Raw genomic sequence first — 70,613 nt, 5'->3', positions numbered from 1 at the left:
CGCCGGATCCGGTGAATCTAGGTACATTGCCTCCAATGTCTTCGGCATTTGGGTTTACGGTTTCAGGAGCTCTCACTCACACCAATGCATTTGGGTTCAGGGTTTCACTAGATGTCGGTAATATGAACTGACACTATGGTTTCCACGTTTTCTGCAGCACAATAGTTGGCTAGAGGTCGTGCTCCTCAACGGTGCCCACACTGGCACCATCGTACTCTTCTTCCTGCTCTCCACTAGAAGCCAGGTTGACAACCTGTGTGCCAAACATGCCAAGCGATCTCACAAGGCAAGCTTCCTGCTTTTTACTTGCTCATCCACCGGTGTTTTTTTGTTGCCCGTGTGTTGTGCCATACCTTGTATGTACCATATACGTACCTGAAAGGTCCTAATGGCTAGAGGGGGGTGAATAGCCTATTAAAAATTTCTACAACAACACTTAACAAAACGGTTAGACAATTATAAGGCGAAGCAAGTGTTGCGCTAGCCTACTAAAAGGCAAGCCACCTACCACAATTCTAGTTTATATAGTTTCTATCCACACAATAGCTATGACACTACACTAAGTTAGTGTGCTCTCAAAAGCTAACTAAAGAGCCACACTAACCAAACTAACAAGCTCTCATAACTAGCTATACTAAAGAGCTTGACAACTAGTTTGTGGTAAAATAATGAGAGTGAGCAATTTGTTAATACCGCCATGTCGAGGAAGGAGCCAATCAATCATAAGAGTGAATACCAATGAAGACCAATCACCTCGGAATCAAATGATGAACACAATGATTTTTACCGAGGTTCACTTGCTTGCTGGCAAGCTACTCCTCGTTGTGGCGATTCACTCACTTGGAGGTTCACGAGCTAATTGGCATCACACGCCAAACCCTCAATAGGGTATCGCACGACCAACACAAGATGAGGATCACACAAGCCACGAGCAATTCACTATAGTACCTTTTGGCTCTCCTTCGGGGAAAGGTCAAGAACCCCTCACAATCACCATGATCGGAGCCGGAGACAATCACCACCCTCCGCTCGACGATCCTCGTTGCTCCAAGCCGTCTAGGTGGCGGCAACCACCAAGAGTAACAAGCGAATCCCGCAGCAAAACACGAACACCAAGTGCCTCTAGATGCAAACACTTAAGCAATGCACTTGGATTCTCTCCTAATCTCATAAAGATGATGAATCAATGATGAAGATGAGTGGGAGGGCTTTGGCTAAGCTAACAAGGTTGCTATGTCAATGTAAATGGCAAAGAGAGTGAGCTTGAGCCGGCTATGGAGCTTAAATAGAAGTCCCCACAAAATAGAGCCGTTGTACCCCTTCACTGGGCACAACTCGGGTGACCGGATGCTCCGGTTGGATCGACCGGACGCTGGCCCTCAGCATCCGGTCACGTGATACACGCCATGTGTCTCCTCTCTTTGAATACTATTCGCCCGATCTCAACGGTCAACAGTCGACCGGACGTAGCAGCTCAAAGTGACCGGACGCTGAACCCCAGCGTCCGGTCGTTTCCAGTAAGCATCCAGAGACGACTTTTCACGACCGGACGCGTCCGATCATGCTCGACCGGACACACCCAGCGTCCGGTCACTCGATGACTCCTCTGTGCGCGACCATGTCAGTGTGACCGGACGCAACCGGCCAGCGTCCGGTCGTTTCAGCGCCAGCGTCCAGTCGATGACCGACGCTGCGCTTTTTCTGCTGCTACTGACCGGATGCGCCGGTCCTTCAGAGACCAGCGTCCGGTCACTTACAGTGACCTCCATCTTTTCTGTCTAGGGCGCCGATGGCACCGTCGGACTGTCCGCACTCTATGGGCGGACACTCCGCCGGTGAAGTTCCTAACCCTTGCTCAAATGTGACAACCACCAAGTGTATCACCTTGTTCACATGTGTTAGCATATTTTCACAAACATTTTCAAGGGTGTTAGCACTCCACTAGATCCTAAATGCATATGCAATGAGTTAGAGCATCTAGTGGCACTTTGATAACCGCATTCCGATACGAGTTTCACCCCTCTTAATAGTACGGCTATCGAACCTAAATGTGATTACACTCTCTAAGTGTCTTGATCACCAAAACAAAATAGCTCCTACTATTTATACCTTTGTCTTGAGCCTTTTGTTTTTCTCTTTCTTCTTTTCAAGTCCAAACATTTGATCATCACCATAGCATCACCATCATCATGTCATGATCTTTATTTGCTTCACCACTTGGAATGTGCTACCTATCTCACGATCACTTGATAAACTAGGTTAGCACTTAGGGTTTCATCAATTCACTAAAACCAAACTAGAGCTTTCAGTACCGCATATACCAAATCATATCTTGTAAAACTGGGAACAGATGTCCAACAATCGTGCCCATTGGGACGACGACCCAATGAGCTATTTGCTTGACCTATGCATTGAATAGAAGAACCTTTTGCACTGGAATCAAAGGGGGTTAACTAAGCTAGGATGGAATAACGTGTATCGCCGATTATCCGATCACATAGGTCATGTGTATGACAACAAGCAGGTCCGGAACAAAGTTAATGCGTTGAAAGGGAAGTACATGGACTGGCTCAAGGCCCAAACCAGCAGCGTGCTAATGAACCTGTTCACGTGAATCCTCACATACCTTTGCCCGAGCCCACAGGTGCGCAATGGTTTGAATTGAATTTGCGCAACCGACTTAAGTGCTATGACAACTTCCGTATGTATCCGGACGCATTCCTTAGGTTGCATGATACCTTAGTTAGATATCATGGCCTCAAAAGTACACAAGAACTTGGGTCCAGGGAAGCTTTAGCTATGTTTGTCTGGATTTGTGCATGTCGACAGCCGTATAGACAGGTTAGGGAGAGATTTGACCGGTCCTTGGATATAGTTAGTAGGAAGACGGGTCATGTTGCGAATTGCCTGTTCTCATTGGCACAGTATGTTATTTTCCCCAAGGATCCGGAGTTTAGAAAAGTACATGGAGACCTGTTGTCGTATGCACCTTACTTTGATGGGTGCATAGGGGCTCTAGATGGGACTCACGTTCGAGCTCTTGTTAGTCGTCGGTCAAGATTGGACTTCATAAATAGGAAAGGCCATACAAGCTACAATGTGTTAGCCATATGCGACATGGACATGAGGTTCACATATGTCGGTGCGGGGAGGGCAGGGGTCAGTCATGACATGTCGGTGTTGACAAAGTGTTTGGAGACACCAACTTATCCGCACCCACCAGAAGGTTAGTTTTTTAGCTGTACATGATTGCTTGGATACTTGTTGTGATATGTGTGTAAGTAATGGTGGAGATATATGTTGTTTTGTAGGAAAGTACTATCTGGTCGACTCGGGATACGCCGTGAAAAAAAGGAGATTTGGGCCCTTATCGAAATGCAAGGTACCATCTTGATGAGTTCAGGGACAGCGCAGCTCCTACAGGTTATGAGGAGCAATTTAACTTCCGCCATTCAAGTCCGCGTAATGTCATCAAACGAACATTTGGGCGACTCAAAGGCAAGTGGCACATTCTCGCCCTAGTTCCGTATTTTGAGAGAGTGAAGCAAACAAAGCTTATCATTGCATGCTTTGCGCTGCACAATTGGGAGTTGGAACACGACGAAGAAAGGGCTTCACAGAGGATCTGGCAAAGAGATGCAGATTACGACGCCGGCGCATGGGTGGCAGCAAATGCTAGTGATGATATGTCTGATGTGCGAGATTGGATCGCCTTTGGTATCTTGGCAGGGTAGTTGGTAGGTATGGCAATTTTGTGTGTTGCATTGTTGAAGTTGTGATACAAGTTCAACAGTACGTGTGCACAGATTTCATTGCTATTCGATTGCGTGATAATGCAGGTGATGGTGTAGTAGTAAGGCCATGGTGTGGTTGGAGTTGACGATGGCACGAAGAGAAGGGTGCAGATGGACGTTTTGGTATATGTCTCTCTTCTTCTTGCTGTCCAATATGTAGCTTGTTCGAATGGCTACAATTTTTGTACATGTTCCAGTCATGCCTATGTAGAGAATGTTGTAATGGTACTGTAATCTGCACTGCACGACCTTGGACCTATGTAGTATGTGATGTCTGTACATGTAATTCGGAACTTTGTATGTGACTGTAATTGTAATGGCTTGTATGGACCTCTTAGGTGTAATGTAATAGTGATTTGTAGCTGTAATCCACTGTTAGTAGCTCTTAAGAAAATGCTAGTGGAGGTTGTGTGTTTGAACTGTCATTTATTGTTGTTTGGCTTGGTTGTCATTTGGCGCCAACTTTTATATTTATGTTGGGTTGGCGTCAAAATTTGAATTGCTCGACTGTCATTTGAATCTTGGTTCTGGTCACCAGCTGGCTGGATGTGCTGCTACTGGCTGTAGCTTATTGGTCGGATGATTCAGCCACAACTGCAGTTCAGCCAAAAAAAGTGACAGCCGAACATGTCCCGAGGCCGTCTCCAACAGGAGACCTATAAGGAGACCCAAACTTAAAATGAGTCTCTAACACAATACCTATAGCCTCCAATAGAGTACATATATATAGAAAGAAAAAATTACAAAAATAACACTCGAAAGATTGACTCCTTGATTATGATGACACTTGGGTGGATGACAAATGGGTCCATCTGTGTCTATGAATGTGAGTCCAATGTTAAATCTGCAAACGACCGATGTTTCGAGTCCTATTTTTGTAAACCGTTCAGATAGAAGACTCATTTTAGGTGCCAAGAGAGGTATAACCCAAATATAAGTATTCTCTTCCCTGAAAACCCATTTGCAGAAAGGGTTCTCTTTTGAATCTTGTTGTTGGAGAAGACTAAAAATAGATATTGAACTATTTAATTGTAGCGCTACCCAGGTGTTGAGTGTTGGTATCGATCGTTGGAGACCGTCTGAGTTGGTTTGCTGAGGTGGGGTTGTGTTGACTTGCAAGACTGGGTGTGAACCGTTTGACATTCCCTGGTCTGTGCTGTACTGTCTTCCGATCCGAGGTGACGAACGAAACGATGTTGCAAAATTCCTGGCCCGCCCGGCCGGCCGGTTTGCGTCTGTTTATCCATCCAACTAGCAGCTATTGTCGAGCTGTATGGATTCTTGAGAAATTTGAAGAGGTAGATTCAGTAGAAACTCTTCGACGGCGCTGTCCGTAAAGTCAAATAAAAGCAAGGGGGAAAGAAAAGAAAAGGAAAAAAAAAAGGAAAAGACGACATGGATCGTTGTGAATGAATGATGAAATGACAGCGTGTTTAGTTCCCTAAAGTTGGATATTTGGGCTACCGTAGTATTTTCGTTTTTATTTGGTAATCAGTGTTCAAATATGGACTAATTAGGCTCAAAACGTTCGTCTCGCAATTTCCCATCAAACTGTGTAATTAGTTTTTTTCGTCTACATTTAATGCTCCATGCACGGATCATAAATATTCGATGTGATAGATACTGTAGCATTTTTTGAGATTTTGGTGTAGAACTAAACTCGCGCTGATACGATAAAACGCGGCTTCGTCACGGAAGGGGAGAGAGACGGGGAGAAGACGACATTTTGGCGGCCCTTTTGCTCTAGGGCCCGGCTGGTGTGTTGGGAAAAAAAAAAGTGAAAAGACGCATGGAAATCACGCGAGGGAGAAGAGGAGTGCGGTGTACTAGTACTAGTCTACTAGATACGCGTATCTTGGCATGCCGTGCAGCTGCAGCGAAACCAGAATGGATGGATGGAGCAGGCCGCAGACGGTAACGACTTGCAATCCTGCAGTACCTGTAGCGGGCCAGACCGGGGCCCATCCAGCAGAAAGGCAAGGCAAGGCAAGGCAAGGCAAAGCGAGCAAAGGAAACGTGTTGCGCGGGACGAGGGAGACTGAGGAAGGACCACGCGGCACGTCGCCGTCGCCGTCCCCGTCCCCGTCCCCGTCACGACGCTGCTGCCTCCTGCCTGCCGGCCTGGCCCGGCCCGCCAGAGCGACCGAGTACACTTCCCATTCCAAAACAAGTGTACTAGTGCGGTTGTGCTGTGCCGGCCGGGAGTCGCTCACGATTTTTTTTAACACTTTTTTAAACTATTTTTAATTTTAACACCGTTTATATTTTTTCTTTAAAAAACAACACTTTTGGACGCGTCTGTTTGCATGGCGCAGCAAATTCACGCTGCCGCGCCATGCATGGTGGTGCGGCATGGGACAGTCAACGGCCGCGGCGACCGCTGACATAGCGGGGCCGACGCACCGTGCATCATGGCGCGGCGAGGCTTTACTTACCCGTTGCGGCGCTGGCTCCCTCCCTCTGTCTATCTGCCCGTGCCATTGCCTCTCGGCTCCCCCACGGCCGGCCGTCGACTTTTCCTCCCTTGTCGGCCCCCTCCCTACCTTCTCCGAAGCTTCTCCTCAGTCTTGTCAAGGTAATAAAGCTCCTCCTCGGTCTCCACGGTGGATCGAAGAATTTGAATGAGTAGTTAGGGTATGGAGAAAAATATGAGTTCGTTAGAACGTTGGATTGAAGGATTAGGATTATGATTGCCAATGTTAAGGTTAATTGGTTAGTTAGAATGACGATTACCATGTATTCTAAGGTCAGTTTTTATACGAATTTTGCTTGTTTGAGTTTGCATCTCAACTTTTATATATGAATAAATATATGGACACACCGTTGATGCACCAAATTTTATTTTTAGTGACCAAAGTATAGTTTTTATATAGTTTGCATGTTTACATCTAAGATAGAGTTTGCACCAAAGTGTAGGTTATATTTTATTTGTTGTAATACAAATGGTTCTCATTGACATTAATTTGTGATGTTTTGATTTTTGTTTGTTAAATTACAACTGTTTTGTTAGATGCAAGACATGTATCGGGGAGGGGTTTTAGCGAAAACGGGGTCGTCCTAGAGAATTATGCCTCGACGCGTCTAGCAAATATGCCTCCATCCCTCCTGACCTCCCTGTCCCTAACTATGACTGTGGTTTCCCGGCCGACGTGTTTTAATCGAGACATCCAGACACAGCGGCGCGTTGCTTCTACATATGAAGTCGTTTTAATGTAAATAATTATTTTCACTATATTTTTTTCTTCATTTGTGTAAGTAGGCTACTAATATTTTGTTTGAATCTTATTGTGTAGGCCCATGAGAGGTGCTTTTTCTTTCAGTGGATCGACGGTGCAAACAAGTTTAACCCTAAGTACCTCCTTTTCGACGATTGGTGTAGAGGGAGACATCCACGTGAGCACTTCGAGCGGTGGGTTCCACCCCCTAACCCCCCGCCAATGATGGCTAAGGATAAGCACCTAGCCGCAGTTAGACGACTCGAGGAACCTTCTCTGTGCGAATGCGGAGATCGAGCTGTGATAAATCATAAGAATACGTTGGAGTTTGTGTGTCCTAACAAGCACGAAGTAAGTGGAAAGTGTATCTGTTTAAATGTTTATCTCTATATATGTGCGTGTACTAATGTATTCTCTTGTAGCATTATGGATTTGGAAGTGTCATTTTAATGAGTGGCTCTATGGTCCTAAGAATCAATGGCTGGAGCCACTAAAGGCAAAGGAAAAGAAGAAAGAAAGGTTAAATTACAAAGCACCTTCAGTCATATGCGAATGTGGTGTTAAATCCAACTACGATCTAGTCCCTTCAGAGCTTGGAATAGGCCATTATTACGGCCATATGATTGACTATGATGAGGTTGATAAAATGACTATGATGTGGTGTTAAAATGATGTGTTGTTGTATAAACAATCTAGTTCAAGCACAAGACAACAATGTAAATGGAATTTATACAAAGGCTTATTTATTGTGGGATTTCTATGTACTGTGTGAAAGAAAGCTCGTAAGAATTAATTAATAAGACATGAGGGATTATATATGGAATGGTCTCATATTTGAAGCTTGCTAAATTGAAATGAAAAAGATAACAATACAAATGAATGGATGATTCACCACAAGATGTGACTTGATGGCTTGAGATGGTGAAGATAGCAAGAAAAGGCTTTGAGGTACTAAGCAAGGATGAAGGGCAAGTGATGGTTTGGCGGCTGAAGAACCTAGCTAGGGTGAAGAAGGAAGTACTTGCATTTAGTTAAGATACTAATCAAGCTATGATGGTCATGTCTATGTGGAGGATCAAATCACTATTGGAGTATCTGATGAAAGTGACTTGATACATTTGGGATTATTCAAATTTGATAAATGGAATCAAATCACGTGCTCAAGATGGCTATGCTCAAGTGAAAAGATCAATATCAACATGTTGGCACCCTCACTTGATGAAGAGTGGAATACATGGCTTCGGTTGAAAGAGATCAACTCAAAAGGTTTAAATTCGTTATACTTTTAAATTTGAGTTAATAGGAATGTTGTACTATTAAGAGGGATGCATCATGTTGATAGATAATGTTTCATAAGTGCTCAAGCCAACCCATGTGAGTTTTTAGAGTGTTTGAGAGACAAAAAAAGCTAACTGGTTTTGCTGGTCTGGCAATACCGGACACGTCCGGTATTTATCCAGCAATGATAATATTATTGATCTCGGGTTGGCTCGTCAGGAGTTCCAACGTGAGTCAGAAGTTTCGACGGTCGGGAGTTCCGATAATGGTCGGGAGTTCCGACATCTCGTGCTTAACTGACTTGGAGAGTTCACTGTGGTGGTCATACTAGACGTGTCCGGTTTTCATATTGGACACGTCCGGTATGGACGGCCAGAAGCCAACAGCTATTTTTCAAATGCCTTGAGAGTCGGGAGTTCCGACAGTCGGAAGTTCTGGCATGAGTTGGGAGTTCCGACATCTCACATACTTTAACTCAGTTGCCATAGTTTTCAAATGTGTTGAGGGTCAGGAGTTCTGATGTAAGTTGGGAGTTCCGACGGTCGGAAGTTCCGGTACTCATCGGGAGTTCCGACGCCTCACAACATTATTGTAACTCAGTTACCGTTGATGTAGTGTAAGTCATATCGGACGTGTACGGTATGCATATCGGACGTGTCGGAAGTTCCGGCACTCATCGGGAGTTCCAATGCCTCACAACATTACTATAACTCAGTTACCGTTGGCGCAGTGTAAGTCATACCGAACGTGTCCGGTATGGCAACGGCTATATAACGGCTAGTTTTTCCAAGGGGCTATAAATACCCCCAAGCCTCCACCTTTGGAGGCTGCTGATTCTGCTGATACAAATACACATTTTTTAGCCTTGCCAACTCTCCCAAACCCTCTCTTAGTGAGTGTGTGATCTAAATAGCAAAATCCATTTATGGGTTAAGAGAGAATTTGAAAAAGAGAGCAAGCCACCACTTGAGCACTTATGCATATTGTCTATTTCGTGATTCGCATTTGTTACTCTTGGACTCTTTGGTCCTAGACGGTTAGGCATCGCCGGAGAGCACCTGAGAGATTGTGGTGTGCCTCGGAAAGTTTGTAACAGTCGATTCTGCCGCCTCAGAATCAACTAGTGGAAGGAGGAAAAGGAGTTGGAAAAGACTCCGGCTAGAGTGAACTTCATGGTATCCTCTAGGGCTGACCTTCGCTGGGTCACCCGCAGCCCCCTCAATGGAGAGTAGGACTCGAACGAGTTCAAACTTCGGTAAAACAAATATCGTGTCTCAATTCACATTTCATTCGATATTTGTGTTGCTCTTGCTCTTATGCAGGTTATCTGTGTATATTATCATATCTCATAGGTACCTATTGTAACACCCTAGGTGTTAGGCTTGCATAATTGCACTTGCATTGCATAGCATAAGCATCATTCATTTATGCATAAGCATTTCTATATGAAACATTGATATGAAACATGTGAAACATACTATTGTTCTTTTATGTTTCATTGTATGTATGCTTTATGATCATGTGTGATTGAGTGCAAGTGATTGATGTTGGTAATTAAATACCTTAGTTACGCTTAGGATGTCTAATGGAGCAATATTCATGTTAATAACTTTGTCTAATTATGCTTCTAGGGTTTAGTTTGACTAGGTGCTCCTCTTGAGTGCTTTTGTTTGACTAAACTAGAACAGTGCCATAGAGTGTTTGCATGTTTGAGCACCCTAAAGCAAAGTTGTAGCTACTTATGCTTTTATAAATTGATCACTCCGGTGATTGCTTTCGTACTTGTGCTCTTATAAATTGGTCGGTTCTATTACAGCTGGCATCAGAGCTAGATTCAACATTAAATATGTCATATGTGTATTTAAAACAAAGGTTTTTGTTTGAAAAAAAACAGTTGTGACAACTTATAGCTACTTATATATAGGTGTGTTCAAATCTGAAATTTTACTTAAGTGTGCCAGTGGTCATATCCTCTATGCCCAAATAAGGACTTTTAGGTGGCTTATTTAAGTAATGACTTTGGGGGATAATTGCTTGCATTTTATTTCATTGTCCATACGGCGTGCTATTGTATGGATGTCATCCGCTTGGGTGGTAATGTATGGATCAATTGCCTCTACGCCTAGGTAAGTGTGAGTTGTGAGAGCATGACCGTCCAACTGTTGGTATAGGGGAGAGTTAGTTGTGGTTACTGGAATATTTACATGTTGCACACATGTACATATGAAGGTACTTAATTATGGGTATATCTGTCAGGTAGCTTTGGATAATGAAGTATATATATTCGGGGATGTATATATGGAGAGTATCTTAGTTTACTACTTTCATTGTATGCTTAATTATCTCTTGTGGGGATGGGCTGCAATGAATTTGTCTGCAGGTACACTAACAACGCAACATGTAGCTTGACTAGATACGTATATGAGAGAACGTATGTATGCCACCGTCTATGTCGCTAGAATTTTAAAATTTTCTTAAGATTCGTGAGGGCGTATGGAACATGCATGCATCATGTTCACTCATGCCATTATATTTTTGCATCACTCCCTCCCTTACCTTTAATTATTCCGATATATATTTCTCATCCTGTAAGATAATCCTCTCACACCCAAATTGTAATGTTACTACAGATGGCTGCACCAGCACTACCGCCCAGGAACAACACATTCCTACACGTGTTTGGCACTCCAATCCTATTGTGGAGGGTGCTACATTCAGTGGGATATGCGGAGCCGCCTCGTTATACTTGGAAACATGGGGAGGCTGATGGAGGGTTGCTGTGGTATGACATTGAGGTGGTTGTCCCGCCTTACACAAATAGACCCCAGTGGCTTGGTTGGAGCATTGAAGCTAATGGACAAACCCCTTGGGAAGGCACACAGGTGGTAGCTTTGAAAGTGCTAGTTGATTTTTGTTAAGAGTTTGATGACGAGTTGACCAACAGACCAGCTGAGTCCATTCCTCGAGTAGCCCCATCTAAGGCAGTCTGGCTAAACTTTGACGATGATCCCTTGGTAATGACTAAGGCAGAGTGGGCACAGAGTTCGGGGCCAGCCATGAGTGCTATGATGGCTGTTCTGAAGATGTTCTTGGATCGCCAGGGCACTTATGTTAGTGCCTTGACAGCCCTTCGCCAGGCACTGATTGAATAGCACAAGTGGAAGAGGCGTGCGCACAAGTATGGTAATGAGCTTAGGACAGCTCAAAATGATATAGGTGGTCTTATGAGTGCTTTGGAAAACCGCAGACAGCAATTTGTATATGCTATCAAGGAAAGATGCTAACCATGATCAGATCATGAAGTTGACTCTTGAGCGAGGTGATGCAATCCATCTGGCACAAACGAGGAACAATACTAGGATCATGACAGCAATTTGAGCTAAAGTTAGAGAGAATGAACTCATCCGCCAGATCGATGAGCTTCAGATTGATGTTCACCGCCTCAACAACATAATCAACCCAATTATTCCTCTAGCCCCAGCGGTGGAAGAAGAGCCTAATGTGTTGATTGCCGACGATGATGGCATGGAGATGGATGCTGAAGAAGAGGATCTCGAAGAAGAAGAGGTGGAGCCTTGGGAGGACGACCATGGTGACGGTGCGTCCGACGTCGACAGCGACCACTCTTAGGAGTAGCTTAGCTGTAGTAGTTGAGAGCTTGATGTCTTAGCTTTTTATTCTTGATCATTATGTAAGGAACTCGTAATGTAGGTCTCAATTTTAGGATGTACCCTTGTGATGGTTATTGGAACCATTCATGTACTACTTGTTTCCCTTGTTTGCTCACATGTTTTGTGGTTGTCCCACACATGTGTGGGAGGACCCTACTCTAAAATCCTTGTTTGATCTCATTAGTCATTCTTCTACTGATGATCTGGTGCAATGCTAATCGTATCCACCCTGGCTTTGGAACCTTTTTTCTCGCAGATCATGTTGTTGCTTTATCAACTGAATCCCTAGTCAGTGCATTGGCTCTATCCCTTGAATCTCGTGTATTTTGTCTCCAACTCTTTCAAGTCTCTGGATGTTTATCAGTCTTGATCTCATGTTGCTCCTTGGCAAGATCAAATATCATGTTAATGTTTACCTAGTAATCACCTTGGTAGACACAAGGTGTATATGGAAATTAAGCAAGAGTCCACTGCCTAGTTGTCTTCGGCAATTAGGCTATGTTCTCTTGCGCTGTGTTTTGATCTTCAGATTGTCTCCTTGTTAACTCCTAACCTTGTGACTACCTTTGTTTGCTATCCCTCCTTCTCATGGTGCTTGCTTCTTGCAACCAAATTTGTGCCACATGAAAATTTGGGTGGGTTATATGTTTAGTAATGGTGTTATGAGTAGCAACTATAGTGCCACGATGGAACCTAGGGCCTCCTTGTGGCTAGCCAGCACATGGTTGTGCTACTGGGTGCGCGTTGGTATCAAGGTTGTTAGTTATGATCCATTGCAAAACTACACCGATGTGTTATTTTCACATGAACTCTTCCTTGGTTATCTCTCCTTATCTTATCTAAAGATCTATACGTCAAATCAGATGCAATAGGACTCCCTTCTGAAGTCGTCCAAAGGATAACCCTTGAAGAACAGGTCACTGACATGAACTTAACAGACTACAAGAGATGGTAGACAAGTGACTCTATGTGACTATCCCTATAATGACGTCGATCACCTAGTGAGCAACTTATGTCATCTCCGTTGGATCAAAAGGCTACACAATATTTAAAAGTTGGACCAGTTATCAGTCGAATAATAAATGGACCAGGATATTATGTCCTATGATGGGTCATCTGGTGCATATGAGCTTTCTATTTTAGCCTTGATCTTTAGGTGCAAGATGATCAACCGACCTTCTTCGGTGTGACCCCTTTCTGCTGACTTTAATGGCGACCATCCATTATGCATCAACCACGATTATGGCTGTTAGCTAAATTGAAGATTCAATTGCATGAACTTTTAGAGAAGGGTCTCATTCGCCCCAGTTCATCACCTTAGGGTTGTCCCGCTATATTCGTGAAAAAGAAGGACAAGTCTTTGAGGATGTGTGTGTGGACTATCGACCACTCAATGCTGTTACTATCAAGAACAAGTATCTTTTGCCTCACATTGATATCTTATTTGATCAATTGTCAAAAGCAAAAGTGTTCTCTAAGATTGACTTGAGGTTAGGTTATCACCAAATCAAGATTAGGCCAGAAGACGTACCTAAGATGGCATTTTCCACTAGGTATGGCCTTTATGAGTATTTAGTCATGTCCTTTGGATTGACCAATGCTCCTGCCTACTTCATGTATTTGATGAACTCGGTGTTCATACCTAAACTTGACAAGTTCATGGTTGTGTTCATCGATGATATCTTGATTTATTCTGAGACGGCAGAAGAACATGAAGAGCACTTGAGAGTGGTATTGTTGAGATTAAGAGAGTATAAGTTGTATGCAAAGTTTAGTAAATGTGGGTTTTGTTTGAAGAAGGTACCTTTCTTAGGTCATGTATTATCTGAGAATGGAATTTCCATAGACCCATTCAAAGTGCAAGAAGTGACGGATTGGAAAGCTCCTACCTCAGTTCAAGAAGTTATAAGTTTTCTTGGTTTAGCTGGATATTATCATCGGTTTATCCTAGATTTCTCCAAGATATCCAAGCCTATGACTAGGTTGCTTCAAAAAGATGTAAAGTTGTTTGGACTCTAGAGTGTGAGACTGCTTTTTGCACTTTGCGGACCTTGTTGACCTCAGCTCCTGTTTTGGCACAACCTGATATCGAGAAACCTTTTGGTGTGTTTTGTGATGCATCAGGTACCGATTTAGGATGTGTCCTTATGCAGGAAGGCCGTGTCATTGCTTATGCCTTGCGTCAGCTAAGGAAGCATGAAGCCAATTATCCAACTCATGATCTAGAGTTAGCTATTGTCATTCATGCTTTGAAGATTTGGAGGCATTACCTGCTCAGTAACGTGTGTCACATCTATACCAATCATAAAAGTCTTAAGTATATCTTCACTCAATCGGAATTGAACATGAGACAGAGAAGATGGCTAGAGTTGATCAAAGATTATAATTTAGAAGTCCAATATCATCTAGGTAAAGCAAATGTTGTTGCTGACACTTTGAGTAGAAAATCTCATTGCAATTCTCTTTTGGAAGTAGATTATCATTTGGCACATCTGTTGCATCCTGCTATATTGCACAGTATTACTCTTAGTTGCTCCCTGGAAAGTAAAATCATCGAGCTTCAGAAATCTGATGTGGGTGTGTTCCACATAAAAAGGAAGATGAAGGAATAAGAAACAAAACACTTTTGAGTAGATGAGGTAGGTGTCCTATGGTTTAAGGACAGACTTGTAGTACCGAAGGAGAAAGAGCTTAGAAACCAAATTTTAGAAGAAGCTCACTCATCCAAGTTATGTATCCACCCAGGAAGTAGCAAAATGTATCAAGATTTGAAATCTTGCTTTTGGTGGACCAAGATGAAGAAAGAAATTGCAGCTTATGTTGCAAGGTGTGACAATTGTTGTAGAGTCAAAGCAATTCACTTGAAGCATGCTAAACTTCTTCAACCATTGTCCATACTAGGATGGAAATGGGAAGAGATTAGTATGGATTTCATTGTTGGACTTCCTCCTACCCAAAAGAATTTTAATTCTATATGGGTAATGGTGGATCATTTAACGAAGTCTGCTCATTTCATACCAGTTAGAACTGACTATCGACCAAGTGACTATGCTGAGTTATATTTTAATCAGATAGTACGTCTCCATGGTGTTCCTAGAACCATTGTATCTGATAGAGGACCTCAGTTCACTGCTTGTTTTTTAGAACATTTGCACAAGATGTTAGGCACCAACTTAGTCAAAAGTTCTGCTTATCATCCACAAACCTTTGGGCAGACGGAGCGGGTGAATCAAATATTAGAAGACATGTTAAGAGCTTGTGTCATTTCATCCAAAGGTTCATGGGATAAGTGGTTATCCTTGGCTGAATTTTCCTATAATAATAGTTATCAAGAAAGTATCAAGATGGCTCCGTTCGAAGCGTTGTATGGCCGCAAGTGTAGAACTCCTTTGAACTAAGTTGAATCTAGAGAAAGGAGATACTATGGCATTGATTTCATCGAAGAGGCTGAACAACAAGTCCGTACTATCTAGAAACATATGGAATCCGCTCAGGCTAGGCAGAAAAGCTATGCGGATAAAAGAAGGAAGCCCATTGAGTTTGAAGTGGGTGATCACGTTTATCCTAAGCTATCACCAATGAAAGGTGTGCAGCGATTCGGAGTAAAGAGGAAGCTTGCACCTAGGTATGTAGGCCCATATCCAATCATAGAGAAGAGTGGGAATGTAGCCTACAAGATAGAATTACCTTATGAGATGAGAGCTATCTTCAATGTTTTTCATGTCTCTCAATTGAAGAAATGTCTCCGCATTCCTAAAGAAAAAGTTTCACTTGGAAATATCAAGTTGAAATTAGATCTATCCTATGAAGAAAGGCTAGTGCGGGTTATTGATATGAGAGAGAGATGCAACATGGGGACGGGAAGATTATTTGAAGGATGTATACCCTACCTTTTATTCAAAATGGTACGCTTTTCAAATCTCGGGGCGAGATTTTTATAAGGGGGAGGGCTGTAACACCCTAGGTGTTAGGCTTGCATAATTGTACTTGCATTGCATAGCATAAGCATCATTCATTCATGCATAAGCATTTCTATATGAAACATTTATATGAAACATGTGAAACATACTATTGTTCTTTTATGTTTCATTGTATGTATGCTTTATGATCATGTGTGATTGAGTGCAAGTGATTGATGTTGGTAATTAAAATACCTTAGCTACGCTTAGGATGTCTAATAGAACAATGTTCATGTTAATGACTTTGCCTAATTATGCTTCTATGGTTTAGTTTGACTAGGTGCTCCTCTTGAGTGCTTTTGTTTGACTGAACTAGAACAGTGCCATAGAGTGTTTGCATGTTTGAGCAACCTAGAGAAAAGTTGTAGAAAATTATATATGGAACAAACTTTGTTTAGAGGCCAAGTCATAAAAATGTGTGAAACAGTCCCAAACATGGTCCACAAGTCAGATTTGGGTGCTGATTCAGCACTTAGAAAATTTTCTAAGTCGTAGCTGCATTTACAGTTTGATGAAGCTGACTTTGGCTTGATGTAACTTGTGATTGTTTGAGAGTTAGCTGATACTTGCTAAAGCAATGTTGTAGCCCTATCATAGCTCTACAACTTTGCTTCAAGGAAATTTTGCTAACTCGCCACCGAGTTGGAGTTTGGAGGGGATCAAATCACGTCATTAGGTGGTTGATCGTGGGCCTGATGGCCATCTCTGTCAGGCCGTGTCACCGACCGGCGTCAGGCCGAGCTCAACAAGTGGTGGCCATACATCGGCGCTACCCTCGCTGATCAGGCCGTCGCTGCCACAAAGATGCCATGCACCCGCTGGCTCGCTTACTTGCTTCACCCGTGTCCATTTCGCCTCACCAGTTCTCTCAGAAGCACAGCGCCACGCTGCACCATTGCTGCCGAGCAAGCGTCGCCGTCACGTAGCTCCTTCGCTGGCCAGCCACCATGCAATTGCTTGCACCCACAGACTTGCCTGGCCCTGCTCTACTCCCTTGACCCCTTCGTAGTTCCATTCGAGCCTAGGTGAGGGCCCTTTGGCCAATTTCGTCGTCGTCGCCATGCCTGTCACCTCACCAAAGCGCAAGCTCGCCGTGGCCTGAGCTGACCACCGCTCCTCCATGCCCCCTTTCCTCTGCATTGTGTTCCACATGCCTCATAGTGGCTCTAACCCTATCTAATCTAACTGCTACTGTCCGGACGTCACCGACGGGTGAGCTTTGCTGGAGTAAGCTCCGCCACCGCGCGGACCTCTCCGTGGCCAGGTGTTCCTATAGCATCTCCTAACCCTAGGTTAGCACGAATAGTTTCACATGAGCACCTTGGTGCTGTAGAACCTTTCGCCTAGACCTGCCATGGCCGGAGCTAGCCGGTGCACCGTCGTGCCACGCCGCCGTGTCACCATGGCCGGCGACGAGCCGCCTCCAGTGCGCCTCAGCCCTAACCACTTACCTCTATCGATGCGGGAGAGTGAGTAGAGCACCATGGTAGGGTCGGTTTCACCGGCGGATTCTCCGTCGGCGAGCTATCATCGTTTGACCGACGTCCCCTGCTCTGGTGTGACTCACCGGTGGGGTCCACTGACATGTGGGTCCTGAATATCAGTGACTGTGAAGTGAAAAGATAGTTCATTTATTTCCTGATTTGTATGCTAACTTTGGAAAAATATATCTAGGGCTATGAGCATCCTATTTGTGTGAACCAAATTTTGTTGGGTTCCACATAAAGTGTAGTATTTGATAAAAAATATATAACACACTATTTCTTGTATTTTTCTTGGTGAATAAAATAGAGTTTAATAAGTGCTTTTAAATGGTTTCACTTTTGTTAAATCTATAACTTGAGCTAGGAAAGTGCTAAAAATGTGATTCTAAGTTTGTTAGTCTTGTATTGTTATGTACTACATGGGAAAAATATTGGTTGCACTGTGATCTTGCTGGAAATAGAAGTTTGCTATTTATCTTAAATAAATGCTAGATTCTTGTGCTATTTTTCATGGTAAAAATATGCATCCTTTGAGCATGAAACTTTTTGTACAGTGTTATTGTGTTTTAATGAACCCAAAAAAATATGCATCCTTTGAGCATGACACTTTTCACTAGGGTTTTCTATTTATGCTATTTTAAGCCCTGTGGGCTTGTCATTTTTGTGTAGCGTGTTATATTTGTTCAAATGATGTGAAATTTATATAGTAGTCTATTTGGGACATGTAGAAGCTACTGTAATTTTTGTGGAATTTTCTGTACAATTTGGATATGTGTTTATTATTTAACCTAATTATCTAAATAAATTAGTAAAGTCATGAAAATAATTTATTTAGGAATGGCCACTATGTTTTCTTATATTCATTTGATGTATGTTAACTGTTGGTAACATTGGTAGTGCTCATAGTACTATTCTTGTATGTAATGAAATATTATTTTCACTATAATTCACTTATATTGACTTTCTGGATAAATTTTAGAGTTAAGCAAATTAACTGGTGAATTTGATGTTTGCTTTGAATCTTGTCAATAACAAAGTTGTAGGAAACTTGTTTATCGATCTTGTGTCAAAATTTCAGGGCATTTGGCCTAGTAGTTTGAGAGTTATATCAGTTGGAAGACAGCACTCCCAACTGCCTGGTCTCTAGAATCCACAGACAGTTTTGTAAGATCAGTCTGTTTGACCTAGTTTTAGTTTGAATTAGACTTTAGTGATTAAACTAAAGTTGTAGACAATTTTATAAGCTTTCCAAATTGTTTTTACATGTCTTTTGGATTAGTACAACTCCAGTTATGAGTAAAACTAGCTGCTGCTATTTGCAGCCTTGACTCTGTGATTGCAGTGAATAACTTGTTTGCTTGATATGTGTTGATGTGATGAGTTAGATGCTAGGTTAATTAAAATAACTTGTTAGTTGCAGGTGCTAGACCTCTTATTGGAGATGAACAACTTTATCTTAGGTTGTTAGAGCTTGGTGAGTGTGTGGTTCTTGTTTTCTAAAAGAGATATGCACCTACTCAGTAAAATAGATGTTAATCTTACATCATCGTGTCTTTCATGCGTCCATCTATACATGGTTGTACATTTCATCATCACCTTCCATCTCTTGTGCATTACTCTTATGCTATGCATATGCATGCAATAGGTGTTCCAGAGGGAGTCACGCTTTTGAAATTCGAGCAAGGACTTCCGGAGGAGGAGCAACAAGCTTAGGAGCAGGAGGTGCAGGCCCTCGAAGAAGGAACCAACGAAGAAGTTCTTGAGTGTCCCAATCACCAACCTTCATCTTTTCTGAAAGGCAAGCCCCGGAGCATTCTAAGTCTCCTATGTTTTGAAAATGATTACTTGAGTATCTTTATATGTTTGATGCATTAAGTGATAGGAACTGGATACAAACACTTGCTGCATATATATATATATATATATATATATATATATATATATATATATATATATATATATATATATATATATATATATATATATATATATATATATATATATATATATATATTCCTTGTCTAGTAAACGTACCATAAATCCTATTTAGGTCTAGGAGCGAATCAAAGCTTAGCCTTACTTAGACCGGTAAAAGTTAAGTGATTTCCTGTCACCTGCAAGTTAGGATGATGTCTGGTCACGGTTGGCTATATTTACTATCGTGGAAATAACCATATGTTAATAATTAATGGAGACCGGGCGGGATGTCGATAGAGAAGCAACAACGCAAGGAGGTCTTGGGTGTGGATCTATCCCCGTCTATGCCAGTTAAGGACCAATTCATTGTACATCCTCATATCATGTTGAATGCATGCCTATCACTTAGTTGGCCGGATAACTCGTTCTGACCATGAAGCCGAGTAGCTCAACTTAGGCCGGACATCTGTGAAGTGAAAGTGCGCATTCTGAAGGTAGTAAGGATGTGCTTGGGGACATTGGCATGAGTCTAAGGGGTCAGGTGCTTAAAATTCCTGCACTTCCTAGCAGAGTGTCACCCTTGAGAATGCGGCGCTGCTCGAAACCACGATTCCTGAGTTGTACCAAAGGTGATCTAAGGCTACCGTGGCTGGTAGACCTAGGTTTGTGTTAGGAATACCCCTCCAGCTGGATAGGAATCTATTCGAATCATCGTCTCTCCTGGATAGTGAGAACTTGACTGAGCAGCGACAACATAGATACACTTAATGGAACTTGATGGTTATAATGATGATGATGATGTTACAACATTGTACCGGATATGGTTACTAATGTTTGGAGTTAATCAATTAGTTGCTCTAGTACAGGTGCTAATCTAGATGATAGGTTAATATGGATAACTTGCTACTTACTTAATAAATTAAGTTATGCTCTCATATCACTAAAGCTTTTATGCAAAATGGTTGTCAAGCGAGATCCACTGATAAAGCCTTGCATACTCCTTGGTGTCATTTATTTTTGGTTTACGACGGGTAAGTTTAGCTGAGTATATTCTCGTACTCAGGGTTTATTCCCCCTTGTTGTAGATGACGTGCTCTATAACGGCTACTGCAAGTATTGTCTCCACCCTGCGGGGGATGAAGACTAGATCATAGGCATGATCTTCTATGTTATCTTATCATGTTGCTTTTGCTGGATAGGACTATGGAACTGGCTTGTATTTTAACTAAGTGTGTGTGATGGTCTTAAACTACTTTGCTTCCGCTATTTGTGAACTTATTTTGTAATAACTATGTGAACTCCGATGTATGAGGTGCTTGTGAACTACTTGTGCAATGGATGTAACATGTGGCTTGTTATGTTGAATTACTATGATCTAGGTTGTATGCAAGTTGGTTTGAAATTCTTCATGGTTTCAGTTGACTACCGGGTTTATATGGGTTCAAGTATGACAGTTCGATCACTCTGGTGATTGCTTTCGTACTTGTGCTCTTATAAATTGGTCGGTTCTGTTACACCTGCAATTTGATTTGAAGTTAGAAATTGAAAGAAGCAAGTTTAGGGTTGTTCCACTGAAACCGTGTACACGTCCGGTATAGATACCGGACACGTCCAGTATTGATCACTGTGTCAGGTTGTTCTGCTGAACACGTGCATACCAGACACGTCCGGTATTTCCTGTCTATGCTGAATATATTCTTTCTCTGTTCTAACTTTGTGTTGCAGGGTTGTAGCTTCTAGATATATTCTTTATACCTTGTATACTCTGTGGCTAACTTGTGAGGGGTGATACTACTCTTTATTTGGAGTTTATATTTTGGAAACTCCCTTTACTAATCATTTCCGCATTTAAAGTGTTAATTTTCAGAAACGCCTATTCACCCCCCTCTAGGCGGCATCCTAGGTCCTTTCAATTGGTATCAGACCTAGGTTCTCACCTAAAGCTTCTAAAAGGTCCTAATATGGCTAGAGGGGGGGTGAATAGCCTATTTAAAAATCTACAAATCAACTAGAGCAATTTGATTAGTATGACAAATAGCGAAATGCAAACTTGCTCTAGCTCTACAAGGGTTGCAAGCCACCTATCCAACAATTCTAGTTGCATTGATTACTAGTCACACAACTTGCAATGTTACTATTCACTAAGAGCTCTCAATCTTGTTACTCTAAAGAGCTCCACTAGATGAACTTAAAATAACAAAGCAAGCTCTCAATTCTAATTACACTAAAGAACTTGCCACAACTAGTTTGCAAGAATATAAATGAGTGAGTAGGGTGATTATACCGCCGTGTAGAGGAGTGAACTAATCACAAGATGAATACTAAATCAATCACCGGGAGAATACCAAAGGGCAAGAGACAACCAATTTTTCTCCTAAGGTTCATGTGCTTGCCGGCACGCTAGTCCCCGTTGTGTCGACCAACACTTGGTGGTTTGGTGGCTAAGAGGTGTTGCACGAACCTCGTCCACATAATTAGACACTACAAGAACCTACCCACAAGTGAGATAACTCAATGATACGAGCAATCCACTAGAGTTACCTTTTGGCTCTCCACCGAGGAAGGCACAAGACCCCTCACAATCACCACGATCAGAGTCGGAGACAATCACCAACCTCCACTCAACGATCCTCACTGCTCCAAGCTGTCTAGGTTGCGGCAACCACCAAGAGTAACAAGTGAATCCCGTAGTGAAACACGAATGCCAAGTGCCACTAGATGCAATCACTCAAGCAATGCACTTGGATTCTCTCCCAATCTCACAATGATGATGAATCAATGATGGAGATGAGTGGGAAGGCTTTAGCTAAGCTCACAAGGTTGCTATGTCAATGCAAATGGCCAAGAGAGTGAGCTTGAGCCAGCCATGGGGCTTAAATAGAAGCCCCCACGAAATAGAGCTGTTGTACCCCTTCACTAGGCACAACTCGGGGTGATCGGACGCTCTGGTCAGTTCGACCGGACGCAGGACCCCAGCGTTCGGTCGCCCAATGCTTGCCACGTGTCATCGGCTTCAAACATCGATCGCCCGATCTCAACGGTCAAGTGATGACTGGACGCGTCAGTTAGAAAGTGACCGGATGCAGGACCCCAGCATCTGGTCGTTTCCAATAAGGTTCCAAACATGAAATTTCACGACCGAACGTGTCCGGTCATGCTTGACCAGACTCACCCAGCATCCGGTCACTCCACATTTTCTCTGTGCGCCTCATGTCAGCATACGTCAGCACTGATCGGACGCACCCTGCCAGCGTCCGATCACTTTTAGCGCCAGCGTCCGGTCGAAGACTAAAACCACGCACTCACTGCTGCCACTGATCGGACGTAGGACCCCAGCGTCCGGTCACCATATGACCAACATCCGGTCCACTCTATGGGACCCTATCTTTTCTGTATAGGGCGCCGGTGGCACCATTGGACTGTCCGCACTCTATGGGCAGACACTTCGCCGGTGAAGTTTCTAACCCTTGCTCAAATATGCCAACCACCAAGTGTATCACCTTGTGCACATGTGTTAGCATATTTTCACAAAATACTTTCAAGGGTGTTAGCACTCCACTAGATCCTAAATGCATATGCAATGAGTTAGAGCATCTAGTGGCACTTTGATAACCGCATTTCAATACGAGTTTCACTCCTATTAATAGAACGGCTATCTAACCTAAATGTGATCACACTCGCTAAGTGTCTTTATCACGAAAATAAAATGGCTCCTACTATTTATACCTTTGCCTTGAGCTTTTTGTTTTTCTCTTTCTTCTTTTCCAAGTTCAAGCATTTGATCATCACCATGCCACCACCATCGTCATGATCTTCGCCATTGCTTCATCACTTGGAGTAGTGCTACCTATCTCATAATCACTTTGATAAACTAGGTTAGCACGTAGGGTTTCATAAATTAACTAAAACTAAACTAGAGCTTTCAGCTTCACCGCTATGATAAAAGGATGTCGACGCCTATCGAGTTGGAGCCGGTGCTTCTCCAAAATGATGGTTCAAACTTTCTACCTTGGTCATTTCATATACTCAATGCTTTTAGGGATATTAGTCCTCTTATTGAGCATATTGTAGATGCAAGCATACCTCTTCCTATAGTTGATTGGAGCAACTATAAAAATTTGTCAAAAGAGGAAGAGATATGCATGTAACTCAATGCTCAAGCTATTAATGTCATGTTGAGTACATTGAGTGCAGAGGTTCAAGATGAGGCAATCTTCAATGGACAACCACCTCCGAAGAGTGCTCATCTCATTTGGCCTAGACTTTTTGATTTATATGGAAAATCCAAATGTGATGATGCACTTAAGATTGAGTCAATAGAAAGTATGTCCATTATGTCTTCATGCAGCGAAGAAGCCTCACAAAACCTCAAGAGCACCGAGTTGGAGCAAGAAGTGCAAGCAGCACATGACTTGCTATCTGGCTACATATACCGGACGTGTCTAGTATGGCCAAGGCAGCAGAGCAGAAAGCAGCTATTTGCAACGATGCTCAAGCCCGGTGGCGACCAAGTGATGAGTCAACCTTAGTATCTCATGATACTCATCACTTGTGTCTCATGGCCAAGAAAAGCAAGTAAAAGAGTAACAAGAAAGATCAAGAAAAGGAGAAAACACAAGTAGATGATCAAGATGAGAGTGATGTTGAAGTTGAAGACAACTACAACCTTGATCATCTCAACCGCAAAGACAAGTTCATCATCATGAAGATAGTTGAAAAGAATGATGAACTTGAAGAAGAGATTGAGAAGCAAGAGCAATCACTTCAAAAGCAAGAATTATTTCTCATCTCTAAGATGGAAGAACTAAAGGCTCTAAGTGAAAGGTATGAAAAATTATCAATTGAGCATGCTTTAGTTACTAATTCCCCTTCTAGTGTTTCACAACTAGAGAAGGAAAACTTTGAGCTCAAGACAAGGCTAGATGAACTATCAAGCAAGTATAATGTGCTACAAGCAAACTATGTTCATCTAAAGTGCTCTCATGAGAAAGTAGTAGAATCAAGCATCATGCTTGAGGTAGCTCATGAGGTTGTGATCACATCGGTAAAATTTTCTCAACCTCTCACACATTCACTCACTACTACACCATCTCAATTAAATATTTCTTGTACTAATGAGTGTGCTCCTCAAGCAAGCCAATCTTCGATTGAGCTAAATCTTATAGAAAACATAGAGCTCAAAGAAGAGGTGAAAATGTTAAAGAAAGATGTGATTCGGTTGAAGGGTAGGGAGAAAGCACAACCTTCTCAAGATAATCGTGATAACATGGTGAAGAAGCTTGAGAAGGGTTCAAACCTTGCTTCCTCCAAAGCTCAACAAAAGAATCACATTTTAAGTAAGGCCAACACAACCAAGAGCAAGAAACATGAAAAAAGGTTATGCTATGGTTGTGGATTATATGAACATGAGTGGGCAATGTGTCCACATAAGAGTTGGTCCGATAAGTGTGAAGTGGCCGAACAAAAGGCCTCAAACAAGTTGGCCAACCAAAAGAAAAGGGATAGACAAAGCGCTTGTCTCATGAGCAAGAAATTGGGGCATCCTACCAAGAAATGCCCAATGTACAAAGAGGCAAGAAAGGAAGCCCAAGTTGCAACAAGAAGATGCTATGGATGCAATGAGATGGGCCACAAGGTTGATAGATGTCCATACAAGCAAAACAAGCATAGAGAAAACAAAGGTCGCATATACTATGCTTGTAGAAGAAAGGGGCATCTAAGCTATGAATGCCCAAATGGTAACGCTCCTAAGCCGAACACATTTGTTATAATGATAAGCTTAGGAAGACCACAAATAGAGTTAGCACTAGCAAGGTGATGTGTTCACCACAAACTAGTGCTAAAGCCATTTGGGTGCCTAAGCACTTGTTGACTAACCCAAAAGGACCCAACAAGAGTTGGGTATCAAAGTGTGCTTAGGTTAATGATGTAGGTACTTGGTGATGAGATGAAGGCTTTGGGGTGGTTGAACAAGCAATTCGATAATATTCACTCAATCTATCAACCAATTCTTATCATAATCTCTTATATGGTTGACCCAAAGATAATTCAATGAATATATCATATATTTCATCCTCACCATTGGTAACAAGTACCTAAACCTTATAGGATAGCCACCTTGTTCGTTTTGTGTTCAATAGTTCACAAATAGGCATATTTGTGAAATATTGAAAGTGACTAATTGAAAAGTATTTTATTTTGCCATATGATGCTTTTAATGGCTTAATAGTGGAGCAATTTATTTGTTGAGATACAAGGCATAAAATAAATATTATCGCTAAAATGAAGAATCACAAGCAGCGGGTTATTTGTTTCTGTCCTGCACCTATCGGACGTGTCTGGTATTACTATCGGACGTGTCCGGTATGGACTAGGACAGAAAGCAAGTGTTTCTGTTCTACATATTCTGGACGTGTCTGGTATACATATCGAACGTATCCGGTATTGCAGGAACCAGAACGCTGATAGGATTGCAACTGAGTCTTTGATCCACATATTTTCATATATCCTCAATTTATTTAGAAGCTTGTGGTTTACCAAATCTAAGTGAATTGTGAGCATCTCTTGAACTCAAATCCTGAATATGGCAAATTATTTGGTTGTGGTTCAAAATAGAAAATTGACTCCCAAATTCTTAATAGAATAAAGTGCTAATTGAAAGTCATTCAAATTACTTAAAGCACTTATCTAGGAGGAGCTCAGTTTTTATTTTGCACCTTGTGGACTAACAAATTTATCTAGCACTCTTTGTAGTCCTTTGGATGAAAAAGTGATTTCGTATCTAGCATGATTATTTGGCAATTAAGGTCAATATAAAGATTATCATGCTATGTATCTTCTTAGTGGTATTCTTGTGGGCTCAAGTCAATGGTATGTTTTTACATACATGCATTGTAAGTGCATCTAAGGCCCTTTATATGTTAGAATGTGCATTTGTGTGATATAGGAGAGATGTTATTCAAAACTCATTACTAGCATGTGTAGGTGGTGTGAATTTGAAAAACTATTTGAATCTTGGTCTTTGTGACCTAGCCTTGTCATGTGATAATTATAGCTCTCCTTGATTGTTTGATTGGCTAATTACACATGACATGGCTTTCTTAAGTCCACAATCTACTATGTCTCACAATCTCTCTCTCAAGTAATCAAAATCTATATATGCCAAATATTTGGAAAAGAGAAGTGATACTCATGGCATTTGGATAAGAAAAGTAATTACATCTTATTTGGATCAAGGACATACATGTTTTTGGATCAAGAAATGATAGGAAAGGGGATTTGAATTAAGTGAATGAAGTTTGGAACAAAAACAGCCAGCCCGCAAATATCGGACGTGTCCGGTATGAGCGGGGTTATAAAACAGCCTGTACCCCTTCGGCCAAGTTAGTTTTTCCTCCTTCCAGCCAACCCAGCCACCTCTCCTCCACCTCCATTGGTGATTTTGAGTTTCCACCGTGAAAGGAAGAGATGGAGATTGGATCAGAGGAGATTTGCATCAAGATCGAAGGCCCTAGGACTTGGATTTCTAATCGCATCTTCATTCACTCTCTCAAGGTACCCTAATCCCAGACCTCATCCGATCTAAGTGGTTAGGGCATGATTTTAGAATTCCTTCAGTAGAGATGCTACATTACCTATCTAGAAGCAATGCCTAAAGTTTGGATTGGATTAGTTGAAGATTGAGCGAAGGACCCCGGTTAGGGTTGCTGTCCGCTCATACCGAACATGTCCGGTATGGGACACCAGAGCAAATTTTGCTCCCTTATTTCAATCTTCTCAGTGGTTGATTCTTATGACTAAGTTTAATTGTCTATTATGTTTTGTGAACCTTTTTGACCTAGTTTGGTTGAGGTGATAACAAAGCATAGAATAATTACTCTTATTTATATGTTTCAACTAAAATAAGCTATCATTTTGGCATGTATCTAAAATTTCTTGCAAATCTTTAGATACTGGACAACAGCTATGAGCGAAAGACAGGAGCCTAGGTCCAAGCATAGGCATGATCCAGCTTTGGAGAAACACAAGAAGGTAAGACAAGAAATGTATCCCAAATATAGTCAGCAGGAGCAGGGAACTCTCTTGGGCTACTAGGGGTGATCCATAGTACAAAGAGGGAGACAACAGTTCTTCCTTTGACACAGATATAGAGGAGTATAGAGTGGAGCCTAGTACTAGAAAGAGGAAGAGCACTGATAGAGATTCAGACGGTGGCAGCTCAGATGATGAACAAGAGATTGAGGAGGAGCAAGCAGTACCTCCATTTCAGCACTAGCCTGGTCAGGGTATGCATTATGGTCTTCTTGAGACACGTCTACCTAATGTGCCCTCTTATGTTTCTAGAGTTGACTACAGGGGAAAGGGCATGACTAGGAATGCTAGAGATGAGAGAAGAGTAGACTCGAGAGGCTTACCTAAGGTTCAGTATGACCACCGCTTCTAGATAGCCTTTCACATAGACTTCTACTCCTATGTGATTCTCACCAGGAACCCTGTGGTAGTCAAATCTTAGTGGATAGACTAGCAGTACATTAGAGAGTTGCAGAAGGCCTCAGTTGATCATGCTATTGCCATTTGCTAGCGCACGGGAGTTTATGAGATCATGGAGTTCCAGCATGACTAGAACACAGAGGTGGTAGCTCAGTTTTATGCTACTCTATTCGTTGAGGAGGATGAGAGGCGTATGCACTAGATGCTTGAGGGCTAGTGGTACAGTGTTGATTATGATGTATTCACTGCCTAGCTTGGCTTCTCGGAGGATGATCTCTAGAGGGATAAGATTCACACAGAATAGGTACTTCCTCCAGAGCAGCTGGCCTACATGTACCCACTAGGAGGTAAGAGAGGAGCAGTGGGCAAGGTTCTAGGTCTTTACCCTACTTACAGATATCTGGATAGGATGTTTAGGAAGACCATTGATTGCAAGGATAGAGATAAGGGAAACATCGTAGATTACTCCAGAAACCTGCTCCATAGGATGGCACCTAATGCATGACCTTTTAGCGTCTTTGACTTCATATGGTGCGAGATCAGGAGTGTCGGCGAGAGGCCCCTCAAGGGCTGTGGTTTTGCTCCCTACATCATGCACATTATTGAGTAGGTCACAAGGCATACCATTGAATATGACAAGGTACATAAGACCCTGAAGATTGTTGCAGACTTGCCTAAGGTTAGGGTACCTCCAGCAGGACCAAGAGGAGGAGTAGCAGCACCAGAGGCAGATGCACCTACAGGTGGTGCAACAGCAGGACGAGCTTCCCATCTACCACATGCTCCTTCACGTTCTTCTTCACATCACCATAGTCCTTCTCCTATTCGCAAGGTGTTCAGTGCTATCTTTGAGATGTGCAAGGACATACGGACCTATCAGCAGAAGGAGAGGGAGGCTAGGAGGAAGGATACTTAGACTTTGAAGCAGATTGCTTCTAGACTTGAGCTTGATCCTCCTAGGTCTCCACTATCAGATGAGGCAGCTAGTGAGCCTGAGACTGAGGAGCAGTAGCAGGGCAGGTATGACATAGAGTTTACTGAGTTTCTTCAGCAACAGCAGGCTCCAGAGCACCCTAACACTTTACCACTACAGGCTCAGGTGCCTACTCACTCTCAGTCATGTCCTAGTGCTACAGACGAGTATGCTTCAGACTAGTGGAGTGATCTCATGGGTAGTTTCTATGACCTGTCTGGTGCAGGTGGTTCTCGTCCAGCCGATGCTACACGCTTAGATGATGAGAATGCTGGTAGAGATGAAGATGATGATGAGTGATCACAGCTGTCAGAGACAGCTTGCATCCTCTTTGTCCTTAGTATGTCATTGTTGGACCTTTGTGGTGATAGATGACCAAGGGGGAGAGAGACTGATTAAAGCTTCAGGATAGTTTCATTTGCTTATCTTTGTACATAAAGATATGTACTGCAGGCTGTAGTTTCTTGAGCTTCATTAATGTAATCTTTTGAGCTAGATTGTATCATGTGAGAGATAAGACTCACTTATGCTTTATCTATGTATATCTTGAGAGATGATCTTTATTTATATTATATTAGTGGCTTGTGGACTTGAGAAAATGTGTAATGAGTGCTATGTGTGACATACATGTGTTATATTTATTTTCATAAGGACTATGCATGCTAGAATGAAAATATTTGATGTTATGTCTTTATATTTATTCTTGTGTGATATATCTTGTCATATGCATCACGGTTTTACTATTGTCACACACACATGCACCCCACGGATGCAATGATTTAGGGGGAGTCTTCTATATGTTTTGGTATGTGCAATTGACATTTGAGGTCATTTTGTGAATTCTAATCATAAGCACATATTAAGAGGGAGCCTCTTATAAATCATTGAACCCAAAAGTTTAAATGTTTATATTCTTTTGTAAGCTTTAATTAAGTTGTCATCAACCACCAAAAAGGAGGAGATTGAAAGTGCATCTAGCCCTTTAGTGGGTTTTGGATGATTGAATGACAACGTGATTAAAGGTCTAACCCGTTTGCTAAGTGTGGACAGGTAATAGGTTATCTCACAGGTACTTAATGAAAGCCAAGATAATGTGTTGTTGTATAAATAATCTAGTTCAAGCATAAGACAACAATGCAAATGGAATTCATACGGATTTCCATGTACTGTGTGAAAGTAAGCTCGTAAGAATTAATTAATGAGACATGAGGGATTGCATATAGAATGGTCTCATATTTGAAGCTTACTAAATTGAAATGAAAAAAAGATAACAATACAAATGAATGGATGATTCACCACAAGATGTGACTTGATGGCTTAAGATGGTGAAGATAGCAAGAAAAGGCTTCGAGGTACTAAGCAAGGGTGAAGGGCAAGCGATGGTTTGGCGGCTGAAGAACCTAGCTAGGGTGAAGAAGGAAGTACTTGCATTTAGTTGAGGTACTAATCAAGCTATGATGGTCATGTCTATGTGGAGGATCAAATCACTATTGGAGTGTTTGATGGAAGTGACTTGATACATTTGGGATTATTCAAATTTGATGAATGGAATCAAGTCACGTGCTCAAGATGGCTATGCTCAAGTGAAAAGATCAATATCAACATGCTGGCACCCTCACTTGATGAAGAGTGGAATACACGGCTTCGGTTGAAAGAGATCAACTCAAAAGGTTTAAATTCGTTATACTTTTAAATTTGAGTTAATAGTAATATCGTACTATTAAGAGAGACGCATCATGTTGATAGATAATGTTTCATAAGTGCTCAAGCCAACCCATGTGAGTTTTTAGAGTGTTTGAGAGACAAAAGAGCTAACTGATTTTTGTTGATCTGGCAATACCGAACGTGATACCGGACGTGTCCGGTATTTGCCCAGCAATGATAATATTGTTGATCTCGGGTTGGTTCGTCAGGAGTTTCGGCAATAGTCAGAAGTTCCTACATCTCGTGCTTAACTGACTTGGAGAGTTCACTGTGGTGGTCATACCAGACGTGTCTGGTATTCATACTGAATGTGTCTGGTATGGACGGTTAGAAGCCAACAGCTATTTTTCAAATGCTTTGAGGGTCGGGAGTTCCGACGGTCTGAAGTTTTGGCATGAGTCGGGAGTTTCGACACCTCATATACTTTAACTCAGTTGCCATAGTTTTCAAATGTGTTGAGGGTTGGGAGTTCCGACATAAGTCGAGAGTTTCGACGGTCAGAAGTTCTAGCACTCATCGAGAGTTCCGACGCCTCACAACGTTACTGTAACTCAGTTACCGTTGACGCAGTGTAAGTCATACCGGACGCATATCGGACGTGTCCGGTATGGCAACGGCTATATAACGGCTAGTTTTTCCAAGAGGGCTATAAATACCCCTAAGCCTCCACCTTTGGAGGCTGCTGATTCTGCTGATACAAATACACGTTTTTTAGCCTTGCCAACTCTCCCAAACCCTCTCTTAGTGAGTGTGTGATCCAAATAGCAAAATCTATTTGTGGGTTAAGAGAGAATTTAAAAAAGAAAGCAAGCCACCGCTTGAGCACTTGTGCATATTATCTATTTTGTGATTCGCATTTGTTACTCTTGGACTCTTTGGTCCTAGACGGTTAGGCGTCGCCGGAGAGCACCCGAGAGATTGTGGTGTGCCTTAGAAAGTTTGTAACGGTCGATTCCACCACCTTGGAATCAACTAGTGGAAGAAGGAAAAGGAGTTGGAAAAGACTCTAGCTAGAGTGACCTTCGTGGTATCCTCTAGGGCTAACCTTCGCTGGGTCGCCCATAGCCCCCTCAACAGAGAGTAGGACTCGAACGAGTCCGAACTTCGGTAAAATAAATACCGTGTCTCAATTCGCATTTCATTCGATATTTGTGTTGCTCTTGCTCTTATGCAGGTTATCTGTGTATATTATCATATCTAGTAGGTACCTGCAATTTGATTTGAAGTTAGAAATCAAAAGAAGCAAGTTTAGGGTCGTTCCACTGAAACCACGGTATTGATCACTGTGCCATGCTGTTCTGCTGCACATGTGCATATCGGACACGTCCGGTATTTTCTGCCTGTGCTGAATATATTTATTCTCTGTTCTAACTTTGTGTTGTAGGGTTGTAGCTTGTAGATATATTCTTTATACCTTGTATACTTTGTGGCTAACTTGTGAGGGGGTGGTACTACTCTTTATTTGGAGCGTTTCCGTATTTAAAGATGTTAATTTTCAGAAATGTCTATTCACCCCTCCTCTAGGCGGCATCCTAGGTCCTTTCATAGTGTTACCAAGGGAAACATTAGCCACGAGATATGGCACGCATATTCCTTTTAGTTTGGTGCCTATCTTGTCCAAACATTATCTAGAAGACTGTACCAATCACTAATGACCTTGTGTCATATTTATGCTCTATTTTTTAAATAAATAAAAAGTTGTTCTCACCATTGCGATATTTTGAAACCCCCTAAATTATATGCATTAAAATCTTGCTGTTGCTGATGCGCTCAGAAGGGAGTCTAACTGGCGCCCAGCATGGGTTTACCGCGCCACCATCCATGGCGCGGCTAGGCTGATGCACCAGCTGCCATGGCGCGGCAAGGTTGACGCGCCAGCCACCATGGCACGGTAAGGCTGACGCGTCCCCAGCCATGGTGCGGCGGTCAAAGCGACAGCAAATGGAACAAGGCACTTCTGTTATGTTCTCACATGAGCCAAGTTATTTCGTCGTGTCTGTTAAACGAATAGGTCAGCAGGAAGGTTAAGTGCATGAGCCAATCAATACACAAGTTCAGCAATACTAACTTGTATACGTCCTAAGTTCATCACAAGTTCGACAATACCCGTGTTCAACATAAGTTCAGCAAGTCATAACTACGACACAAGTTCATCAATACATAAGTTCGACATTACTCGATATACTACATGTTCCATCAGTATATGGGTGTCCGAGTACAAGTGCATCATGTCATCCTAAAGAACTCCTATGACCCAGGGGTATATGGGTACCGCGAACGTCGCTGCCTCTTCGTACGTGAAGGCAGCACGTTAGGGGTGAATCCAACGTCGGTGCGGTCTCACTGGCGGTACACCCGGCAGTACTGTTGAGTGTAACTAGGACCCTACAGTTACAATATAGGCATCGTTACTTACAATGTTTAAGTAATTGTGACGTATATGACGAAGGGTTGTTTTAAGTACCTGTTCGTCGAACTATGTAGAAAATGGTGCATCAGCAAGCTGAGACATCCCAATTTCATTGTACTCCTCCTTCTCGTCCTCCTCATCCTCGTCCTCGTTAACGTTGTGCTCCGCAGGACCCTTGCCTGTATTGCCGAGAGTACGAACATAAGAGGTCCCAGCAACCATTGTGTCGGAGGAACCTGCTCGTGTCGGTATAGTGCTCGAGCATAAGGAACTAGACAGGTCTGGGTCATATGGCATCTCCCACGAAGTATCCACGCAGCTGAGCTTCTGTGCTAGCTTCTGCAGCTCCTCACTTTCTGCAAAAAAAGAAAACATGGATGAATGAGTCATGGAAACCATTTAACCACTGTTATGGTTTTGAGAATAGAATGTACGTCGACGAAGACGTGTAGAATGTCGCGCGGCTTCGCTCTGGTCTCGTGAAGTCGCACGGCTGTTTCGTTGGACAGACTTGTCAATTGTGTTGCCTGCATACACAATCGATGTAAGTTCGTATCACTACAATTCATAGGAACGTCGACGAGTAGTTGTATTGAAATTCAAATTTCTTACCACGTATCTCTGTAGCGGGGCTCTCTGAAGCTGTGTCTCCATCCTTGTTGCCTCGTCGTATGCATCAGCGATGTCATCATCGTCTTCGTCCTCATCATTTGGCTTGTTAGTGTAGGGAGCCCGCATATGTGTGCGGGTACTCCTATGCAACCACTGGAGGTAGCAGTCGAAGTTGCGTTGGTCGTACGGCGGTTTCTCGGCGATCAGGACCCTTTGTCTATTCTTCCAGTCGTGGATGTACCCTGCGTACGTCACGACCTAATTCTTCTCCTTGTACCTGTTTCTTCGATCGTACATACAAGTTTAACGTAAGTTAGTGGTTGTATGTATGCACATGACTGTTGTTTTATTATGTTATAGTCGTCGAACCCGTGCAACTTTCTGTTGGTTATGTACAGCGGCGGTGGGCATGGCTACAATCTTCCGAACCGTCTATACACCCTTATAGGGTAGTACATCTTGACCACGTGGAAGAAATTTAGCAGCCCATTAAAAAGCCACTCGTCCGACTCTTCCTCAGTGTGAGGACTCGATACCCCTCTAGCTCAAATCTGGATAAGGACACCAATTCATTTAAAAATTAGGTAACTACAGTTAGATTTTAGAAATAATAAAAAAGCAACGACACCCCGACTGGGGTATCAAAGTGGTTATTAGCTGTTGCCCTGTCGTCCGAGTACTGCGGGGCCCATGCCGTGCATCATCCGAAGCCGGGGTGGTGCCGTCCCCTTCCTTCTGCTGCTGCTGTGTGGGCGGTGGGCCGTGGGCGTGTGGCCGTCTGTCTCTCGGTCGGTCAGTTACGTCCCGCTTCCCGTTCGGCCCATCACGGACGGAGAGGGCCCAGACCAGATGCCTGACTGCCTGCCTGCCTCAACGGCCCAGACGTCACCACGTGACGCCATGGCATCATTATTGCCTACAAACAAATCAATCATCACCCTCCCCAAAAAGGAAGCACGTTACGCTCCGTCCGGCGGGCCTGAACCGAATCCATCCATCCGTCCATGGCCGCCACTGCCAGGTGGGCCTCTTCCCGTCCCCGTTGCTCCCAGCCATTCCTCCCGGACTCCTCCCTGCTGCATCAGCCAGCCCCTCCCTCCGTCCGCCCACTCGACTCGCTTGCTCGCTCCACCGACCACCGTGCTCGCGCGGGCGGGGCCGGGGGCGGCGCGGCTTCGCTCCACTCCACTCGCACCGGGGCGGCATCCGTCGCCGCCAGGGCACCGCCCGTGACACCCTGATCTCCCCTCACCTACTCCTGGATTCCATCCCATCCAGCCCGTCCCGTCCCTCTCCCACCCTTTTCAGATCTGCCTGCGAGCCCCCGCCACGCCACCCCCCAACCCCATGACCACCACTACCCCCCGACGCGCATCACGCGAGGGGAGCGCCACCACTACTGCCGCCGCCGCCAATGGCTCCCTGCCCTGACCGAGCCCATGGACGACCTCGCCGCGGGGGGCCTCGCGCTCTTCGCCGCCGTCGCTGACTTCATAGACGACTCCGCTCCCGCGATGCCGCCGCCGCAGCCGGCGGGGGCCAGCACCGCGCCCGAGCCCGAGTCCGCGCCCGGGAGCCCCTGCTCCGTCGCCAGCGACTGCAGCAGCGTCGCCACCGCCGACTTCGAGGGATTCGCCGACCTCGGCTCCGCGCTCGTGCTCGACGACCTCGTCTCCTCCGCCTCCGCCACCCCTCTCCCCGCCTCCGGGCCCAGGGCCGCCGCCGCTCCCGCCAGGAGCGTCTTCGCGCTCGACTGCGTGCCGCGCTGGGGGCTCGAGTCCGTGTGCGGCCGACGACCCGAGATGGAGGACGCCGCCCACGTGCAGCCAAGCTTCTTCCACGTCCCGCTCTGGATGCTCGCCGGCGACGCCCCCGTCGACGGCCTCGACCGGGCCTCCTTCCGCCTCCCCACGCACTTCTTCGGCGTCTACGACGGCCACGGCGGCCTTCAGGTCTCCACATGATTCATTCGATTCACCACCACCACCTCGTCCCAGACCAGACGCATAGCACTCGATTATTACTGCAGCTGCAAGCTCCCTGATCAATGAATCCCGCTGCTGCAGGTCGCCAACTACTGCCGTGAGAGAATCCACAAGGTACTGGCAGAGGAGCTCACCAAGGCAGAGGAGGCCGCGTCCGACGCTGACTTGAGTGGTCTTGGCCCTAATACTCAGAAGCACTGGGAGAAGGCCTTTGTGGACTGCTTTAGCCGTGTTGATGCAGAGGTGGGAGGGAACACGGCGACCGAAGGCAAGCCTGTGGCTCCAGACACCGTGGGGTCAACAGCGGTGGTTGCGCTCGTCTGCTCATCGCACGTCATCGTTGCCAATTGCGGCGACTCGCGAGCGGTGCTCTGCCGGGGCAAGCAGCCCCTGGCGCTGTCCGTGGACCATAAAGTAAGCCATCATCTCTTCTTGGGTCAACTCTTCTACTTGTTTCACTCAATCTGTTGATTCTGTCTGGGTGCTAGCCTGATTGTATGATGTATTGCTCGTTTGCTATTCTTGTTGTTACAGCCAAACAGGGAAGATGAGTATGCAAGGATTGAGGCCCAGGGAGGCAAGGTCATCAATTGGAATGGCTATCGAGTTCTTGGTGTTCTTGCCATGTCCCGGTCAATTGGTACGTGTCCCTGTCCTCTTCATGTCATGAGCGCAACGTTGGCTTATGATGCCGTTACATCCTCACAGTTATTCCTGAAAAACTACAGACTAGTTAATCAGACTACTTACAACAAAGGGTACAATATGTAGCTATCACCACTTGGAATGTTGTTGACTGGTCCATTCTGTTCTTTGACAAATTATTGGCTATTTGATTTGTTGCAGTTTCGCTTTAGGGATATATATGCTTTAATTTCAGTAAAGTCAAAAGTTTGCTTGTCCGTTATGGAAACCTAATGAGTTCCGGTTTTAATTAGTGCTACTGGATGAAATGGTATGGACTTCTGTTGGATAACAAACAGTTGTGTGGTTTGGAATGTTTCGCTGACTATGCGGTGCAGACTGTAAGCCCCTGTGTTCATGTGTGGTTGGTTACTACAGAACAATTGGTAGTGCGTTCAGGCTTGTGAGCAAATTAGGCCATTGTGCGCATCTGTTGAGCTTCAACATTTCCTTTCACTTCACCCACAGGAATCCACGAATTCAGTTAATCTTATTCATTACATGGACCGAGGACTGACTGCTTGGCCCTATGTTCTATAATCATGGACTCCTTGCAGTCACAGGAGAGGGTCAGGCCCAATGATCTTTGTTTTACTTTTATTGAACCTTTAGAACCTCGTGTACTGTTTTGTTGCCTTTGTTTCAGTGTTCCAGTCTACCTCACTTAAACTTGACTACAACCAGATAGACATGTGGATGAAAAAGTGACCATCAACCAACTGCTCTTTTGACTGTTTATTTCTCCCAACATCAGATAGAGTGATAGACAAATGATAACGGTGATGGTGAATGATGATGTAATTTTGATTGATTGCCAGATGACATATTGTTGATCTATATGCAGGGGACAGGTACCTGAAGCCATATATAATCCCAGTCCCTGAGGTCACAATTGTTGCCCGTGCAAAAGATGATGAATGTCTAATTATTGCCAGTGATGGCCTCTGGGATGTAATGTCAAACGAGGAGGTATGTGATGCTGCTCGCAAGCGCATACTGCTGTGGCACAAGAAGAATGCAGACGCCTCACCGTCAGCCCAAAGAAGCGGTGATTCGGCAGATGAAGCAGCTCAAGCAGCTGCTGAATATTTGTCGAAGCTGGCTCTCCAGAAGGGGAGCAAGGACAACATAACCGTCATTGTAGTTGACCTCAAGTCACATAGAAAGTTCAAGAGCAGAACATAGCCACGGATTCAGGGAGACTTGGACAATAACAATAGTTATTACTAGGACGCTCGAAAGGTGGAGAAAAGGCTCCTGTTTAGTCTGCTGCACATGTACATTGGTTAGCCCAACACTAGTCTTTTTCCACAACCATGTAGGCTGCCACGTTTGTTCAGGGTACAGAACTACAGATTCATACACAGATCTAATCTGGCTGGAGGTTGGGCTGACGAGGTAAGGTGGTTGATTCTAGGGTCCAAATCTGAAATATAGCATACATATGTAGATTCCAAGTAGCTGTCACTGATTGGGTTTGGGGCATTGTTTCTGTTATTAACAGGTAAAGGTACAATAGAAACTGCTAGCACTAAACTGCCTGTGCTACTTGTGCTTTGAGATATATTGATGTGTTGTAGCAGATTAGCTGTGCAAGATTACTATATCATAGTAGTTTCTGCAACAAATGGGATGTGCCTGTATCATATACGACATCGTCTGTAACAGGACTTTATTCTTGGCGACCGAGGTTATTAATTCGGTTGCCAACAGAATTATTGTTTTGCTGATGAGGATGACACCCCATTCTGTCATGCTGATGCATCTTATTCTGCCACTCAGCCATGCTGATAACTAGTGAACTTGACAGTCTGAGGAGCATGTTATGCAACTTTCGGAATCCAAGCTGCATCGACAGCAGCGTGTTAACAACCGACAACATCAGTGCAGTCTTTTCGATGTGCTTGGACTAGTGTTGTCCTGAAACTGATGACCGCCAAACTTTCGTACTCCCTCTGTGCCATATTATCTATCATTTTTGGTTTTCGTGCCATATCGTTTTCGGTTTTCGTGCCACAAGTTTGACTTCATTTGTAGAAAATACGTACAATATTTGTATCTCCAAATAAATTTATTAAAAAACTAGATTCAAATATCTTTTCAATGATATTAATTATTTACCATAAATATTAATATTTTATAATATATATTTTATCAAAGTTGTTTCTCGGGAAACGAAAGCGACGGATATTTTGGGACGGAGGGAGTGCGTTCAGTTGGTGAACGTGGATAAGGTGCAAACAATGTCTACATTTTTATGGCTTCGACTTTTGGCCCTAAAACAGTTTTGGTTTTACATTTTTTTTCTTTAGTTTTAATGTGCTCGTTTGCTAGGATTTTTTTTATTAAGCCGGTAAACAAACCTTAACAAAAACACTCTTACCAGAAAGGACCACGATCGAGCTACTTTTGATCACATGATTGGTTGTGGTTTCGGTCCTTCCACCCAAAAACCTAGGAGCCTGTTGCCTGTTCGGCTGATGGTTTCTGCGACTGATAAACTGACTGATGCTGATTTGTTGGGAGAGAAAAACATTATACCATGGCTGATAAGCCGGGCTGATAAGTTCAAGCGAACAGGGCTGCTTCGGCTTTCTTTCACTGGATTCTAAGCCGACCATGCCACTCGCTATGGCATGATTCTTTCTCACTTCAGCTTTCTTTCACTGCAAGCACTATAGCAAATAGCTCGGATTCTCTATCTTCACAAAATACACTAGCGAGGCCCTTGTGGGTTTGACCCAAATCTGCTGGACTCTTAACCAAACAGCGGGAAAACTGAATTCAACCCACTCCAACCCTCTGTCCAACACACATGCTAGAGAAGCTGCCTGTACTAGCACACTACTAAAGGCGAAGTACTAGCACATTACTAAGGGTGAATTTAGACAGCATTGTGAGGACGCCATGCCACACCAGTGCCCATGTGGCCATGCCCTAGCTGTGGCGAATGAAACATCAGCCAAACCTTCACCACACTTTGTGTGCAACACACTTTGCTACAAAAAATGAACTAGGGGTTGTGATAGTTATGCGACATGCCTAAGCTTCGTCACAGGAAGTGGTGAAATTAGAGCTAATTGGAGAGAGGTGTGCTTGTTTTGTGGGTACATAGTCTTGAATCATAGAGGATGCATATATAGTAAAATTTTGGCCATGTTCGGCTGGCCGAAAAAATGGCTGATGCTGATGTTGATGTCGATTTGTTGTAAGAGAAAAACAATGTTATTTCGCTAAAATGGTACGGCTGATAAGTTCAAGTGAACAGAATCTTTAATTATAACCATTGTTTTTTCAATTTAGAGAAGGTGCATCTGTATCGCACAGTTACTATGTAGCTTCACCCCTGACGTATGAGGTGTGGCAAGGATGCGATGCAATGACATCACCAACAAACACACGTCCTAATATCAGGAGCTACCATGAGTCCTGCTTTTAAAGAAAGTCTAAGTCACATTAGACTTCGAGTTATGTATCTTCTTTTTCTTTTCTTTTTCTCGTCTTTTTATTAAAAAAAACTCAAGGAGAGAAGACGACAGCACTAATACACTTCTCATTTGTCAATAGGGTGTACGTATGTGAATATTAATACGTATGCAAATACAGTGTGCGGACATGTAAGTAAATTGCATATATATATATCTAATTGTGTTTGATTGCAGAAATAAAAAGAAACTCCAAGTCCCAAATCCGTTTGGCAACCCAATTCCAATTCCAATTTCCAATCGCATCGCATCATCACCCACGCAAAGGCAAGTAGGGTTTTCCTGCTTTCCTTTCTCTTCCACCTCGCCCCCGCCGCGTCGATCTCCGTCCGTCCGCCCGCCGCATTCTTTCCCGCCCCCAACCCAAACCCTAGGGCCTCCAAGCTCGCCGCCGATGGGGCGCAAGAAGAACGTCGCCATCGACGACGACGAGTACTCCTTCCCGCACGACGACGCGGCCGACCCAGCCCCGCCCTCGCCCGCCCCCGCCGCCGCCGACAAGGAGAAGCCCAAGAAGGGCGGCAAGAAGGGCAAGAAGGGGGGCAAGGCCGCCGCTCCCGACGACGACGACGACTACGAGCCCCCTCCGCCGCCGCCGCCCGCCGCCGACGAGGACGAGGACGACGAGCCCGTCAACCTCGTCTTCACCGGCAAGAAGAAGAAGAAGAAGAAGGGCGCCGCCCCTGCCGCCTCCTTCAGCGCCCTCGGCGAGGAGGACGAGGACCAGGATGAGGAGGACCCCGCCCCGGCTGCCGCGGACGAGCCGGAGCCCAGCAACGATCCAGCCGAGGACGACGACGACCTCGATTACGACTTCAGCAAGTCCAAGAAGAAGAAAAAGAAGAAGGACAAGGGGCCTCGCTCGGCGCCTGCTAAAGACGAGGACGACGAGCCTACCCCGCCACCCCAACCTGTGGTTGAGGAGGAGGAGGAGGAACCCTCAGTGACTGCTGCAGCAACGGCAAAGAAGCAGCAGAAGAAGAAGAAGAAGAAGGGTGCGTTTATGATGGATGGTGAGAACGTCGACGAGATCCTTGCGGGGATGGAGGAGGATCCTCATCTCGCAGATGAGCCTGAGCCAGAGGAGGTGAAAACTCAGGATTCTGTGGCTGCCCCTGGTGCGGATGATGCCGCGGGAAAGAAATCAAAGAAGAAGAAAAAGAAGGGAGGGTTTACAATGGATGTGGATGGTGAGGACATCGACCAGATCCTTGCGGGGATAGAGGGCCACCTGCCTCCTGCAGAGGAGCCTGAGCCCAAGGACACCAATGATGAGGGAGCTGTGGCTGCTGATGCCCCTGTGGATGACGCCGAAGGGAAGAAATCGAAGAAGAAAAAGAAGAAAAGTGGAAGGACAGCAAAGGAAGAAGAGGAGTTGGAGAAGGTTCTTGCTGAGCTTGATTTAGTCCCTCCTGCTGCGGAGGACAAGCCAGCGCAGGCACCACAATCTGCTGCATTGGCCAAGGAGGATGTTGGAGCTGCAGAGGATGGTAATGTGGAGGACAAAGCTGAGGAAGGAGGAGAGGTGGAATCTGCTGCTGCCAAGAAGAAGAAGAAAAAGAAGGAAAAGGAGAAGGAGAAAAAGGCTGCAGCAAAGGGAGCGGAGGCTAAGAAAGAGGAGAAGGAGCAAGAGGCACCTAAAGGGAAGGTTGACATGAAGAAGCTCCCTAAACATGTTCGTGAGATGCAGGAGGCACTTGCCAGGAGGAAGGAAGCTGAGGAGAGACAGAAGAGAGAGGACGAAGAGCGATTGCGGAAGGAGGAGGAAGAGCGGCTGCGACGCGAGGAGGAGGAGAGGAAAGCGGAGGAAGCAAAGAGGAGGAAGAAGGAGAGGGAAAAGGAGAAGCTGCTCAAGAAGAAGCAGGAGGGTAAGCTCTTGACTGGGAAGCAGAAGGAGGAAGCGAAGAGGTTAGAAGCCATGAGGAGACAGTTCCTTGAGCAGAGTGAACTCCAAAAGGCTGAGGGTGCTGCCCCTGAGACCAAGAAGAGGCCAATATACGATTCTAAGAAAAAGAAAGCTCAACCAAAGGCCACAGAGACTGCAAAGGTAGTTGAAGAACAACAGGAAGAACTCAATGAAGTTAACAATGATGAGGAAGAATATGTGCTCGTGGATCAGGAATCACAATCTCAGGTTGAGGAATCCGAGGAGAAAACTGAACCTGACCAGGAGACTGAAGAGCCAAAACCAGAAGAAGAGGAAGAGGAAGATGAGAGTGAGTGGGATGCAAAGAGCTGGGATGATATTGATGTCAACTTGCCTAATACAAGCGCTTTTGATGAGGAAGAGGCAAAACCTGTTGTCAAGAAGACAGCTCAACCTGCGATGCCTGCTGTCAAAAAGCTTGCCCCTCCTGTTGCAGACTCCAAAAAGAGTGAAACTGATGGTGGTGGTGCCAATGCCAATAATGGAAATATTAAGAGGAACAAAAAGAAAGGACCTGTCAAAGAGGATAACTCTAAGAATGGTAGTGACCTCAGATCACCAATCTGCTGCATCCTTGGTCATGTCGATACTGGCAAGACAAAGCTGCTAGATTGTATTAGACGCACTAATGTGCAAGAAGGCGAAGCTGGTGGTATTACCCAACAGATTGGAGCGACATACTTCCCTACTGAAAACATTAGAGAGAGAACTAGGGAGTTGAAAGCTGATGCTACACTCAAGGTTCCAGGCCTGCTTGTTATTGATACCCCTGGGCACGAGTCCTTCAGTAATCTGCGTTCTAGAGGTTCAAGTTTGTGTGATATTGCCATTTTGGTTGTTGACATCATGCATGGGCTTGAACCTCAGACAATTGAATCCCTGAATCTTTTGAAGAGTCGAGATGCAGTGTTCATTGTTGCTTTGAATAAGGTATGTTTTCTAGAGTTGCTCTTTGACTTTTGGCTTTCCTTACTATTTTTGTTACTTATTCATTACTTAATCTGTTTATTTTCACTCTATAAAGGTTGATCGTCTTTATGGTTGGAAGAAATGTCCAAATGCTCCTATTGTGAAGGCTTTAAAACAGCAAAATGAAGATGTTAAGAGGGAGTTCAATATGAGACTTACAGATGTGAGTGAGCAGCGCATTCTTTGTTTCCCTTTCTTTTTTAGCAGAAAAAATCATCATGCAGTGCCATGATTAAAACATGTGCTTGTATTGCCCAACAGATTGTTACACAATTCAAGATGCAAGGAGTGAATACAGCTTTGTACTACAAGAACAAGGAGATGGAAGATACCTTTAACATAGTGCCTACGAGTGCTGTAAGGTTTGGTCATTAACTTACTGCTTCGTCTATTTTTATGCACTATATGTTACATTGCATCTCATATTATTGCCATCTTTACGTTGACATGTTATGCACTGCTCTTACCAGTGGTGAAGGCATTCCTGATTTGCTTCTTTTGTTGGTTCAATGGGCACAGAAGACAATGGAAGAAAAACTTACTTTTGTTGATGAAGTCCAGGTAATGTACTTTGATCTTTATTGTGCCATTACAGAAAAATGCATTCTTTTTAATTATCTTCTTTTGTTTCAGTGTACTGTACTGGAAGTCAAGGTCGTTGAAGGTCATGGTACTACAATTGATGTTGTTTTGGTCAATGGTATACTGCATGAAGGAGATCAAATAGTTGTTTGTGGCATGCAGGTAGAAGGTGTTTTAATTTATATTTTAAGTGCTAAAATTGGAGCAGAACTTTAAGATGCCTAATGTTCTTGTATTTTTATATAGGGACCCATTGTGACAACTGTCAGGGCTTTGTTAACACCACACCCAATGAGAGAGCTTCGAGTTAAGGTGAGTATCTGATAATGTTGCAGCTTTGATTATTTGGATATCAATTCACACCCAGCAAGATACTCTTGGATGGTCGGGTGAAAATCATTTTATTCTGGGAGGATTACTATTGGTTACACTTTGGTTGGTAGATAATGTAGGTTCTGCCACACAGATGTTACTGCTCTTATCTTTGGTAAACAACCATTGTGGGGTTATGTTATGGTTTTGCTGGTATTGGGCCCAATGAAAAAAAATGTGGGTGCAGCTAATACTTAAACAGCCAACCATCATTACATAAAAATAGGATAGGTTTGATTTATGTTCATTGTGGAGTTCTGAATAATCAAAACAGTTGGTATAAGTGTAGTTCCTCTACCAAGAGAATTAAAGACTACATTCTTGAGCAGTGGATGTTGTCAAAGATTGTACTGGTGTCACTGGCCTTGCCATTCCTGTATTTCATCAGCTACCCCAATTCATTTAAGAATACCTACTTTCACATTACCATGCTTACCTATGAAGCATAGACAATTTCCAACTGCCAGTTGATTTGTTGATAACTTTTAGATGGTTATATGGTTTGACCATTCAAGTTTACGTCACTTGAATGCCATTCATTTTTTATTTGACCAGTGTTAAATTGTTCTTAGTTTAATGCTTCAAATTGAAGTAATACACCTAAAAACTCGTATTTTCAGGGCACCTACCTACATCATAAGGAGATCAGAGCTGCACAAGGAGTCAAAATATCTGCTCAGGTGGATACAGTTTTTTAGTTTGGCATTTCTAAGTTTTATGGCAGTGTATTAACGATTGCTTTCTTCAGGGTTTCGAACATGCAATTGCAGGGACAGCTCTTTACGTGTTAGGACCTGATGATGATTTAGACAAACTGAAGGAAGCTGTTATGGAAGAGATGACACAGGTTAGGAGCCGGATTGATAAGAGTGGTGAGGGTGTCTATGTACAGGCATCTACCCTTGGGTCTTTGGAAGCTCTCACTGAGTTCTTGAAGAGCCCTGCTGTGAATATTCCCTTCTGTGATTTTAGTATAGGGCCAGTGCACAAGAAGGATGTTATGAAGGCTAGTGTTATGCTTGAGAGAAAGAAAGAATATGCAACTATCTTGGCCTTTGATGTCAAAGTGATGCCTGATGCCCGCGAGCTTGCAGAAGAGTCTGGTGTGAGGATCTTTGTGGCTGATATAATATACCACCTGTTTGACCAATTTACAGCATACATTAAGAACCTCAAGGAAGAGAAGAAGAAGGAAAGCGCTGAAGAAGCTGTGTTCCCTTGTGTTCTTAAGATTATGCCAAACTGTGTCTTCAACAAGAAGGATCCAATCGTTTTGGGTGTCGATGTCCTTGAAGGAATAGCTAAGGTATTTTGTTATCATCAGTATTCTACTCTTACTCTGTTTTTCCATGTTGCTTTATTAATTAGTTAGACCTAATAAATAGTAAGGCACGAATGAATCCAATATGCTCTCATCTAGGAACTAAAGTTTTGTATAAAGATTCAGAGGCTTGAGTGTTATGTTCACTGTTTTTGGGGGAATCAGCCATCTCATCAGTGGGGCCGCCAAGTACTAACCACGGCTTATGACTTTCCTGTGCCAAGTCAAGCTACTATGTTTTGGCATTCCGATACCAAATTATGACTACTGACTGGATTTTCAGATATGTATGTTGCCCTGATATCTTGTTTTTCCCTGTCATTTAGGTGGGAACTCCTCTCTGCATACCCACTAAAGAATATATTGATATTGGGAAGATTGCCTCAATTGAAATCAATCACAAGCAAGTTGATATGGCGACAAAAGGGCAAAAGGTCGCTATTAAGGTTGGTGCCATCATCTGCGTCACTATTCCAAGTTGTTATTCTGGATTCTGTATATTATTATTAGTATATAATCGTTTGCTGGGTTTGTGAACAGATTATCGCAAACAATTCTGATGAGCAGCAGAGGAGCTTCGGCAGACACTTTGATATGGAAGATGAACTTGTCAGCCGGATATCAAGACGATCTATCGATATTTTGAAACAAAACTACAGGGCAAGTCCAATTCTTCCCCCTTATTTTTCATGTGTGCCACGTAAATCAGTACCGTTTCTGATTTTTCCTCTTTTAATTATTAAAATGCAGGAGGATTTGTCTATTGAAGACTGGAAACTTGTTGTAAAGTTGAAAGCAATATTGAAGATACAATGAGAAGCCCCCCACCCCACCCCACCCCCACCTGGCCATGAATCGGCAACCGCCTGGAAACAAGTCTCTACTGATAATTGGGGAAGGCTGACTGTCTTGATATCAGCAGTAAAATTTGGGAGTTGCGAGGCTGAGGTTTTTTTTGGCAAAGCAGTAAAATTTGGGAGTTGCGAGGCTGAGGTTGTTTGGCGCCACATCCATCTTTACACTGGAGTTCCCCAGGGAGGGTTACCAATTTTGATACGGTTTGATTTTTGTAATTTGCTCGGAAGGCGCTTCATTTTACAACCACATTCTGTAATAACATGAAAAATGAGATTTTGTGCTGTCCCTTAACGTTTGCTTTTCATGGCTTGAACTGTACTTTTCATGAAACTCTCAAGCCTCGCAGCAACGAATTGTGTAATATACATGCTATGGAAAGTCTGTTCTTTTGTTCACGTGTTGGCTATTTTAGCGCTTCTGTTTGCTTTTCTATCATGAACAACCTGAATGGGTACTTAAATCAGGCGGGTCTTTCTGCGACTTCTAGTGGCCCCTTACATTATTTGGGCCGCTGTTGTGATTTACTACCCGCGTCCTAAAAAGAATGTAACTATGTGTCACGAAAAGTAATTCATGTTTTACTAAGTTTTAAGTGAATAGTATTTATAGTTATGTCTTTAAATTAATTTATTATAAAAATATATTTCGTAATTAATCTGGTATTTATTTGGTATTATAAACATGGATATTTTTTTATTTATAATTAGTTAAATTTAAGGTATTAAAACGTGATATTATGCTAGAATTGCATTCTTTCGGAGGTAGTACATGACAAATTATGGGCCGTCAGGGATCACGTGCCAACAATTTTCTTAGGAAAAGACATCTGAACTATCGCTGCTGCCTCAAACTTACGAAAAAATTTCTGTTACCTCTTGAAATTACCACTGGTTTAATTTTCTATTAAGGGCTTGTCTGGATGCCCATATGTCCACTCACTCCAACACACATAGATTGAGATGAATATATGAACATCCAAACAAGACTTAACATGGTTTAATTTTCCTTTTAAATTTAGAAAAAAAGATTCCTTGAACTCTCTCTCTGGTATAATTTTCCACTTCAAATCCTATCATTGTGGTTTAATTTCCCCCTCAAACTTAGAAATATATATGCATCCTGCGTGCTTTAATAGCCTTTTACATTCCACGGGTCGTTGATGCGTGTACCTCTGCTATTTTGGCTGTTTGGCAGCTGCCTGCTACTAATGTGAGCAGCGATAGGCCGTAGAATATCCGAACTTTCACTGACACACCATGGCTACAAAGCTGGCCTCAGCCTTAAGCAGGTCGTCCAGAATCATTTGTACCTACTCCAGTATATATTTTTTTATGGAACTACATGTTTTAAAGAAACAAAGAGAGGCAGATTTTGCACTTGAACAAATAACAATTACAGAGGCAGCTAATCAGAAAGGAACAATAATATAAGAATTGAGGGAAAAACTCACTGCAGATATTACAGTTCGAGTACCCTAGCAAAAGAAAATAACCCCCCCTGAGCCAAAATCAGGAACCACCAAATGAATTAAACGCCCCGTGCGTCAACCACCAGCTAATACGGCGTAATAAGTTCATGTGGGATGGTGATGAGCTGAGATCATAACAGAGCGTGCCCAGCTGCACGAATATGCTCATCCAAGCAGTAACAATCGACTGCTCATAGCAAAGCAGCGCCGCTAAAATTGTACGGCACCCTTGCTTCAGCATGGTAGTCCATGGTCCCTGAGCATGCGATGCAAAACAAAGTGGCATTGCTCACCAGCAAAAGAATCTGGTCGGTGGTACTATTCCAGCCCATACGCTTCTCATTCATTTGTTGTGGCAATCTCAGATTTCTTTTCATCATCAACCTCCACAGGTGATCCTGATTCATGGGCAATCTCGTTAGGCTCAGATGAGTTGGCAGTGCGACAATCAGTGTCACCAGATTCAGGCAAGGCATTGCCAGGCTCAGAAGAGCTGCAAGGTTCATTCGCTGCTCCCTCTGTGCTTGACGCTTCAGCCGCACCTCCAGTCTGGCCCTCTTGAGCATCCACAGGCCGCTCAGAGGTTTCAGGCTCATGGGATGCACTATCCTCTTCTGTACACAAAATTTTCTCACTGACCGTGGTAGCATCACTGTCGTTAGCAACTTCTGCTAGTTCCTTGGCCTCCTCAACAGGACCATTTTCAAGGGATGCACTTTCCAGCAGTGACTCGGTGCCAGTGGTTTCACCAGTTAGCACTTCATCAGTTTCCTCCGCGTTCAAGGAAATCTCTTCAGAATTGGGGGATGATGAAGGAACAGAGGCAGCTAGGCGATCATTGATTCCTCTATCACCATCAAACGTAAACCAGTTTGAATTCGTGAAGAGGGAACTGCTGCAGAATGCGCACACTATAAGCCATCTTACTTGTAGTAAGATTTAGGTCACTGAAAAATATTAATTACCTGTCCTGATCATCCCCCAAACGCAATGACGATATTACTACTTCAGCTGACTCATCATCAAAGTAGACATCCTGAAATACATGGACAGGAATAAGCTCATAGATAATCCATGTTTGTTATAGCATGATACAATATGTTTTTAATTATCAAATCAAAATTATTGACCATTTACCAATCTTACATTGACTGTATTGAAGTAAAACAATAGAAATATTTACATAAGTAGTACTGTAAGCATACCTCATCATCTCGTTCGTGGGATCCTTGTGCCTGCAATAATCAAACATGAAATACGTTATAATGTTAGCAATGAAGGTAATATTAGTATATTACAGTTATCTGGGAGAATCCCAAGGTTTTATTTTTACATGGTTGAAATGTTTAGTTGTAAAACAGCAACGGTGAAGATATTATAACAGATTCTGAAATTGAACACAACTTTTTTTTCTAAATACCACTCTACAAAATTATAGCATGCCACAAAAGAACATGATGTTCAAAACTCAAGAAAATCTTGCTAAAAAAACTGACGAAAATCACCTCTTCAATGTCATCATTGCTGTATATCCCATATCGAAATGCCTGACTCAGATTATTAGCAAGTGCTGCCACATCATAGTCTCTGTCTCGGAAGTCGTCATCATCGCTATCCCTCCCACGATCATGTAGAGAAGTTGGACGGCTGCAGCATAAAACATTAGCCAACGGTCAGGAAGAAATATACAAGTTACCACAGAGAAATCACAAGTGTTTCAGCAGTGTACACAAGAATCAGAAAGCCCAGGATGGGAAAAAAACATACCCACATGCCCAATGGTAAACGTTCTCCACCTCATTGCGTTTGACCAGGACATCTGTTTGCCATACAGCCCACTCGCTGTTCTCCTATAAACACAAGTTTATAAATGTAAATGAATATGACACAATAGTTCCAAATTGTTGGCCAAAGATGAAACAGAAATTGGAAATACCTGCAAGTGACTATGGATCATGCTGTTACTATTTCCCAATTGAATGAGCTTATTCGCTATTCGAGTTATGTGTCCAATATTCCCAATTCTTGGAGGTTCTTTCCCTTCTGACGGTAACGTTGGCTACAAACACAAGGCACAATCAAAATACTGGCGACATAGCCCAGCAAAGAAAAAAACAAGATGACAAGTATCAAGAAATAGATTTACCCCATTAGACTCCACTGGCAGAGATGGACTTTTTTCAGCAGCAAGAACTTTACCGACAAGGCCGCAGTCATTAAGGATATGGTCAGTCAATTGATTTCTTTTAACCTCAAGGCAAGAAACAATAATGTTCTCAACATGATGATGCAAAAAGTTATTATAAGGGTACCTGCAGCACCAGGCAATGTATGAGGATTTGCCATTAACAGTGACCGTTAAGGAATAAAACACACAGTAGCCCACTTACAGAAAAAATAAATCAATGCAATGCTTTATCACTGATTGGTTTATTAGCTCCTTCTCAGCAATTTCGCTACCAATTGTTAGCAAAACAGAGATGAACTCTACAATCTGAAAGAAACAGAAGTATAATTTATTAAAACAAAATAGACAGGAAAGGGCTCTGAAGAGACACGTTGAATGAAGGAAACGATTAATTGGACCTTCTGAGCCTGGCCTAACTGCAGAGTTATGCAAGGTGGACAGCAGTTGAGGCCATCAAACTCAGATTGAAAGCATATCTCTCTCAGAAATTACCCCATCATATATCCTCATGCATGGTATTAAATAACAGTAAAGTCAAAAAATCCCTAGGCAGCATTAATGCTTCCATCAAATAACTGGAAGGTTAAGAATAATTTATTCAGGAGGAAAAAATGTCTTAAGCAAACGAAAACTAATCATATATGCTCAAACTAAAAACAAGAGATCCACAGCGTCTGAGCATACCTTCAAACGGTGTTTTCCAAGAGGCGGACGCAAACATCCATAAGTTGCAGGCAAAACATTTTCAGAAGAAGTAATGTCCAGTAACTTCAGCAAGTCACCTAAGATGTGATTACAGGTATACTGTTAAGTCCTCGGAAAGGCAATCAAGCATTTCATATTTTCATTAAACATGCCAGGTGTGCACATGACAAGGAGAATGTGTGTGACAGAAAGCAAGGGTGTAACAAGTGAAAAGCATATAAACAATACAAGTAGCATTAAGTAGAAAGAATCAAGCACAGAGCACTAACCTAAACTCTCCAGCATACCATCAACTGTTTCTGGACTGGCTGTGACCAGCGTCCCGTGAGTTAAGTTGCTTCTAAATGCTTGGTATGAGGCTGATGCTAGTCTTTTGGGGTCCAACAAAGATATACACACTGACAATGAATGAACCAGAACAAATTTTGGTCTTGACTCTTCAAGAGCGTGACGAAACAACCTACCAACAAAACTGATACCAGGAACAAGCAAAGAAAAATGAACATGATAATAGCTGACAAAGGAAGCGATATGATGCACAAAAGTTGCATTTTCTGATCGCACAAAAATTAAATGAAAAGGACAAACCTTGGGCTGCATATTTTCGCAGCAAGAGCAGGAGGGGCGCATCGAGTTACGGCGGAAAGGATTTCAGCAGCATTTGCATGCACTTCAGGAGAGTCCTGTTTGATCAAGGCAACATAGATATATGAGCCCTTTACTAGAAATATATCCAAAAAAACATATGAATTCTACTGAGACAACAAACCAACCTCCATAACCACTGCAAGTACAGCATAATAATGACATTTTTTTCGCGAAAACGCAGGAGAGCTGCGGTTCATTATTATTAAGAAGAAAATACGGGACAAGAACCCACCCACACACTCTACACACACCAAAGCTTAATAATGACATGGTTTAGTGCCCAACAAATGTCGTATAGCACTATGTTACTGAGTGATCAAGTGTACTTACTGATGAGCTAAATTTATCCACAATCATTTCCAATACATCTGTGTTCTCTAACCAATGCAATGTATCCGCGAAATTCGAGTATATGGTTTCATCAGCGCCAATCAATCTCATCAACACCTGTTTTACAATCAATTTGATGACCAACACCAACCAAAGGCACTCACCAAACTAGACGGGGAATGAGTTCAATAACTACTTACCTCCATTATTGATGTGATACCAATGAGGTCGACAAGCTGGACAACAATATTTGGATGCTCCTACAAAAAGGTAAAATAAAAAAGACAAGTAAACATAAATTGGAATGTACACAAATGACACCATCTTTCCAGCATAGCATCCAAAGACAGTGTGGGCAATGAGCAGAACTGAGATATCACAATCGCAAAGAAAATAAAGGATTCCAATATCAATAGACCATAAGTCATATTCTATGTACCCATACAAAGTCAACAACATAATATATCATGGATGCCAGTCAGTCTGCAAGAGCAAGGCAACAGCATACACAACAAAGGAGAAGCAGGTAAGCACAACAAGACTTACACGAATAAGTTCACTGACATGGGCAAACAATCAATCAGCAATCTTTGGTTGGTAAAACAGAATATGAATGCGCATTCAAAGCAGGCAGAACAGGTCAAGCTCGAGGTTACCTAGCAACACATTGAAAAAAAGGCACAGTAGAACCAATCTACATTTTACAGAACAGATCAGCAATACCTGAACATAATTCATAAGAGAAGCAGTCTTCCGTAGCATCAAACATATAACCACCTAAAAAGATAAATAACCTGGTTGAGCTCCATAATTCATCATAATGCAACAAGAGAAGGGAATTGTGAAGCCCCATGTGACGGTTAGAAGTAAAAGTACATTGCAGAGGTCTTGAAGACAACTTTATCCATGATTAAGAGGTCAGGAATAAGAGGAGACGAGGTGGGGGGTACCTTACTGAAGTAACCAGCTAACAAGGTGCTATGCGGATGGTCAGGTTTTACAAATGAGAAAAGTAAATCCATTAACTGTAACAGAAGGAAGGAGATTGTTAGACAGAACGAAGTTCATAAACTTGTGGAGTAAAATGTTCCAAAGAAATGTGCTAACAAGTGAATATATTTACCTCAACATCCTCTACCAAGGTTCTCAAAATAATGTCAATTTCACAAGTAAAAATCTCACAAGCGATAAATGGAAACCTGCAAGAGGTAGACAAGTGAAGTTTGACAAGGCTAATCAGCAAACTAGTTTAATATATGGCATGGCAATGAACAACAAATATACATAGCATACTTGAAAGACTGTTTCTTCTCTGAATCCTCTGGAACTTCTTCCACAATGTAACGAAGTAACTGCTGCACTTGGGCCCTATCTCGCAAGCTAGATACAAAAATTCAAACATTTTAGGCAGGGAAACAAGCCTACAATAAGGTGGAGTGCAGTTGAAAGCTACGCGGTGTGTTCACACTAATCGCTATATACTGTTATAACATATAACACTACTACATTTTTCCAGACTGAACACTTATATAACTAAAAAAGGCAGAGTTCAACATAAATAAACACTTAGTTTCACCACAGAGAAAAAAAAGTCATTTAACAGCAGTTGAAACATCTGAAATAGATGAGAAAATGAAGCAAATTTAATAAATGATGATTAAGCTGAATCTACTATGCAAAAGCTTACAAAATTGGGAAAAGGAGAATGTGTTTAGCCGTTCCCTAGAAACTAAAGGAACAAATTCAGCATGCAATGCTGCTAAGCTAATTACATAGCGTAATGGGCGTACCCAGTGCAGAGAGCTCCCGCTCTGTGCGGGGTCTAGGGAAGGGTGTTAGTGGCAAGCCTTACCCTCGCCTGTGCAATGCGAGGAGACCGCGACTCAAACCCGGAACCTTCCAGTCACAGGCGTCAGGGGGTAAGACTCTACCGCTTGCACCAGGCCCGCCCTTCAATTACATAGCGTAATGGCAGAAGTAAATTGCAAAGCAATCTTGAATGAAATGAAAAGGTTGTATGTGCAGATCAATTGCAATTAGAGCTGTTTCTCAGCTTTGCATGAGAGAACCCCATAGGCAGTTCTGATGCATATAGGAGTTAAGTATGGCTGAAAAGGGCAGGTGAATATGGTAAGTACGGCTTTTGCTATCTTACTCGTTCATAAATCATAAATGGACTCCTTTGCCAGTAAACCAGCAATACATGCAAAATTCATAGAGTGATAAAACAAAAGCTTAGACATGCTGAAAACTGTAGCAGCTTGAAAACAGGTAATGGTCTTACAAATTTATGAGTCGAGTATTCAGTGCTTTGCACTCCTGGATGATTTCATCCTCATCAAGAAGCTCTTCCAACGTAAAGTTCTCCTTGTCCAGAATTGTATCCACCTGACCAACAGAAAAAGAAAGTTAGGCATGTGGGATGGGGATGTCCAAGTGTATGCTGGTAAATTTTCACAACAGCCTTGAGATGGTAAAAAAAACATAGTAAATAAATAAGACACACCAATAAACATGCTCAATCCACTAGACAGTTAAGAGTGCTATCTGAACAGAATAAAGTGTTCTGACTCTTTATAAGGGAGGAAGAAATAAATGAACAGTAAGCATACTTGACATGAAATTAATTTCCGACACATGTACAGGAAGTCCCATAAATAGTAATGCAACAGAAACAGAAAATACGTTCCCAACTGAGACAGTAACAGTGTGCAGAGAGCGAGAGAAAGAATGTTTATTATTTATGAAGCGGAAATGATTGCCAATGGAATCCGCTCAAACTAGCTCCAGCCAGGCTTATCTGATTCCTTCCTTGGGGAACATCCGCAGAGCGTGTGCATACAGCAGGAACAAAACACGGAACAGGGAAGCTGTTCCAACACCCACCCCGTCCGAGGATTCAGCCGGTCAACAATAAGAAGCCAAAAGGGAGATCAACGGAACCGTTGCTGGTGCTGAACTGCTGATGCCATTTGTCGATCTAGATTTTTCTCTAACTTGTTTTGTTTCTTCGGAAAAGCTAGTTTGGTTAATGCCATAAAAGTAAGGGAGTCTATTACAGAAGACAGAGAGCAAAAACGAAATGTGTGCCTCTCTGTCTCGACAGCACAAAGCTACGACGTTACAGCGCGCGGCGGAGGCAGCAGCGAACCCTACGCGCAGCAGGCGTGGCTCTAGAGCAGAGCAGCGTGCGTCGATCCGGCTGGCGAGGCGACACCCTCCCTCCTTCCCAACAGAATGGAAGAGCGAGAGGCACAGCACAAGAAGCAAGAGAGGAGTGTACTCACGGGCGAGGCCGCGGAGAGGCCGGTCATGCGCCAGAACATGGCGGCGAGGCGGCGGATCCCGTACCAGATCTAGGGTTTGGGCGCCTGGGGCGGGACAGGGCGAAGCGGCGGCGAGTCCGAGCCCCCCCGCGATCGGCGGGGTGGCAGAGGTTGCGGCGGTGGACCGGACAGCGGGATGGCGAGGCGTGGGTGCCCCGTGCGCCCGTGCGGGAGGGAGAGAAAGAGAGACAGGAGGCTCGGCTTTGGGCGGGGTGGGGGGAGACCGAGAGAGCGACAGACGGGGGAGGGTGTGGTTATGGTGGGTCGGCGGCTTGCTCGATCTGGTGGTGGCTGTGGCTGTGGCTGTCGCATTAGCGCAGTGCTGCCCCCCAAACGGGGTTGTGCTCGCAGCGGCAGGTTCAAATCAAAGGGCTGGGCTGCTGCCTGCTGGAGCTAGATGGACCAGGCTGGCCCTGACTGATGACTGGATTGGGCCTGGACTGGACCACCACCACTATCTTACTTCTACCAGAAAGAAGACAAGACAGCTCTCAACTGCCGTCTCATTCGGTCATCCATCCCTTAAGGGGGTGTTTGGTTATCGAGTCTCTCCTAAAATTCATGTAACGTTGAATATTTAGATACTAATAAAAAGTATTAAATATAGATTAATTACAAAATCAATTACATGGATAGAGACTAATTTACGAGACAAAGTTTTTAGGTCTAACTAGTCTATCATTAGCATATGTTTACTGTAGAACCACGTTGTCAAATCATAGACTAATTAGGCTTAAAAGATTCATCTCGCAAATTAGTCGTAAGTTGTACTATTAGTTTTGTAATTAATCTATATTTAATACTCTATGCATGTGTCTAAATATTCGATGTGACAAAAATTTTAGAAGCTCCCTGTAGAAACAAAACATGCCCTAGGTACCCCATCTGCTCCCCATCTATAATCCATCTACTCCTGACTCGCGTCGGCCCATCGCAGGATCTTTCCATTCAGCATAAATAAACAAGAGTAAAATACATCCTGGTCCTTAAACTTTTAGGGCATTCCCATCTGGGTCCTCAAACTAAAAAAGCGACTATCTAGGTCCCTCATCTATTGCCGCCGTGCACCAGAGGTCCAAAACCAGCCACGCATGCACCAACATCCGACGTGGCACGTTCTCTGGCATGCCACGTCGCCCAGTTGTGGCACGGGCCCAGTGTTCAGCTACCACCGTGGCGTGCCACGTCGGATGTTGGTGCTTGCGTGGCTGGTTTTGGACCTCTGGTGCACGGCGACAATAGATGAGGAACCTAGTCGCTTTTTTAGTTTGAGGACCCAGATGGGAATGCCCTAAAAGTTTAAAAACAATCTCAACAAACTGGCAGCTCAAAAAGTATTCGGGTCAACCAACAATGCAGGACAGGTATAGGCTACAGCCACGGGCGAACACTTCGCTTGTGCGACCCGCGGCAACTGCGGAGTCAGCTCAGGGAACTGCTACATGCGACTGCAACACTGCTACAGCACAAAACAGATGTTAAAGATAAGATGTACATGCAACAAGTTACAGGCTTACAAGCAAAGCATCTACATAACCATCTACTAGTGAAGCCTCGTCAGCTCTTCCACCCTCTTGGACAGCTCCTCCACGGGGGCGCCCATCGCCTTGGACACCTCCTCCATCTTGCTCCGGCTAAGGTCAAGGAACGACTCGATCAGGTCACCGTCAAGGAAGTTCCGAGCCTCCGCTGTCTTCTTGTCGTTATGGAACGACCGCCATTGCTCATGGCTCAGGTTTCCGACGCCCTTTATGTACTTCACAAGAGTCGACTGGAGCTTCTCCAGGAAGACGTATTGGTCATGCGGGAGGGAGGCAATAATGCCAATTACCCCGTTTATTGTGCCAAAGATGACCGTAGGAATCTGCCCTATCTCTGAGTCTGGAAGACGCATCACGAGTGAACCATGGCGGAATCTGTTCACAAACTCCCCAAGATGGTACTCCCCGACGACCTCAAGCCTGGCCCTTTCATCATCTGTGGCTGCATCGCTGTTCTTGCGCACGGTGAATAGGTTATAGCCATTCTCCGCCCCAACATAGACTTCATCATCAAGCATCTCAACAGCAGTCATCCAGTTTGCATTGTAATCCCTAGCACGCTCTTCAATCGCGCTTTCTTCATGCTGCCCAAAAGTAAAAACATTAGCAATCAGCCCAACAAAAAAACTTGACACAAAAAAATTACAGATAATGCAATGTGAGTCCAGCAAACAATTAAAAGACCCACCTTATACACCAGCAAGGATATTGATTTCATCAGATCGCCAACCACAATGAAGTCACCACGCGTTTGAGTATACAAGGCAAGTATGTGCCCATGGTGGCCACACTCAGATTGCAGCTCATGTGAACCATCCTCGCGTGACATCCACTTATATAATTGAATCTTCTGGTTGATAGCAGCCAATAATTTCCCATTAAATGCATTCAGCGAATAAACTGATCCTTTGGTTTCTTTCTCCACAATTAATTGCAAGCTTCCATCTTCAACTGCAAATACAAGGATCCGGCCCTACAAGATGCGCCGATTCATAAGCATTTTGTGCACAAGAAATAGATAAGGTTCACAGAGAAATAAAATACAAGCAGCAGTAGATTGAACAAGTATTAAAAGGGAGTTAACTAGTATTAGTAAAACATCATGCTTTCAGTATATTACCTTTGTTGGTTCATTTTCTTCAGGTATAACATATGCAGTTCCCACACAGTAATAAACATTATTATCATCCGCAAAGGAACAGCTAATGATGGAGCAGCCATATTCATATTGATCTAGAGGATATACACACAGGGACTCAAAAGTCTGATGATCTAGCAGACGTATTAAATGAGTCTCACTTTCCTCCACACTTTGGTTGCACTTGAAACTGCAAAATGCTAGTGTCCTTGATTGCTCCTGGTGGCAAATGCGGCGTGCTTGTTCATTAAGGGGGATTGTGCGGATATGAAGCTTCTGGATATCATCGATAGTTCCAATTGAAAGCTCACCCTCTTTAGCAATTGCAAGACTGACATTGGAAAAACAAGGGGTGAACTAGAGCAAACTTAAGACAGTGGTACCATTTTCAGACCATAACTCCACAAAGACTGGACCAGTGACACAAATGAAGTACAAGCTCAGAGCATCAAGTAGAATGCAACTAGCAACAATCAAAAAAATAAAACAATTAAATCAAAAGACATAAACAGCAGGCTATAAAACATTTCTTTTCCCTAATTTGACTGTTAATGATAAGATTTATAAGTACATAAGAATTAAAAGGAGATTGCTTCACAGAGTCAAGAAATTAAGGTCTACCAACACAATACATGAACTGACAAAGATAAGATGGTTACGCAAAATGGCTTGTGAAAACATTTCGGCCAAATTGATAGACGATCCCAATTCCCAAGTACATACAGGAGGTACTTGACTCAAAGATTAAGTAATTCCATTGCACAAAATCTAGAGAGGGAACAAACCTGTCTGGAAAAGCGGCTGTATTGAAAGGGCACATATGATTAACCTCTTTCAAATTGACATTGCTATAGAGAAGCTTCTTATTGCTGCTATAGATGACAGTTGGCCTATCTGACGAAGCAAACACGTGGGTGGTACCCTTTGATGAGAAGGTACGAAGGCTGATGGGTTGGGTCCCGAGGGTAACCTTCTTTCTATCAGTCAGTTCACCTGTACTTGCATTCAGCAGAAAACTGAACAGGTTACCATCCCCAAGAGCACAAAGCAAATACGAAACCTGAAAAAGAAAAAAAGAACATGTATATGTTACTTGAAGTAGCCATTCTTGTTTTTTTATGAGCTTAGAAAAGCTTTTTCAAGAGCATACCCCCTCCAAGGTGCACAGCAGAACAGACCGAGGAACAATTTCTCCACCCAAATTTTCCTTCCTTATTAATTCAAGATCTGGAAGTGAAAATATTCTAACACTTATATCTGTCCACATCCCAACAGCAGCTAGGGAACTATACTGTGGATTCTCCCCAATTGGGTTCAAATCAAGACAAGAAATCTCATGTTCTAGCTGCGCATGCTTCACTTCAACAAGTTTAGCATCCCTAATTTCCAGGTAAACAAGATGGCCACCACCAGTTGCCAACAGAACCTGCAACACATGTGAAATTAAAAAATAGTATGAGAAAATAAATAGCATTGGCATCCAATCATTCAAATCCATTTGTACTTAGAACATTCAAGAAAGATGTGTCTGGATTAATGGTTGCTGATGATAAAAATGTCTGCACAAAATCACAGCAATAGGTAAAGGTGACACTGTAATTCTGGATTATAATAACTACACAAAGTTACAATGCTCCATTTGGCTGCCAGCCTACTCAAAATGCACAGGTACCTTTAGATTATGATTGCATGTACACACAAAGTCTTTTGATAACCTCGCTATGTTTGTTGTTTATGACACCCGCCCCTTAACTCCTCTCCTGGGTTTATGTTGGATAAAAGAAGACCTGGATGCACGTCAACATGTGCATCGACAACAAGGCAAAAGGGTACTACAACCCCCAAAGTTTGTATTACTACACATCTAATGATCAGATCATATTTGGTAATTACCTACTAGGGAAATATAACAGGGCAATATTACTAAAATGACAGGAAAGTTTTAGGTTTCAAAAAAAGAGTAATTGGTTGTCTCATTGAAACGTGGGATGTCCCCAACCAAAATTTCTAAAGAGCGACAGGAGGCAGTCCAAAAGGAAAAGCACCTGACTGGCATTAGCTGAAGCAACATTGACTGAGAATCCTGCTGGTGCATTCCATTGATCCACTAGCTCCCGGGAGGTACAACTGACTAACCGAACAGAATTAGCAGTAACCTGTCATTCAAAACAACAGGTAAAACATTGATATAGTAGATTAAAATGACTCATATCACATAACTGCTAAAATGATGAAAAATGAACTGACAGGAAACTAATCTATCAAACATACACAAAAAAGGAGCTTTCTTCAAATACCCACTACATTTTTTATATCCACTAACACAGGGCATTTTGAATTGAATAGGCAGACGTCAAAATGTACAAAAAGGGGAAACAACTAGTCAAATTAAATGCATGTTTAGCGTACAAAAGCTGCATCAGTACATCTTTATTCAAATTACTTATAGGATGGTGTTGATTTTGTAGCAACTGATAATATATTGCAAGAGAAATGGCTAAAATCTACTTTCTAAAACTTTTCCCTTACTACATTAGTGGACAGAGGTAATAATAGTTTGCTAGCCGCTAGTGTGCTAAATGCAAGAAAGGGTATTGACGGAATGGTCATTAGAACAGGCACCTGTATAAGAAGATCATTGATCGCATTCTGGCAAAACAGGGTTTGAGTTTGTGCATCAAATCCCTCTATCTCAGTCTCTTCTAGTTCATCTTCCATGTTCATCGCCAAGAATCGTGTCTCACTTATAAAGCTCACGACAAGGTACATGTCATATGGATCATTGAACGAAGATTTCAATGACCATAATCCCTTTATGCCTTGGAGTTCTACTGAAGCCTAATCAAGCAGGAGAGGGGGAAATAACAACTCAAAACTTCTCCAAATTAAGAAGTTGGCAATAATAAACTGCCATAAAAATACCTGCTCATTAATCCCTATACCATTCCGAACCACCCGAAGGGAACCATCTTTAAATGCCCCAGAACAAGTGACCACCTGACCTTGACCCTGCCTATCAAGGTCAACCACGCAAAAGTCCACAATCGGTCCAAGATTAACATACCGTTCAAGAATTTCAACAAATGAACCGCTTGCATCAGCTTGGAGGTTCAGCTTCACCAGCTGTCAGAAAAATAGAATGTTTATGAGACATGTTCCAAAGAACAATATAAAGAGGGCATGGATTTTTCTTTTTACATCTAACATGGAGAAATGGAAGGGCAAACAAGCATTTGACCTACCTGTGAATCGCCAAACTGTGAACCAACATAAACAACGCCATTATCGAGATATGAAATCGATGATGCAATCGAAGTCTCTCCAAGGTATTCAATTTTCAAACCAGTAACCCTAAAATGACAAAAGGTGAAACAGAAAAATCGTTAGCAAGAGCCTTTCTGTTTCAAAATAATGCACAAGCTGTTACCTTTCTCGTTCATGGGTAAGGACAAGTAAATGCAGAATTCCAGTATTATCACCAAGTAAATATCGAGAACCATCTGGGTCAACCCGTCCATAAGCTCTAATGATGGACTGCCAAAAATTCAGAAATCAAGGAGAAAAGAATTAGAGTGTAGACATGATACCTACCAACATGAAGTTGGCACCACAAAGAAAATTAAAGAGATCTAGGCAAGAGATTACTTGTTTTATTGGTATTGCTTTAAATGTAGAATTGGCATTGCAGTAAACTATTTGCTCCTCGCCAATTATTATCACACCACCAAGTGGAGCTGGTACTGGTATTAACAAACCAGCACCATTGTCTACATTATTCTGGGACCAAGGACCCTCAACAAAATCTTTGTCCTTCAGTGCAACTTCATAAGTCTTAACATGCCTCACGTCTTTATTATCCTGAAGTGTAAAACAGAAGATGCAAATCACATAAACAAAAGCAACTATCACAAGTCATAACAAAATGCAGTTCAATTGTTCAAAACTCTTCTAGCAAAGGAGAGGTCATAAAGAAGTTTAAACAAACCTGGTAGAGGACAACAATAGTAGGTTTAACACAACCATGCAGAAATTTGATGTCCAGTACTTGAAGTTCTTCCAGTCTAACAGAAGAAAATACAAACTGTAAGATAGTCTGAATAACATAACATTAACTATTAGACAATATACTCAAAATATCAAAGTTCATCTCGATAAAGTTAATCACCATTAGTGAAAAATCAAGATTTGTGAAGAACTTTCCAAATGACTGAATGAGTAAATGTAGCTAGCATATCTATCTGTAGATGGCATGAGATAAATGCAAGAACATCAGTATGCTCTCGTGATGCAATAAGAAGCTACTGGCTTCTCGATTGACAATCAAGCGAAGAGACAGTAATAAAGTGTCATCAAGTTGTCCGATTAATCACGATTAGTCGTCCTAGTCGGTATCCTGGACTCAACTAGGGGCTACGACTCAATTAGGCCGATTATTTTTCTGGTCGTCCGATTAGTCGTCGACTAATCACAATTAGTCGGACGACCAAAAATAGAATGGAATTGTTGGGCAGCTTAAGACATGGGCTGCATCTGGGATGTCTTAGGTCACTTGGGCTCATGTTTTTCAGCCCAATTTGCAAACCTACATGCAGCCACCACCCTAGAGTTATCTTCATGCTCGATTTGTACTCTAGAACATATATATATTAGTATATATTTGGTATATTAGTCCTAATTTATATAGGACTAGGACCAATCAGGGCCGATTAGTCACCCTGGTCGACGACTAATCGCGACTAGTCGCCTGGTCAGTCCCATGGCAACTAGGATCGACTAGACAACTTGATAACATTGATAACCACATGAATTCTATGATAATGATAAATGGATAATAAATAGAAGAATGGAGAAACCTAAGCAATGTGCACATTAAGGTTATCTCTAACTAAACTGTAAAGAGTGCCAAAAAAAAATCCACCAATTGACAGAAATATGAGTGTGCACACATGCTACGATATTTATTGTTGTTACTACATACATTTCCAGATCACATGAATATTTTTCAGCAAATAAATAACAGTTAGAAATTTCAACACTCATACCTGATATTGAAAGCTTCTTTCAGCTGCCCTTTGTTGTCAAATGGTATAACCTGCCAAGCAAGGATAGCAAAGGAAATAAGAGGTGTGTATTGGATATGCAGAGTGCATCTTTATAATGAGAACAAGTCTGAATTCATAAACCTAATGAAGCAGACAATATGTTTACCTTAAATAAGCCATCATAGAGATGAAGGCCAATGAGTCTGCAGTCAGGGTCGATGATTCCAATCTACACAATAAATAAAAGGCCACCCATTAGTATTACCGTTACAGGTAAAATATTGCTCTCTATTCGCGCAAAACCCTGTAAAATGATGGATAATTAAAATTTCAAATTGAAGGAAAATTTTCATAACATTCTAAGGTGACAAATGTAGGGGGTTGAAACTGAAAAAGATCTGCACCTGTCCATTGTCAGTAGGGCGGCCAATGCGATCAGAAACATCACCCATGGCTCTACATATTACAAATAAACCATTATTTTTCATACAAAATAGGGACGCCGGTGTTTCAAATTTCAATCAACAAATATTACTGAGTGACAATATCCTTTCCTACAGACAACATTAAGTGGGACTTGCAACATAAATCCATGCTTTATAAAGAAAAAAGGAGGGAGAGTAAGTGTCCAACCTGGTAATTAGCTCTGATTTTTCTGCGTCCCATTGCAGAACACAGAATTTGTACCTCTCCGTAGCAATGAAAAGAAAATCCTGAGTCTCATTCTGAGGATAAGACACAAACAGAAAATCCATTTATAAAAATACATCACAAATACAAATAAAGTATCTCAGATGGATGAACTGAAAACTAGCTTACATGAGGCCGGAAGAGCTCAATCGTTGCAATTCTTCCATATATAGGTACGTCAAGCATCGGCTGGTAGGCAAACAAAATCGTTATGGTATTATGCAGAAGATTGTAGCGATACTACGCTGACAGTTCTATAAATGACTAACCTGAAGGCCCTGAGGGGTAAGCAAATGGATCTCGATCCGGGTACATTTCCTGAAAGGTTGATGCATGTGTGCCTTAGTAAAGGATTGTACAGACAATTGAACTGGCAACGGACAAAAAAGAAATCCTAGCTCTGTCGTTGCAGGTATTTCTAGGCAGCAATTTCACCACAAACGCCTCAACATGTATATAGAATATGGTTGCTACATCTGATGTTCCTGTCTATCGCTTGATGAACTACGAATTGCACATACAGAGAGACTCACGCCAGCCTATGTGCCACTTTGTATTAGCTCAACTGTTGAACACCCTAGTAGGTAATGCCAAATTGCAAGGTAGGGTTTTACTGTGCTAGTCTCAGATTCTGCATAACTAGTGGTACAAAAAAACAATTGGCCCTCCGGGATCAATCAAAAAATAAGAATATGGAGGGAATTAGACGCGTTTCATTTCCCTGTATCATCCCGAGCAGAAATAAATCCGCAACAACCAAGACGAGATAGGAGAAATCACGCATTCCTGAGTGGTCCAGCTGAGGGCAAACCCTAGGCCGCGCCCCACCTCCGTCCCAAAACCCTAGGAGACTCCGCAAAGCGCCCAATCTCAAGGGCTTGAGCATTTGGGAGCAGAGCGCCGAGTTAGATCGTACGCCGAGAGGGAGAAGACGGGGAAGGAGGGGAGTGGGGGATTAGCTAGCGCGCTTACGCGATAATGAGATTGAGCTGGTTGGGGCTGGTGAAGTTGCCGACGCAGGAGTGGCTGACGCTGGTGGGCTTGTGCGCCGTGACGACGTAGTTCCACACGCTCATCTCCGCCGCCGCCGGGGAGCAGTGGGCCCTGGAAGGTGAGGGAAGGAGGTGGAGGTGGTGGCGGTGAAGGTGACACGGAGGGAGGGAGGAGGGACGAGCTGGACTCCTTTCTATAGGACTGCTGCGGTGCAGATTAGGCCAGCGGCCTAATAGGCCCAGTTATCTTGCTGTTGGACCGGGCCTTTTAAACGTCGTTCAAACTTGGAATCGATCAAATTCACGATCGGAGGCAGGTCAAAAGCTCCTTAAAAATCACTCTTTTTTTTCTAATCATCGAAGTAAAGACACGGACGCTTTTACACACATATACACACATATATATCATAATTTATATGTTAACTATCATACATTTTGCCATTTGTATTCAATTGGATGTAAACAATTATGTTTTATGAAATCTTCAGAAAGAAACTAATGGTAGATAGCATGTGCAATTTTGTGTACTACTTTACCATTATATAGTACAAAAAAAAACTCTGTTTATATTGCTCTTCCTCTTTCATTATCAGAAACATTGTGATTTTGATAGATGTAGTTCCTTTTAGTTTCTTCCAGACCTAACATGTAATCTCTGAATTTTTGCAGAATGACATGTTTAATCACGTGTTTAGAGAGTGCAATGAGCACAACTCGCTGTTTCAATCCATTGTATCCTATTATAATATTGACCATCTTGATCCAACATTTCCCTGATTGATAGCCAATTTTCTAATGCATAGTTTACTGACTTAGGCATGGCTTATGACAGGAAAATGGTGGAGCGAAGCTTAGACATCGGAATAACTGGAATCGAGATCACTATGGCGTGCATCTATCCACCATCTTTCCATGTTCCATAACAAAAGATGCCTTATGGCTTACATGTACAAACCTAAAAGTTTACATATGAGCTTACTTTTTGTTTTTTGTGAATCTGTTTTATGTTGATTGAACATGCTTTGATTTTGTGTGTACTTCCTCACGACATACAAGAAAAGCTCCATTTCTCAAAGAAAGAGTTCATATCATAGATGGATATAGATTTAACAGTGGCATGATGTTTTTGTATTTCTTATACGATTTCCTAGGGATGAGATTGAAACTTCTCTTATACCTTTAATCACGGGACATGATTTCTCCCAAGGATCCTTACATTCAGGTTCGGGTGCATGAGGACATTGGCGAAGTACCTCTTGGTGACCATTCCGTATCATTGGCCAAGAGCACAATCCATTTCCTAAGGGCATGAGCAACGCGAGCTAATGCTCTGTGGTGGTATAAAGAAAGAGAGATGCCATTTAGACTAACAAACAACCAAAGGCAGTCAATCCTACAACGCAAGTCACATAAGGTGTTGAGTCCATGGAGCCCACCATTATGCCATTGTCTTTCCATGACCATCACGATTCGTTGCATCGACTGAATGTGGCCCCTCAAAAAAGTTGGATGTTCTTCGTCACAACACGTACCAGTAACTCTCATTGTCTTTTATCAGAGCAAACCATTGTCTGTACATATCTCTGACGTCCTGCAGAGCCACTATGCTCTGCATAACATTGCCACTATGTCTACATGAATGCTGGGGCAACACTCCATGTTGGTGTGTTGGGAAAGCCCTAAGGCACCAAGATGCAAAACTATTTATAACAAAGGTTTGCTATCTGTTTCCTTGTGAACTCCTAGCATTATTTCTTCTGGTAATAATATGATATTGAACTTAATATACGGTCTTATGAATAGTTTCTAGAATGGGGATCATATTTGAATATATGATATACTATAGGGATGGATTCCTTACATTTTTATCTTGTTGTAGTGTTTCATAATGGCCAGAGCTTACTACCTTGTAGACATGATAACCAAGGTACATGTGACGTTTTTCCTATACTAGGGTGATTCTAGCTAGTTGTATCTCTTAATAACAACTCTTTAGTGATAAGTTTATTCATTGTATAAGTAGACTTGCTCAAAATTCATTGTATCTATCGGTGGCTGAGCTAAAAAAGTTGGGGTGACTTTGACTAAGCAGCTCAACCAAGGCATGTGGATCAATTTACGCAACATTCACATATTGAAACCATACAAATTATGGTAAAAAGATGGATGAGCAAGGGTACTTGAGTGAAGATTAAGATGTTACCTCAAATTTATAGAATGAACTGATAGATCTTGGGATGACACATCGCCCTCATCCAAATCTGGCTGTTGCCAGAGCTATTATCCCACACCACTTCTAGGGACTTCCGTGGCCACAGCCATATCCAATGTCGATTGCTCTTGCTACTCATGATCCCTCAATCAAGCGCTCTCATGACCCTCTGTAAGGTCCTAATGGCTAGAGGGGGTGAATAGCCTAATAAAAATTTCTACAATAACACTTAGCAAACCGGTTAGATAATTATGAGGCGAAGCAAGTGTTGCGCCAGCCTACTAAAAATGCAAGCCACCTACCATAATTCTAGTTTATATAGTTTCTATCCACACAATAGCTATGTCACTACACTAAGTTAGTGTGCTCTCAAAAGCTAACTAATGAGCCACACTAACCAAATTAACAAGCTCTCACAACTAGCTACACTAAAAAGCTTGACAACTAGTTTGTGGTAATGTAAACAGAGAGAGCAAGATAGTTATACTATCGTATCGAGGAGTGAACCAATCAATCACAAGAATCAATATCAATGAAGACCAATCACCTCGGAATCAAATGATGAACACAATGATTTTTTATCGAGGTTCACTTGCTTACCGGCAAGCTACTCCTCGTTGTGACGATTCACTCACTTGGAGGTTCACGCGTTAATTGGCATCACATACCAAACCCTCAATAGGGTGCCGCACAACCAACACAAGATGAGGATCACATAAGCCACGAGCAATTCACTAGAGTACCTTTTGGATCTCCACCGGGGAAAGGTCAAGAACCCCTCACAATCACCACGATCAGAGCCAGAGATAATCACCAACCTTCGCTCGACGATCCTCGCTGCTCCAATCCATCTAGGTGATGGCAACCACCAAGAGTAACAAGCGAACCCCGCAGTGAAACATGAACACTAAGTGCCTCTAGATACAAACACTCAAGCAATGCACTTGGATTCTCTCCCAATCTCACAAAGATGATGAATCAATGATGGAGATGAGTGGAAGGAATTTGGCTAAGCTCACAAGGTTGCTATGTCAATGCAAATGGCCAAGAGAGTGAGCTTGAGCTAGCCATGGGGCTTAAATAGGGAGCTCCCATGAATAGAGTCGTTGGACTCCTCACTGCATGGAACACGGGGCGACCGCGCGCTCTAATCAGATTGATTGGACGCTGGACCCCAGCGTCCGATCGTGCAATGCACACCACATGTCCCCTCTCTTCAAATACTAAGCACTCGATCACAATGGTCAAGTGATGACCAGACGCACTGCTGTGAAGTGATCGGACACTGGACCTTAGCATCCGGTCCTTTCTAGTAAGCATCCAGAAGTGAGAAATCACGACCGGACGTGTTCGGTCATGCTCGACCGGACTCACCCAACGTCCGGTCACTCGACGTCTCCTCTAAGCACTGCCACATCAGTGGGACCGGACGCAGCCCTCCAGCGTCCGGTCACTAAGTGACCCAACATCCGGTCAGTGATCCATTTGATAGAGCTTGATGTTGTGGGCACAAGCATAGGCTAGCAAGATCCTAATTGCTTCTAATCTAGCAACCGGGGCATAAGTTTCTCCAAAATCAAGACCTTCAACTTATGTATAGCCTTGTGCTACCAATCTTGCTTTGTTCCTTACTACTATCCTATCTTGATCTTGCTTGTTTCTAAAGACCCATTTGGTTCCAATCACATTGTGTCCTTTCGGTCTCTCTACCAATTCCCATACTTGATTTCTTATGAAGTTATTCAATTCCTTATGCATAGCATTTACCCAATCAACATCTTTCAAGGCTTCCTCTATCTTCTTTGGTTCAATGGATGACACAAATGAGAAGTGCTCACAAAATGAAGTCAATCTTGATCTAGTTTGCACACCTCTTAATATCACCAATGATAGTGTTCAATGGATGATCCCTTGCAACATTGGTTGGTTGGAGGATTGGAACTTGATTACTTGCACTTGCTTGATCATTAGGTTGAGATAATGACTAGCCACTTGATCTTGTTCATTGTCATGAGAGCTACTTGTACTAGCTTGAGTTGTATCATCTTGCACATTTGAGTTGGAGAGCACTTGCACTAGATCATCTTCATCACCATTCACTTGCCTAGGCCTCAATTCACCAACATCCATGTTCTTCATGGCATTTGAAAGTTGAATGACACTTACATCTTCCAAGTTCTCATTCTCTACTTGTGAACCATTGGTTTCATCAAATTCAACATCATGAACTTCCTCAAGAGTACCACTATCTAAATTCCAAACTCTATATGTTTTGCTTGTAGTGGAATAACCGAGTAGGAATCCTTCATCATATTTCTTGTCAAACTTGTCCAATCTAATACCTTTCTTTAAGATATAATATTTGCAACCAAAGACCCGAAAATATGCAATGTTGGGCTTTCTACCATTCAAGAGCTCATATGGTGTCTTCTCTTTCAATGGGTGACAATAGATGCGATTGCTATATTAGCAAGCTGTATTGATAGCTTCAGCCCAAAAAGATTGACTCACATTATACTCACTAAGCATAGACCTTGCCATATCAATAAGTGTTCTATTCTTTCTCTCAACAAGGTCATTTGATTGTAGAGTGTATTTGGCCGAGAATTGATGTCTTATTCTAAATTCATCATACAACTCATCACTTCTAGTGTTTTTAAACTCACTACCATTGTCACTTCTAACTCTCTTGATGGTTGTTTCAAACTCATTATGAATGCCCTTGACAAATGGTTTGAATGTTGCAAACACATCACTTTTGTCCACTAGAAAGAATGCCCAAGTGTATCTAGTGTAATCATCCACTATCACAAAACCATATTTGTTTTTACCAATGCTAGTGTATTGAGTTGGCTAAAATAAATTCATGTGCAACAACTCAAATGCTTTACTAGTGCTCATCATGCTTTCTTAGGATGGGTGTTTTCAACTTGTTTTCCGGCTTGACAAAAACTATAAAGCTTATCCTTCTCAAACACAACATCTTTCAAGCCTCTAACCAAGTCATGCTTAATCAATCTATTCAATTGTTTCATTCCAACAAGACCAAGCCTTCTATGTCATACCAACCCATGCTAGATTTAGTGAATAAACATGTAGATAATTTAGCTCCACTAGTATTGAAATCAACCAAGTATAGATTCTTATATCTAAAGCCTTTGAAGATCAAGTTAGAGCCATCTACACTTATGATCTCTACATTATCTACCCCAAATATGTATTTGAATCTAAGATCACACAATTAACCCACGGATAGCAAGTTGAAATTCAAGCTCTCTACTAGCAACACATTGGATATGCTCATGTCATTGGATATTGTAATCTTACCAAGCCCCTTGATCTTGCCTTTGCCATTGTCATATGTGATACTATTATAACCATCATTGTCATTGGTGTTGATTGAGTTGAACATTCTTTCATCACCGGTCATGTGTTGTGTGCACCCACTATCAAGAACCCAATGCCTTTCTCCAGCTTTGTAATTGACCTACAAAAGAAGATCAATTCTTTTTAGGTACTTAAACTTGCTTAGGTCCTTGAAGGTTAGTTACTAAGCTCTTTGGTACCCAAATGGCTTTCTTCTTTGAGCCCATCCATGGTTTACCAATAAACTTAGCCTTTACATCATTTGCACCCTTTGCAAGCACATGGAAAGAATCAAGCTTAATAGAGGATACATTAGCTTGTGACTTATTGTTCATGCACTTTTGCTCTATATGACCAACTTGCTTGTAACTAGTGTAAAACCGACCATTGTTCTTCACAAAACTAGTTTTGTGAGGAGCAAAGGGCGTCTTACCTTTCTTGGGGGTATAGCCTAATCCCTCTTTGTAGAGAGAAGCTCTTTGGCTACCCAAGCACATAAGCAAGCGATCCTCACCACCATAGGCCTTAGCCAAGGTGTGAGTGAGCTTATTGACCTCCTTCTTGAGGTTCTCATTCTCAACAATTAGTGAGGCATCACAAGTGAAACCATCACTACTAGATGAGGTGGAAGTAGAAGTACTACAAGAAGGGTTAGCGGGAGCAACAATGATAGGCATAGATAATGATTCATTAATTATATCACAAGTTAAGCCTACATCACAAGTCTCAACATGCTTCTTTTTATTTTGCTCATCACGCAAAAAGGAATGAGACTTTTCAAGCTTTTTGTGAGCCTTACCAAGCTTCTCATGGGCTTCCTCTAGCCTCTCATGAGTTGCTTTGAGCTCATCAAGGGCTTGCTTAAGAGCTTTTACTTTCTTATTTAAGCTCTTGCATTCCCTTCTTTTGATGTCAAAGTGTTCTTTAGCATCTTCTAGCATATCAAATAATTCATCTTTAGTAGGTTCATCATCATCACTATCACTATTATTTTTATTATCATGTTCCTCATCACTTCCATCATCATAAGTTTATACCTTAGTGGCCTTAGCCATGAAGCATGATGGAGTGTCGAAGAGAGAAAGCTTCTCATTGATTGCAATGCTTGCGAGTGCCTTCTTCTTGGTGGTCTTGTCATCATCATCACTTGAGGAAGCATCACTATCCCAAGTGACCACATATAAACCACCTTCTTCTTCTTGAAGGTCATCTTGTCCTTCTTCTCTTTCTTTTCATTTTTATTCTTCTTCTTATTCTTCTTGTTGTCATCATTATTG

The 70,613-nt window shown here is 42.7% G+C and overlaps 4 protein-coding genes and 1 long non-coding RNA gene across 7 annotated transcripts; 3 read left to right on the top strand and 2 right to left on the bottom strand.

The window, feature by feature from the left end:
• Window positions 1–560: 560 nt before the first annotated feature.
• On the top strand, window positions 561–4,194 carry LOC136514142 (uncharacterized). The gene is made up of 3 exons (XR_010773546.1): window positions 561–3,226; window positions 3,312–3,741; window positions 3,840–4,194. It is a non-coding gene; the product is annotated as an uncharacterized lncRNA (long non-coding RNA).
• Window positions 4,195–34,210: 30,016 nt separating this feature from the next.
• Window positions 34,211–37,940, top strand: LOC136512982 (protein phosphatase 2C 53-like). The gene is made up of 4 exons (XM_066506979.1): window positions 34,211–35,459; window positions 35,574–35,906; window positions 36,027–36,132; window positions 37,021–37,940. Exons 1-4 carry the CDS (start codon window positions 34,947–34,949, stop codon window positions 37,359–37,361), a joined length of 1,293 nt encoding a protein of 430 aa, XP_066363076.1. The 5' UTR covers window positions 34,211–34,946; the 3' UTR covers window positions 37,362–37,940.
• A 1,964-nt stretch (window positions 37,941–39,904) lies between these two features.
• On the top strand, window positions 39,905–46,085 carry LOC136510031 (eukaryotic translation initiation factor 5B-like). 2 transcript variants are annotated; one of them, XM_066504604.1, is made up of 11 exons: window positions 39,906–42,518; window positions 42,613–42,720; window positions 42,819–42,919; window positions 43,028–43,118; window positions 43,191–43,301; window positions 43,386–43,451; window positions 44,132–44,191; window positions 44,260–44,817; window positions 45,159–45,278; window positions 45,373–45,492; window positions 45,583–46,085. In XM_066504604.1, exons 1-11 carry the CDS (start codon window positions 40,056–40,058, stop codon window positions 45,646–45,648), a joined length of 3,864 nt encoding a protein of 1,287 aa, XP_066360701.1. In that variant the 5' UTR covers window positions 39,906–40,055; the 3' UTR covers window positions 45,649–46,085. The 2 variants fall into 2 exon arrangements, with proteins under 2 accessions (XP_066360700.1, XP_066360701.1); XM_066504603.1 differs by having other exon boundaries at window positions 39,905–42,518; window positions 43,028–43,301.
• An 894-nt stretch (window positions 46,086–46,979) lies between these two features.
• LOC136512574 (uncharacterized) lies at window positions 46,980–54,573 on the bottom strand. Of its 2 annotated transcripts, none has more exons than XM_066506540.1 (19): window positions 54,317–54,573; window positions 53,314–53,417; window positions 52,323–52,409; window positions 52,153–52,228; window positions 51,980–52,054; window positions 51,753–51,806; window positions 51,230–51,289; window positions 51,030–51,146; window positions 50,640–50,734; window positions 50,321–50,523; window positions 50,031–50,128; window positions 49,549–49,652; window positions 49,305–49,470; window positions 49,095–49,217; window positions 48,926–49,008; window positions 48,664–48,805; window positions 48,364–48,393; window positions 48,124–48,194; window positions 46,980–48,053 (listed from the first exon to the last, which is right to left on the bottom strand). In XM_066506540.1, exons 1-19 carry the CDS (start codon window positions 54,353–54,355, stop codon window positions 47,498–47,500), a joined length of 2,283 nt encoding a protein of 760 aa, XP_066362637.1. In that variant the 5' UTR covers window positions 54,356–54,573; the 3' UTR covers window positions 46,980–47,497. The 2 variants fall into 2 exon arrangements, with proteins under 2 accessions (XP_066362637.1, XP_066362638.1); XM_066506541.1 differs by having other exon boundaries at window positions 46,980–48,050.
• A 1,093-nt stretch (window positions 54,574–55,666) lies between these two features.
• LOC136512573 (DNA damage-binding protein 1) lies at window positions 55,667–63,940 on the bottom strand. The gene is made up of 19 exons (XM_066506539.1): window positions 63,739–63,940; window positions 63,036–63,084; window positions 62,896–62,955; window positions 62,710–62,801; window positions 62,481–62,532; window positions 62,243–62,305; window positions 62,077–62,126; window positions 61,020–61,095; window positions 60,680–60,892; window positions 60,462–60,568; window positions 60,277–60,385; window positions 59,957–60,157; window positions 59,657–59,872; window positions 59,080–59,190; window positions 58,185–58,460; window positions 57,820–58,094; window positions 57,017–57,365; window positions 56,585–56,869; window positions 55,667–56,480 (listed from the first exon to the last, which is right to left on the bottom strand). The coding sequence occupies exons 1-19, from the start codon at window positions 63,840–63,842 to the stop codon at window positions 55,899–55,901; spliced, it is 3,270 nt and encodes a 1,089-aa protein (XP_066362636.1). The 5' UTR covers window positions 63,843–63,940; the 3' UTR covers window positions 55,667–55,898.
• Window positions 63,941–70,613: the final 6,673 nt, after the last annotated feature.

Source organism: Miscanthus floridulus, chromosome 16 (assembly GCF_019320115.1).
Source record: "Miscanthus floridulus cultivar M001 chromosome 16, ASM1932011v1, whole genome shotgun sequence".
Lineage (NCBI taxonomy): Eukaryota > Viridiplantae > Streptophyta > Magnoliopsida > Poales > Poaceae > Miscanthus > Miscanthus floridulus.
This window is presented reverse-complemented; position numbering and strand designations above follow the sequence as displayed.

Bases quoted from the DNA above. Each gene is read 5' to 3' on its own strand.
- LOC136512982 (XM_066506979.1), top strand. From the start codon at position 34,947: ATGGACGACCTCGCCGCGGGGGGCCTCGCGCTCTTCGCCGCCGTCGCT. The intron at 35,907-36,026 runs GTAAGCCATCAT...TTGTTGTTACAG, and splicing joins CGCTGTCCGTGGACCATAAA to CCAAACAGGGAAGATGAGTA. The intron at 36,133-37,020 runs GTACGTGTCCCT...ATCTATATGCAG, and splicing joins TGCCATGTCCCGGTCAATTG to GGGACAGGTACCTGAAGCCA.
- LOC136510031 (XM_066504603.1), top strand. From the start codon at position 40,056: ATGGGGCGCAAGAAGAACGTCGCCATCGACGACGACGAGTACTCCTTC. The intron at 43,452-44,131 runs GTGAGTATCTGA...TCGTATTTTCAG, and splicing joins TGAGAGAGCTTCGAGTTAAG to GGCACCTACCTACATCATAA. The intron at 44,192-44,259 runs GTGGATACAGTT...TGCTTTCTTCAG, and splicing joins GAGTCAAAATATCTGCTCAG to GGTTTCGAACATGCAATTGC.
- LOC136512574 (XM_066506540.1), bottom strand. From the start codon at position 54,355: ATGTTCTGGCGCATGACCGGCCTCTCCGCGGCCTCGCCC. The intron at 52,229-52,322 runs GTATGCTATGTA...TACCTCTTGCAG, and splicing joins GAGAAGAAACAGTCTTTCAA to GTTTCCATTTATCGCTTGTG. The intron at 51,807-51,979 runs GTACCCCCCACC...TTATCTTTTTAG, and splicing joins TAGCTGGTTACTTCAGTAAG to GTGGTTATATGTTTGATGCT.
- LOC136512573 (XM_066506539.1), bottom strand. From the start codon at position 63,842: ATGAGCGTGTGGAACTACGTCGTCACGGCGCACAAGCCCACCAGCGTC. The intron at 60,893-61,019 runs GTTTGTTTAAAC...TTTACACTTCAG, and splicing joins CTATTGTTGTCCTCTACCAG to GATAATAAAGACGTGAGGCA. The intron at 58,095-58,184 runs GTATGCTCTTGA...TTTCTTTTTCAG, and splicing joins TGCTGTGCACCTTGGAGGGG to GTTTCGTATTTGCTTTGTGC.